The following is a 72,089-nucleotide window of genomic DNA, read 5'->3' on the forward strand; positions in this document are numbered from 1 at the left end:
ACAATGTTTTCCTGTAAGTCCCTGGTGCCCCTGTGAGCAGCCAAATAGGCACTGGTGCTCAGAGTGAGCAGGTTCATCACTGAGAAAATCTGCTCATGGACCCGACCCCTTTAGGAGGTGTCTGCCACTGCTGCAATCTCTGTCTCACTCAGCCACTCGGGACGGGACAGCATTGCATCCTCACCTCGTCCTAGCTTCTGCTGTTGCAGGGTGATTTCTTGGATTTCTTCCTGGCTTGTTCATCTAGTTCCCAGGTGATTTTTCCTTGCTGCTGCTCCTCGTTTCTGACACAACTTTGATTTGGTCACCAGAGTGGTGAACAGAGTCTCTATCATCTATCGCATTTTTTTCCTCCCCCTGTTTTAGCTAATATTAAATTTACTTTTTAAAATTATTATTTATTATTATTATTTATGCCTACAGCACCTGTCTTCCTACGTGGTCTCCCATCCATGTACTAACCAGGCCCGACCCCGTGTAGCTTCTGAGATCACACGTTGGGCTTGTTCAGGGTGGCATGGCTGTAGACCATGGACTGTGGCTTTACTGGGGTGTGAACCCAGGATCTTCTGTGTGTAAAGCAGACGTGCTAACCACTACACTATGGAACCATGTCCTGTTTTAGCTAATATTAAATGAAAAAGGTAATGCTTATTTTAGTTAGTATATTTTAAAGTAATTTGTGTGTTTTTATTTAATTTGTATATTTGAATTTTTTGTTGATACTATTCCCAATTCACAAAAAAAAAAATGAATGACTCATATAAGCACAAAAGTAGTTACAGAAATAGTAATGCAAATACAATGATTCAAAATAATTTTATGTAAATTGAGAGCAGGCCTTCGGTGTGGATATAGAATGTGAATTCATAGTATTAAGTGATTTTGCAAGGATGTTTGCACAAGCAACCAAAAAAGAAAGTGCCAATAGAAAGCACTCCCTTTCCAAATCTTATTTACTTTAAATAACTCTCTAATTTAATTAAGAATTTGTCTGAAATTTGGGTTTTGAGTTCAAGATCTAGCTTCATTGTTCATCTGGTGATAATTAACCTGAATTCTGTGAGGAAATAGAATAAGATGAGGCTATTAACTATAAGAAGTAATAATTAATATTATTGTGGCCCTTAGGGTGTTTCTCCAAATGGTTGCCTGCACTCTCTCTATAAACTACCACTCACCTACAAACTGCAGTTTCGGATGGCTACTGTCAAACATGTTTTGAAGCAGATGCCTATTGTTTCTTAGTCTCTAGAAGTCCCCCCAAAATGATTGGTTTGAGAAGCTCTGATTTTAACCACACCACCTGAGAGAATGAATACAACTTCCCAGTTTATTTCTGAAAAATCCAATGTGTTGTAAATTCCTCTTCACTGCCTTGATTCAGATCTCGGCCTGCAAGCAGAGTACTTAACTAAACCTCTCTGGAAAGGGCGATTTTGGCAGAAGCTTTTTTCCATTAGCTGTGCTCACTTCTTTCCACACACTTCCTCTTCCAGTGTGATCATTGTTGGCTGTTCTTCTTTGGTCTATTTCCAAGAATCTACATCTTTCTTTGAATGTTTGTAATTGTTCACAGCAGACATCTTCTATCTTTTTTTTCCAGTTGGCCCCCAGATATACTATTTTACAAACATTTCTAGGAAAATAATGGTTCCTCTTGTCTGAGGCACATTTATTTTCTTTTCTGCACTCACCTGTGATTCCTGACCTGGATACTGCTTTTTATTGCTTACAGAGAAGGGGAGAGATACAGTTAAATTATAGGCAAGCAGGCTGCTGTCATAAGTCTTGACTTGACTGAAAGTGTAGAAGTGCCTGTGATTCCTGATACCCTGGCCCACTATTTTATTCTATCACAGGTACTTAGTTTATAGCCCAGGACAGAAGGATTTTATACCAGACTCCACTATTGAAAGACTAGTGCTCAGGACTAGCTTTTCTTATTTGTTCCTCTCCTACATGGTTCAAGGTCGTCTTCTCATTCTAGTCATATTCTCAACCATACTTGCTTAGTGTGATAGATTTCTGTTCCATTCTGGATATGCCCCTCTAATGCCTCTGGGTGGAATAGAGAAGAAATGCAGTGGCAGCACTTTTTCTGTCTCTGAACATAAGAAAGTCCTTTGCTATAAGGACTTTCTGCTCATCTCTCTTGGTACTCCAAGAGCCTCCAAACTTGTTTTAACCATGTTACTTCATATACTGGTTTTTCATGGTATAGACAACAGGATAAAACCGAGAGGAGTTTGCCCCAATTCTGAAGAATTGTAAGATATAACAGTTTGCAATGCCTTCAGTTTAGAAGTCTTAAAAAGTTTGGTTGGGACGGATAGCCCCTTGAAATGTAAGAAATCAGGTTTAGAGGATGAGCCTTGGCACGAAGGATGCTAACAGCTATTGATACTATGACATGAAATTTGATGCAAACGAGTTGAGAGAATTATTCAGAACTAGTACCCTCAACTCCACTTACTCAGGTGCACTGATCTTAAGCTCAGATCCAGATCCAGAATCTTGTTTTATAAGCTCCATATATATCCCAGTCTAATCTTAACATACTTAAAGTCCAGTCTTTTCATTGGCGTGGCTCACTCTATTTTTAACCTACAGAGGCCAACTCTGAGGGTGTGTACAAGTTTCTATACAACAAATCTGTTACAAGTTATTAGTTTTGGATTTACGGGATGTTTTAATTAATGCCAGTGTAAAAGCAGGTCACTTAGTGGTAGTGGTGGTTGGGCTGTGAGCTTGATGATAGCTCATAGTATAGCTAGATACTGTCATACACATTTTTCAAGTTCTCCAGTTTCCTGAAGTAAGAAGTCTCTGGATCTAAATTATATCGGATTCTCAAAGTCTGTGTTGCCATATTCTATACTGATTCTTGAGCCCTCAGCCATGAGCCACCATGTCAAGGGATTCTTCCTGGGCTTTGTATCATATCTGGGTTGACTGGACAAGTGCCAGTTCTAATCCTGGGACCATAGCATATGATGACATATGCTCACACTCTTTTAATGTATTCTGTATGTCTCTAAGGGAAAGGGGAGTTAGCCATGGACTTTTATTGTGTGCTCTGATTGCCTCACTCGTATTATCCCTGAGGACCCCTTTGTTCCTGAAGTAGGCTGAGGACATGCCACTTCCTAGAACCAACCCTGTGAGAAACAAAGGTATAAGCAAAGCCAAATGGGAAAGGAGTTCATGCATGGAACTCTCTGGACGAAAAACCAAACGATTCCTGGTATGGATTAGAGATTAGAAGAGGGGAAGGAAAAGTGTGGTGAAATTACGGAAGTAAGTTGGCAGGCTCACGGTTTCTGTGTGGCACAACCAGTTTCTCTTCTTCCTCTTCCTGGATGTAGGGCATGGTGCCGGGGCCCCTGAGGCTTTCTCCACAAATAAAAGGAGGTGAAGCTGAGTGGTGCCCCCATTTCAGATTCTTGGGGACAGCCAAAATGATGTCTTTCCTCTTTCTGCTTCTGGTGGGCATTCTGTTCCCTGCCACCCAGGCGAAGCAATTTACCAAATGTGAGCTGTCCCAGGTGCTGAAAGATATGGATGGCTATGGCGGCATCACCTTACCGGAATGTGAGTTTTCTGCTGCCTTGCTTTGTCCCATTCTTCATCTGCTCCTTTCTTTTACCCTCTTTTTCCTTCTCTTTTTGTTTTTGCTTTCACTCAATTATCTAATAATCCTCATATCTTCTCTGCTTATTTCTTTACTCTTTTAATACATTTATTCTCTTAACTTTTCCATCTTCCATTGTCTAATCCTTTTTGGATTTTTTTTTTTTTATCTCATCAAGATACTCTGGTTTGCTATATTTAGAGATTTTTTGGAGAACTTTTTTCTCTCTGGGAATACAGGTTCTTGTTTATGCTGTGCTGGATATCTCTGTGACAACTTTCTCATTTTCCCCTCAGGGATCTGTACCATATTTCATAGCAGTGGTTATGACACAAAAACCATAATCAACAACAATGGAAAGAGAGAGTATGGACTCTTCCAGATCAATAACAAACTTTGGTGCAGGGACAATCAGATACTTCGGTCAAGAAACATCTGCGGCATCTCCTGTGATAGTGAGTAGCCTCTTTTATATTGGTTCTCTGTTTTTCTTGAATCTACCCCTGGGATGATCTCCTTTTTGATGTCCAGAACATCTCTGGATTCACTGCCTTTGACTCCACATCAACTGTAGGACTTGAATTGACAATGCTGAGTTAGAGGCAGCTAGAATTTTTAAGGATCACAAAATCCCCAGATACTCTTCTGAAATTCATGGGTCAATGATATGAGCTGTCTGAGAATCTTGAAGTGTGATATCCTGCATTTTCAGAGTAAGTTGATGAAATTGATAATTCCTCCATAAATGCTTCTCACCTAGGGGGAGGCATTACTGTATTGGCTTTCTCATATAGAAAGGCAACAGGCATAAGTCTTCAGTTCAGAGAAAGACCAGACTTACTAGATCCAGGAAAGAAGGAAACTCATTACCTTTCTGGATAATACTTAGCACACTCATTTTGTTTCCTATAATTTCTGCCAGAGTTCTTGGATGATGACCTTACTGATGACATGATGTGTGCCAAGAAGATCCTGGATAGTGAAGGAATTGACTATTGGTGAATCCCCATTCTACTTTCTCCTTCCATTCTTTCTTCTCATACCTTTAGCTTCAGCACAACTCTCCTTTCTCCCTGTCTTATGGTAATTTAATCTAGAATATAGTCTCTGAAACAACACTCATAGAGCAGACTCAGGCTTCCTCACTCCACCCCTGTTTGGCAATTTCCTAATAAGAGTTTCCTCATAGAGGGCTGAGGCACCGCCTCCTTTCACCTGGACTCAGAAATCTAATTCTACTTGTTTAATCCTAGACCCTAAAGCATCCCTTGGTATCACTGTATACTTTTTTAGCCCTACAATTTTCTTTAAAAATAGACCCTACCCCAGTAGGTGGCCCACTATCCCTTGTCATCTGGCTAGAAAAGGCTTTCTGTAATTTTCCCATATTCTTCCACTTCAGTACTCTTGGGGATAAAGCTAGATGGAAGTTTGAACTAAGATCCAGTGAGTCAACTTGCTCCATCTCCTTTCCATTATCAGGTTGGCCCATAAACCACTCTGCTCTGAGAAGCTGGAACAGTGGCGCTGTGGGAAGTCGTAAGCACCTGTGGTCCTTGCTGCTTCTGCCCTCCTTATGTCTCCGGAACTCTTCTTCCCCTACCTTGGTTCACATCTTTCTACTCCCCTGCAGCTAATTTGTCTCTGAGACCCGAGCCCTGTAGTGACACCACTGGACAGTTTGAGGACTATTCTCCAAGGGTGTGTGACTGGTGCACTGGACTTTTGACTCTTGCTCAGCTGCCCTGATGGCACTTTCACTACAACAATGGTTTCCACCTCTATCCTGAATAAAGGGCCTGATTTCGAGTGGCTGGTTGTATTTTCTTCCTGAGGGGAGAGGGAGGAAATAGGGTGAGTGGGCAGACACTAAAGCCATAGGTCATAGTCTCCTTTTATCTCTACTATAGAGGAAATAGGCTGGACTTAGAAAAAATGGAGGTTCTTTTCTGTACTAATTCAATTCAACAAACTTTTATGAATCGCTTAGCATATTCGAGGTAATATAGAGGGGATTCAAAGTTTGGCTAAAAGTGTTTCTTCCCTCAAGGACTAGCAAGAGAGATAAGATAAACAATAAATAATTGTAATACAAGGGATAGTGTCATAAGCATCATGAGACAGGTTAGAAATGTGCCCTGAGCATTCATAAAAGGAAAGAGAATTCATATTTGAGGGTGTGTGGGGGGAAAAAAGGGATCAAGGAAGAATTCATGAAAGGAGTGACATTTAAATTGGTTTTGAAGTAAGGATGGGATTTTGACAGGTAGAGATGTGGGATGGGAAAAGGACAGCAAAGGTGGAGGGCTTGAGAATCTGAAATGGCTGACTTGAGGGGGTTGAGGGATTTGTCTACCTTTGAGACAAGGAAATATCCTTCACAAAGAGCTGTGAGAGGAACTGTCTCTGGTAACCAGAGGTAAGAAATAAAGACACAGTCGGCTCAACAATGGAAGAATCTGGACGCCTGGGGCCCTTTGCTTTGGACCCTGCACTTTATTATTCCTCCTTGCTGCTTTGCTTGGTTTTAAGGAAGATTTTCACAGAACTTTATGTATTCTAATGATTATGAGAAATGTGAAAGAAGGAAAATCAGGGGATTTGAGTCCTAACGTCTGTTTCTGCTACTTGTTGATGGTTCAAACCTAGGCCGGTCATCTTTGTCTTGTATACCTTAATTTCCTCATCTTAAAATGAAGATTTTGATCTAGGTGGTTTTTCTGAGACCTCTTCCTCCTTTGATGATCCAGCATTCCAAGACTCCAATTTAATTTACCACATTTCTAAATTGCTGAGTTATCCTCTAATTTCTGTCTTCTTCGCCCTGCTTTCCTAAGATGTCTAATATAGCTAATTACACTTCTCTCGCCCCCTAAACCCTTTGGGGCTTTACTCAATCAGTCTTTACTTCTCTTGTCTTAGAGACCAGCAGCTCCCAAATGAGGCTCACGTGGCCTATCTAGGGACCTAGAAGACCAAGCAAGGGGTGGAGAGGTCAGCCTTCCTCTACACTTAATAAAAACAAAGTCTCAGGAAATAACTTGATATTCATCATATATTTTAGTGTGAATTTAAACACAATGTGATGTGTCTCTCCGGGATGTTGAATGTCATTCCCTTCCTAATTATGGGACACAAGGCTTTTCCCCAAGTCTACAGTGTTTTAGGAATAACCCCTGTGTATGAGTGGATGGGGGAGGGAAGGGTTGGATGGCCATTCCTCCCACTGAGCTCACACATTTCTTACTTATTACCTTGCCGCAGTTACACCCTCAGGGAGTCATATGCTCTGGAAAATATAAGGCGCCAGCTCCATCATGTGGCTAGAGCAGGAATGCAGCTAAAACTAGGGCTGTTTTTTTCAGCCCAAAGCCCCAGCCTTCATCTTACAGAGAAGAGAAGATCAGGGAATTTCACCTGTAGGTATACCATATATGAGGCTAGCTATAATCTTCACAGGCTGAAGATTGCTGAAAGAAACTGACAATAAATTTACTTGCAGAGAGGATCTTAGCCTGAGGGTCAGAGGATCAAGGACAGAGATAAGACAAGGAGCTAGCTGAGAGGTAATCTTGACTAATGCAGAGCTCTTGGCCTTTGGGTAGAAAGAGGACAGCTAGTTTTCTTGAGAACTTTTTTTGGGAGCTGAATGGGAAGTGGGATGACAGCTGAGCATTCATTCTCCTCATTCCTCTAGGCCTGGAACATCTTGAACCAGGCAGGGAACTGAAGTGGTCCAGGCTAAGTTGGGTAGTGGGGAGGCTCAGGGGAAGAGGCCACTAAATTTCACACCATTCACAGAGCTCCTTGTGAGAGGAAGACTCAGGACAACACTCCCAAATATGGATTCTCTTTCTCTCTTTCTATCCCAATTTTTCCTCCATGCTGTTTTCCCCTAACATCTATATTGTTGTGAATGAAAGAATTTTACTGGATAAAATTAAATGTTCTTTTTCCTAAGTTCCTTCTCTCACTCTCATTCTTCCTTGCCTTCCACCCCGCCCCGCCCCCCCCACCGCTGCCACACACAGACACTTATCTAAAACTAATTGAAAACCTATTAGGTGACAGGACTATTCTAGACACTGGGGATACAGAAGCTGTTAGACAGAGGCTTTGCTCTCAAGACTTATACTTTAGAGGAGGATATTCACCTCTTCCCATTTTCTAGGATTATCACAGAGAAAGGACTTTTCAGACGCATTTATCATTCATGCTTTACTTTGTCAACAAATAGTAATTGAGGATTTGTTATTTGTAAGGCTTTACTTTAGATGTACTTGCTAAGAACAGAGACAACAGGAGACACTATTTTATTTTATTTTATTTCTTTCTAAGTTATTATGGAGCTGCAGATCTTGCCAGAAATTTTTTTGGGATGAGAATATAGGCGAAGTTGGGTCTCATAGTACCAAGATGGGACTCTCCAAGAATGCAGTGAGATATTTTCTAGTGGTTGAATAGGTTAATTTACACTTTGTGAGACAGAAAAGGGAAAGGTAAAAAAGACAGGAAATGAGAGAAAAAAGCAATAGCTTTAGAAATGGTTGGTGAAGCTGTGAGGATTTTCTTGGGCCCACTGTGGATCGGTGTTATCTGGTCTGTGAAAGTTTCCCCATATTGATTGACTAGGCAGGGGGCACTGGGGTCAGAAGGACTAAGGTGTTTTTTTTTTTTTTGGAAAGAATGAATGCCAAGATAGCTGAATGGTGACAGCTCTTCCTGCCTCTTCTTCTTTCCCATCACTTTTCCTCCTGGTGAGGCAGTAGAGCCTGGGTTAGAAGGTAAGTCTGGGCCTCCTGGTCAGCATCCTCCTTAGAGCAGCCTTCACCTCCTGGTTCTTCAGACTGTAGACGAAGGGGTTTAACAGTGGGCTCACCACACAGTACTGCAGGGAGAGCACTTGATCCAGGACTGAGTCAGACGCTGGAGTCATATACCTTGAAGGGAATTGCACAAAGGAATAAACTTAGCTCAGGACAATGGCCACAATAATCTTGACCACCACGGTCCATTCTATTCTAGAGACTCTGCAATGAGGGTCCTCAGAGCTGAGTTGACTGTCACTGGTACAGCACCTAGAAATGACTATATGATGAGTGAGAAGTCACTTGTTTCTGCCTTCGAATGCGTTCAAACATGAATTATCTCATGCAAAACATTATAGGAGCTGCCCCGAGGTAAAAAGAAGTTCTGCAGCATATCCAGTACTGCAGGTTAGAATAGAACTAATAATAATTTCATGCATTTCTGGAGCACTTCATTCTCTTCAAAGTGTCTTTCCTTAATAGTTATAATGATAATATGAGGAATTTTAAAATCTTCTTTTTCCTGTTATACAACTATATGTTTTCATCTTGCGATGACTGTTCCTTGCAAAATTGTATACTTAGTCCAATAATGCTGCCATTGTTCATAACATTCACTGCTCTGGAAATTATCATCAGAATAATAGCACATTATTTTTATAATGCTAAATGAAACAAACATTTGTCTTTTTAGGTGCATTTTTCTTTGGTTTAGGAAAGAAGCAAAGCCTGATAAATAAAGTAGAAGATAAAATGTTAAGCACAAGATAGAAATCCAAAATAATAAGATTAAAATTTTGGATGATTTGTTAAGTATCACTGGGAGTGCTTCCTAAAAAAGCATTATTATTATTATTAATATTATTATTATTTTTCAATGATGCCATCATCATTGGAAATATTCTCTGTGGGTTCTGGTGTACTTTGTTAAAAAAATATTCATTTTACTATCATCCTTCATCATCTAATTTATCTCTCCTAACATTTCTGTGAGGTAGGTAGGAGAAATCTTATTGTCTTCATATGGCATATGAGGAAACTGAGACAGAGAGAAATGAGGAGATTTGTTTACAGGCTCAGATGAGTACTCCTAGACTATTCTTTATCATCCTTTCCCACCCTGACCTCTCTCTAAGTTACAAACAGGTGAGAAAAGCATGGAGCAATTTGTGCAAATCTATCTCCATTTTACTGATAGAGAACACAGATCATAAGTATTGTGTCTCTTAGTAAGTGGGGACTCATCAGCTAGGCTGTTTACGTTTGAGAGAAGCATGGTAGGAAAAAACTTGAGATTTGAAGTCATTGAGACTTGGTTTAAATTATGGCTCCATTGATAGCTCGTTCTGGGACCTTTGAGAAATTACCTGGTTACTCCTGAAACTCAGGTTCCTTGCCTGAAAATGGGGTTAATAATATTTATTTTGTAGCATACTGAAATTGATCATGTAAAGCACCTGGTGTCTAGTATGTGCCTGATAAATAATGATAGTAAATAGACTTTGGAGGCATCATTTTCTAGCAGAAAAGAAACATGGCATCTGTTTATTTTTTTGTCTTACACTGAATAAAACTCCACTAAAGGTTCCCTGGTTTCCTTTTGAGGACTCTCAAATCATAGGTTCATGAAAGTAGGAAAATCTTTAGCCTTTGTATAAGTTCATTTTTCAGAGTAGACCATTGAAGCCTCAGAAAGAAAATGGATTTTTCATAATTCACACCGCTAGTCCAGAGCAGAGCTGGAACTAGAACCCAGGCCTTCTGAATTCTGGTACAATTATTTTCCTGCTACTTTGCAACTCTTTGTTCTACAGACCAAGACCACTTTAGGCTGAGGAATATCCTATATTTACATTCAGGAGGTATAGAATGACATACCTGAAAAATCCTGAAGCATAAAAGATGGTAATCACAAGAAAATGAGAAGAGCAGGTGGAGAAGATCTTGCTCCGACCAGTGGCAGAGTTGATCCCCAGGGCTGTCCTGATGATACGGGTATAGAAACCCAGCAATAGGACAAGGGTGCCTAGACCCAGGATCACCATGGTGGTCAGAATGGAGGCAATGCTAATGTAGGGATGAGAACAGGCCAACAGGAGCACATTGGGAAACTCGCAGGAGAAACTGTGGATGAGGTTGGGGCCACAGAAGTGCTGCTGAGCCAAAAGGAAGGTGTTAACTAGGCCAGTCCCTATTCCTATGGCCCACGATACTCCCACCAGGCTGGTACAAAACTTCCTTTCCATAGTTACCACATACAACAGTGGGTGGCACACAGCCTGGAACCGGTCATAGGCCATGACTGAAAGGAGGCAAGCTTCAGTAGCTCCAGAAAATAAGACCAAGGAGATCTGGCTGAAACACTGAAGGAAGGATACAGTCTTCCACTTGGAAAGAAGATTCTCTAGTAGTTTGGGCATAATGATGGAGGAATAGAAAGCATCCAGGAAGGAGAGGTGACTCAGGAAGAAGTACATGGGAGTGTGGAGGTGGGAATCAGCTCTGATCACCAGCAGCATCAGCAGATTCCCCGTGAGGATCAGGAGGTAAATCACCAGGAACAGAACAAAGAGTACTACCTGGACCTGGGGGTTGTTGGATATTCCTAGGAGAACAAATGCAGTGATTGTGGTTATGTTGCCAACTTCCATGGAGCATTCAAGTTTTCCTTCAGAGGGACAAGAACAGAAAAGAATACTTAAATGGATTATCAGTTTCAGAACATGTCTGAGGATAAGGCACTGTGAGAAAATCTTCGCGGCTGACCCAGGACAGATTATGTAGCAGCAGCAACTCTGCCATGTCAGACCTCATCAGCCCTTCCCAGCTCAGGGCAGTAACCTATTGGCCAAGGTGGAGAGGTGGGAAGGAAGAGTGTACAGAATTAGACCTAGAAAGGAAAGGAGAGAATAGAGATTATCCAGGCTGGAGACGGAAAGGAAGGGATTCAGGAACAGGTGCCAGAGCGCCGAGAAGTACTGTCCTTCAGTTCCAAAATGAACCAAGTTCAAACCACAGGAGTGCTGGCCAGCATAGTGAGTAAGCAATAAACATTTTGGCTGACCACCTGGCTGACAGACGATGATGAATAATTTGAATGATCAACTCTTGGTGATGACATAAAACCTTTCTTTGCCACTGTAAGTCTGTGAATAAAAAAAAAATTCATTAGAAAAACAATTTAGGAAAATTGTATGGTTTCTAAAGTCCATTCTGACTTAGAAATTCTAAAGATTGAGGGACGATCTTCCTTGGGTATCTCTGGTAATAAGCAGAAACTCCATCTCCTCTTCTGTATCAGCTCAAGGAGAAGTGGCACACAGGGTGTTGGTTTCAGGAAGCCAGGCAGGAGAAAGTCCTCAAAATATAAGTGAGGGCAGTTGCTCCAAGGCCTTCCCTTCCAGGATTTCTGTGAATCTGTAATCTCCACTATTTTCACTGTAATCTTAGGACTTAACATGAGAGTCCATGAAGACTGGCTTATTCTCTGAGTTGGTAACAGGAGATTTGGATAAAACCAAGTCAAACTTAGACCATCTTCTGTACATCATAAAGATGGTAGTAGTAATAATAATAATAATAAAAGATAAAAGAACACTTAGAACACCTGGTAAAATGGACAGTTATAGGGGTTAGTCTAGACCAGAGGAAGGTAAAGTGGTCACCCCTCTCTCCTTAACAAGTAGCTCAGGAAGATGATAAATGAGTATTTGATTTCTATTCATGGCTTGTATACTCATAGGTTCCCTGAGTAGATAGTTTTAAGAGAAGATGGATTTGAATGAGAAAGAGATTTTTCTTCACCTGGGCTCCCTAGGCTAAAAAGAGGTGCTCTCAGTGGAGGATATCTGAATGGCATCCATTAACCAGTGGTATGGTTAGGGCTCTGTGGGTTTCCTTCAACTTTGTTCTTTCTCTAGAAGATGCAATGGATGGAACTTGCGAGCAAGGAAATATCGCTAAAATCTTTCTGTCCAGATGGAAGTCTTCTTAATTCTGCCTTCCAAATAACAATGACCAGAGGGACTCGATCTCAGCTAAACCTTGGAGAATGAAGGAGGTCCCTAGAGAGGCTCCTAAGCAGGAGGCTTGCTCTAAAGCTGAATAAATTCTCCAGGGCCAACTATTCCTCCCCTGTATCACTCTTGTTTCAATGGGTTGCATCATACAAGTGGGATCTTAGAGTGGCCAATAATTTCTGGAGATAAAAATATAGAGTTTTAAAGTTTCCTAGTTTAAAAGCTTGAAATTTCCTTCCTCCCTCTCTCTGACCTTCCCTTCCTTCCCACTTCCTCATGTTTTCAATTTATATTTATGATTATAAAAGTAAGATAATGGTAAAAAACATAAAATGAAAAAGATATTAAGATATTTAAAAAATAAAAAGATATTAAAGATATTTTAATAAGAGAAGAAAATACAAATTTATCACGTCATCCAAAATTAATCCTTTTATTTATTACAATTCAAATAAAATCCAAATTGATTAAAAACTTTAAAACAAATTTTTAATTGTGGCAAAAACTTTTTATTATGGACAAATTTAAACATATGCAGAAGTGGAAAGAATAGTGTGAAATCCCTCTGGTTCCATCACTCAGCTGCAGGAATTATCAGCACATTGACAGTTATCCACCTTTGACCACATGGGGCTGAAAAATGTCTTCTCTACATGACATGAACACTCACGTGTCTAAAACATGGAAAGGTTCTGTTGCTGAAAGGTAGAGGGAAGGATAGATACTGGAGAGCAATTATCAGTCTTTGCCATGGGTGAGGATTGAATGGCGGTTGACTAAGTCCCTAGGAGATAACAAAGAGACAATATAGAAGGAACTTGGGCCTTTCACTCTGGACCATCCATACATATCTGGGCTTAAGAGAAAAGTAATCTTTTATTTGGTTATTCACTATACTTTGGGAACTGTTCTATAACAGCTTAGCCTTTATCTTTCTAAAATAGATTTCCTAACTAACCCAAATCGCCTCCGAGTTCTCATTACCAAAAATAAGTTTGCAATAACCTTTTTTTTTTTTTCCTTCAGGGAGGGGCATGTTTATTGTGTTTGAGACAATACATCAGGTGCTCTCTGAGCTACAAAAGGTAAAAGGAAAAACTTCTTATTACAAACTGACAAAGGTAAAAGGTAAAGGATTTTCCACAATAGCGTGAACCACATACTAAGAAATAGATCTGGGTTTAATACAAACAACATAATTCCTAGTCGTTTACAGCTACTTTCATAAGTTAATACATATAATAAATCAGGCTAAAATGCTCTATAATATTTGGTAGACATCAGGATCTTTAGTACATCACAACATATATTTTAATATCCTGAAGAAGCAAAACTTACAAGTAGGCCTTTTAAATATAACTAACTTACAGCTATAAAGTAGATAGCATTTAACTTTTGGGGGAGTCTCCAAGTCTCCAAAGGATAAAAGCAGAGACTAGACATAGTGTAACATATACACAGAAGTTGTACTGGAAAGGCTATAAAGATTTTCAGCACAATAAGAAGATTCCTTGTTTTCCTTTACACCTCATACAGATTATATATATTATGTTACATATCATTTGGTTCCCTGTCTGGCCATCCTGTCATGTTCTGTTCTGCTGGTCACATACTGAATGGCTATGTTTCCAAGAAGATGATTTGTAGGGTTGCAGTCTGTGAAGAGAACAGATCAGCAGCAAAAACATTGTAACAGTCAAAGTGGTACTCAGTTGTCTTTAATCAGATGATTCCATGACTGTTGATGTAGTTGAGATAGAGTCTGGTGTTGAAAGTAACCTTTGGTGACTTAAATAGATAATTGAATGAAAATGTGATATTCAGAAAAAAACACACCACCTTCATATGCAGAATCTGGTGGATGAAGTATAGTTAATCTCTTCACAAACGTTGCTTCCCTTAAGGAAACAACACTGCAGCTCGGAGGAGGATCAAGGGTTAATTACCATTATAGCATAATAGCCAAGCAGATACAATGCTTTACATATGTGTTCTCATGATAAACAGCAACTAGTCCATTAGTAAGAGAACTAGACAGCACCATCTGTCACACGTATCCTTATTCTAGATTCACCTGGTAATGGAGGTAGTCATTTGTGTTTGCTAATTGGCTTTATTCAAAGGAAAATAAACTCACACCATTATGACAGGAGATAGTTTTGCACTTTGGAGTGACCTCTGAGGTTAGGCTCCTACCATTCCATAGAAATGGTGAAACACTGTCTTCTTTTATAATTATATTTAAAAAAGAGGGTTTTAGGTCCTTGAGAAAGACATTATTGGGTAGTAAAGCATGCAATAGATCTATGTTACTTTTAAACAGATTTACATACCTTTCAAAAAGATAAAGGACTTATTATGACAAATGTTCTACAGCAAATGCTCTAAGAAAAGGGGTCGAGGGAGAGAAGTCTCTTCCCTTGTTTTCAACAGGGAGTATTAGCCTCTTATTTTAAATTTATATCTACATTGACATCATCCAATTGATCTACCACCACTCGTTGCAAGGCCTTTCATTTCTCTGCTGAGTTGACTTTGCATTTTTCAAAAACCAGTTAACTGTATTTGTGTGGATCTCTTCCTAGATTCTCCATTTGGTTTTATTAATCTACATGTCTATGCCTCTACTTTCCTTCTGCAGATACAACACTGTCTTAAATATTGTAACTTTATGATAAGTCCTGAAATTGGGTAATGAAAGTCACACAATTTTGTTTTTCTTCCCCAGAATTGTTTTGGCTATTTTGGTACCTTCGCCTTTTCCCAATTTCCTCAAGCTAAGGTTTATTTTTTAAGTTAATTAATTATTATTATTTTTTTTATGGTGGCAATGGTTAACGAAATCCAGTAAGTTTTAGCTGTACACTTTAACAGTAAGGCATATATATATTTACACTGTGGTTTTGAATCCCTTTCTCTCCCTGCTCTAGTGGGATTGCACCAGTACCCTCAGGCAGGCTTTGATACATTTCTTGCTTTAGGATGAGTCTTTTGTTTCACAAGGGAGGTAGAGGAACTGGGCCTAGGAGGGTTCGATTGTAGCTGCTGTTGCCCAGCCTCAGCCAACAACCCCTGGCTTCTTCCCCATTCTCCCTGTGAGAGCCAGGTCGGGTTTCAGGAGGGGTTCCTGCAAGAAGGTGAGAACCCCCCTATTGACCACAACCCCCAGGAACCTCACAGTCTCACACTAGCATGCATTCAGCCTTAGGCAATTTGTCAACAATTTTAGTTTAATTTTCCTACTAGTTTATGTTACCTGGAAGCTTGTCCTAGGTAAGTAAATGCTCAGGTCCTGTGTCTCCCTGCAGGCACCCATGTCTCTCTGGACTTCTGTAAGGCCATCCCCTCTGTGACAGTTCTCTGATGGTCCAAGATAACTTGTTGATTTTCAGTTCGTCTAGCTTTCCTCTTTTTGTAAGAGTGAGAGTGATATCTTTCCAGCCCTCTATATCTCTAAGCTGAAATTAGAAGACTGAGTTATTAAATGAGAAAATTATAACTCTTGGTTCCAGAATGTCTTATATTGTATCATATTTAAATCTCTTTAACTACTCTCACTAATAGGTATCATGTTATATATTACATTCCCAGGACTTATTTATTTTATAACTGGAAGTTTATTCCTTTTGAATCCCTGTCCCCACTTCACATCTCACCTCCTTCCCCCACCTCTGGCATCCAGCAATTTGTTCTCTGTATCTATGAGTTTTTGTAAAAATTGAAATATATTTGACACATAACATTGTAAATTTAAGGTCTGCAACATGCTAATTTGATAAATTTATATATTGCAATATAATTACCATTGTAGAGATAATTAGTACCTTTTCATATCACATGATTATCATTTCTTTTTAGTGATTATATCGATTAAGAAATGCCCAAACCTGAAGAGGATTTTTATGAGTGTATTTGAACCAAACTGACAACAAGTGCCAGGAAATAAAATCTCAATGGATTGAGAAAATGCTCCAGATAATGGCATTTTTTTGCAACTTATTTTATAAATTAGAATAAAAGGAGGAGACAGAAGGAGGGTTACATGAAATCCATTGGTGGTAGATTATGGGGGTGGCAGAAAGCAAAAGCAGGGGGAATCTCTGGGATTGGATAAAAAACAAAATGGAAAGATACATACTTCTTTTGTATTGGTGGGTGCAAGACAGCTAACATTTACAGCACAGAGAGTTGGTATGCGGCCAACAAGATGACAATGAAGGGTTCTGTGGTTTAGAGCTCTAGTACCCTTGGTTGTGCTTTGAGGAGTCTGGAAAAGATTACTCTGACGTTTCGAAGGTATGTTATCTTGGATGCTAAAAGAAAACAGACAAGTCCATTAAGGTAAAGACTGAGATTTGTCAAGAAAGCTACAGGCTTTGGATGTGACTACGTGCCTGACCTATTTTTAGTTAGGAATTTTTATGTTCAGTCTACCCTATGTGGTTACTTTCAGTCTCTGAGTTTGTAAGGCCTGCAATATAGATCTTCCCTGAGCTTGTCAGGTTTAGTATGTGGCTCCTTTTCCACTCATAGTTGGAATCATTAAGTTCTAGTCTCTTTATAAGTTTTATGATTATAATACAATATTGTTGTTTATATTCACTATGTTGTACATTAGATTTCTTCTTGGACTTCTTTACTACTTGTTGCAAGTTTGTACCCTTAAACAACATCTGTCCTATTCCCCTGGTAATCACCATTTTACTCTCTGTTTTCATGAGTTTGGCTTTGTCAGCTTTCACATACATATACGTGGAATTAAGACATTATTTAAAAGCAAAATGCAAAGATACATACTTTTTTTACATTGATGGGTACATAACAAGATATTACTTGTCTTTCTTTGACTTATCTCATTTAGCATAGGTGCTCAAGGTCCATCATGTCGTTGCAAGTGGCAGGATCAACTTCCTTCTCATGGCTAAATTACATTCCATTTTATACCACATCATTAATTCTATACCACATCTTCTTTATCCATTCATCTATTGAGGCACTTAGGCTGTTTTCATATTTCAGTTATTGTGAATAATGCTGCAATAAACATGGGAGGGAGTATATATATATATATATATATATATATATATATATATATATATATATCTTTAATACCCTGTTTTCATTTCCTTTGGGTATACACTCAGAAGTGGAATCGCTGGGTCATATAGTTAGTTCTATTTTTAATTTTTTGAGGAACCTCCATACTGTTTTCCATATTGACTGTACCAATTTGCACTCCCACAACATAAATACCTTACATTTGATAATATCTGCTAATAATGGCATCAGACACCCTTTTCCGGGATAGCGGTATCTACCATTGGTTATCACTAATACTCTATCTGCCTGGGATTGGGACAAATAGGGAAGGGTGTTCATTTCATTTCCCTTATTTAGAATTTAGCATTTGTGGTGGGAACCCATTTCCTTCTTGTCTAATGGGGAAGGAAGGATTGCTTTCCTTTTGTAGAATCCAAATGAATAAGGTCCTGAGAAAAGCACTCGCAAAAACAGAGGATGCTTGCAAGCAGAAGAGATAGATCTCATCTCTCTGTTGGGTTTTGCTTTAGCAGTAGACTTGCTGACTTTTTCTCTGTGCCTATCCGAGCCAAGAAGAGAAGAACTGGAAAAGCTGACAGGGCAGAGGGGGCAGATGGAAATGCAGCAACCTGCTCATTCACTGTTTTGCATGGCAAAGATGTGTGAATTTTCAGGGGGGATCATTGATCATCTTGGTAGTTGGTTTTGGACTCTCACTGTTGTCACATTCAAGGTGGTTGCTGGGGAAGGTTTCTTCTGCAACAAGAGGTTTTGGGAGGTTGCTGGTACTGAAGGAGAGGCAGGTAGAAGAGAGCGAACAAGAGTCAAGTCTTCTAGGTCAGGGAACTGTGCAGTGAGGAGGATCAGTGGGATCTTCGAAAGAACTCCCACATCCCTCCACCAGAGGCAATGTTTATACAACTGCTGACCTGAGGTCATTTTTCGATCAGGCATTGTTACAATGATCAATAGTAAGAAAATAACAACAGGACTAATTAATTATAGGAAGTCACTTGTTCCCTCTGCCTTCTTTTATGCCTCCCAAATTGGAAGAACCAGACCTTGAAGAGGTAGAAGGGGGGATGTGTCTGAGACATCTGAGGCCTCTTCAAAGTAGTGAGATACCAACTCAAACCTGCATCGGGGGAAGGAGAGGAAGGAGACTTCAATTAAACTGGAATACATGTATTAAATTAGAATGTACATTTATTAAACAAAGTGATCAAAACATTAAAGATCTACCTAATTACTCTTTAAATAATAGGAAATGGAGATTACACAGCCCAGTTGAATTAAGTGACTGGGAAAAAACCCAGTTTCATGTATATATACCGTGGCGTTGGGGCTGCTTAATAAACAGGTTACATTAAAGTCTTTATGTATAGGAGGCACTAGAATAAAATACACCTACATATGAGTAGTGGAATTATTTTTTGATATCATCATGTTTTCCTTAACATATGTACTTTCTTATAACTTAAAAAATTTGAAAATACATGTGTGATTAATCAGGACATGGTTCAGTACATGATAAGTTTTACTTATGAGGAAATAAAGTAAAATGGAACTTAAAATGTTTACATCTATTAATCACGTATGTATCCTAATAGTCTCATTATTGCTATACGAAGAATAACACTAAATGAGTGCCAGTTATCAGACTCTAAAACACAATGAATTTTGAGGAATATCATAAGTAGTATGGAAAATTTACCCAGAAAACACAAATTGGTGAATCATTTAACAACACATACTGCATATTTCATAAACCCTTGTTCATATATATGAGAAGGAAATTATTCAAAAACTAAAAACCCTGGCCACATCTTGTTTACCTAATTATCTATTGAAGGACACTTTAGTTGTTTCCGTATTTTGGCCACTGTGAATAACACTGCAATGAACATGGGGTTACATATATTTTTATGGAGAAATGTCCCAGAAGAAGGATTGCTGGGTCATATGAGGGTTCCTTTCCCCCCACAACCTCTCCAACACTTGTTATTACTTATCTTATTGATAATAGCCATTCTTACAGGTGTGAGGTATTATCTCATTGTGGTTTTGATTTCATTTCCCTAATAGCTAGTAAAGTTGAGCATTTTTTCATATATCTGTTGGCCATTTGTATATCTTTTTGGGGGAAATGTCTGTTTGGGTCCTTTGTTCATTTTTAAATTAGATTGTTTGTGTTTTTTTGCTGTTGAGTTGTATGAGTTCTTTATGTATTTGGATGTTAGCTCTTTATCAGAGGCATCATTAGCAAATATCTTCTCCTATTTGGTTGATTGCCTCTTTGTTTTGTTGATGGTTTCTTTTGCTGTACAAAACTTTTTAGTTTGATATAATCCCATTGATCTAGTTTTGCTTTTGTTTCCCTTGTCTTTGAGGTCAAATTCATAAAATCCTAAGACCAAAATTCATAAGTTTAGTACCCATGTTTTCTTCTATGAATTTTGTTGTTTCAGGTCTTTTATTTAAGTCTTTAATCCATTTTGAATTAATTTTTGTGTATGATGACAGATAGCAGTCTAGTTTCATTCTTTTGCTTGTGGCTTTCCAATTTTCCCAGCACAATTTATTGAAGAGGCTTTCTTTTCTCCATTGTATGTTTTTAGTTCGTCAAAAATTATTTGTGCATATACATATGGGTTTATTTCTCAATTCTCAATTGTGTTCCATTGGTCTGTGTGTCTGTTGTTCCGCTATTATCATGCTGTTTTGATTATTGTTACTTTGTAGTATAATTTGAATTCAGGAAATGTGATATCTCTGTTTTCATTATTTTTTCTCGGGATTGCTTTGGCTATTCAGGGTCTTTTACAGTTCTATACAAATCTGGTGTCTTTTTTTGTTCTATTTCTTTTAAAACGTGCCATTGGGATTTTGATAGGGATTGCATTAAATCTGTGTATTGCTTTGGGCAATATGGCCATTTTAACTGTTGATTCTTCTAATCCATGAACACAGATATCTTTCTATTTCTTTGCATTTTCTTCAGTTTTATAGAATATTGATATGTACATTAATGTTAAAAACTGGTATGTTTTCAAACTTTTGGACCTCTGTTTAAAAAAAAGGCTGCCTAATATGAGCCAGAAGAGAGCATGCCATTAGTTCAAGAAGTTGGACAATTATTCATGGATGCACAGATTTAAAAAATGATTTTTACCTTCTTTTTAAATTTTTTATTCTGATACTTGTACTTTGATTACATTTACCAGGTGGCTAGTGCTGATGAGCTTTTTCAGGTGCTTATTTTTTTTATTCTGGAAGGGCTTATCAAGAAAAGACAAAACTATAAAGAAATATTATGATTGAACTAGAATGTAAAAAGGATAATAGCTACATATATGAAAGAAATAAAAAAAACTTAAGAAAATAGGGTCAGGAATTTATGCCAATAAATGATAAAATTAGATGAAATAAACAAATTTCTAGAAAAATATAATTTATCTAAACTGACTCGAGATGAAATAGAAATCCTGGATAGGACTATCGTTATTTAAAAACTTATTGCAGTAATTAGGAATCTTTCATGAAAACCTCAGGCCTAGATCATTTGTAAAGGTGACTGCTATCAAACTTTCACAGTTTATTTTGATCTTAAATAATTCTATCAGAGACTAACCAAAAAAAGGACTATCACTGAGCTTATTCTATGAGACCAGTAGAAGTTTCCGATAACAAAAATCAGACAAAAAATATGAAAGGAAGCTTATAGACCTGTTTTACTCATAAGCACAACAATTAAGGTGATGCATAACTTCTCAGAGGATGGTTAAGATGAGAGAGGAAATGAAAGGTAGATGTAATTATTAATAAGTTTTAGTTATTAGGTTAGGAAGTGGGGTAATGGCTTTATAATACTTTAAAAACAAATGAACAACCTAAACGAAAAGAAAATAAATGAAAACAAGGCAGTATATATAATATGTACACTAATTATGATAATGCATTATGAACAAGGAACTAAGAATAATTCAATTCTATGCTTCTGATATTCTAAATCAGAAAAAAATAAAAAAAGAAGGAAAGAAATAAAGGAGAAACAGATGGAAACAGGGAGGGAAGAAGAGGAGAAAACTTTGGAACAGTTGCTATATAAATAATTGAATGAAATGAGGAACCACTGAAAATGTTCAATAGTAGGAGAATTGTTAAATAAACTGTGGCTTTTTTTGTTTTGATGTAATATAATAGACTAAAATATTTTTGAAAATGGAGAATTTTCTTGTTTCTAGTTTTTTTTTCTTTATTGAAATATAATAGACAATTAGTTGCTTGTATTTACATTGTAGATTTCAATGAGTTTTTTTTTCACTTGTAGTTAGCATACATTAATATACCAGTTTCAGTTGTATAGCATAGTAATCGGAGAGCCACATAACTCACAAAGTGATCACCCCACTAAATCTTCCCCCTTACATATTTGTTGCAACATTATAAAGCATCTTCCCCATGCTATGCTCTACATCTTCATGAATATTCTGCAGCTATCCATTTGTGCCTTTTAATCCCTTTGCTTTTTTTCCCCTCCAATCCCCTCCTGTCTCGTATCTCTCTAAATATTCTCTGAGTTTATTTTCGCTTTTGTTGCTGTTGTTGATTTTGTTCTTTAGATTCCACATGCACATGAAATCATGAGATATTTGTTTTTCTCTATCTAATACATTTCATTCAGCGCAATATCCTCTAGGTCCATCAAAGCAATATGTCTTTCTATCCTCTTCCTTTTAGTCTGTGTGTGTGTGTCTTTAAATCTGAAGTGAGTCTCTTATAGGCAGCATATGTAAGGGTCTTGTTTTCTTATCCATTCAGCTACCCTATATTTTGTTTGGAGCACATAATTATTTTCTATTTGAGGTACTTATTGATAGGAATGTAGTTATTATCATTCTTTATTCCTCTTTTTTGATACATGTTTTTTCTTCTTAAAGTCCCTCCAACATTTCCTGTAATACTAGCTTGGTGATGTTAAACCTTTAGCTTATTTTTGTCTGGGAAGCTCTTTATCTGTCCTTCATCTCTAAATGATAGCTTTACTGGATAAAGTGTTCTTGGTTGTAGATCCTGGGTCTTCATCCTGTCGAATATTTTTTGCCAAGCCCTTCTGTCCTGTGTAGTCTCTTTTGAGAAATCAACTGCCATGCTTATAGGTGCTCCCTTGTAGGTAACTAACCGCTTTTCTCTTGCTGATTTTAAGATTCTCTCTTTGTACTTAACCGTTGGCATTTTAATTATAATGTGTCTTGGTGTGGGCTTTTTTGGGTTCCTGGTTTTTGGGACTCTCTGAGCTTCTTGCGGTTTTATGTCTATTTCCTTCACCAGGTTAGGGAAATTTTCCATCATTATTTCTTCAAATATATATTCAACTTCTTGTTCTCCCTCTTCAGGTACCCCTATGACACGAATATTTTTACCTTTAATAGTGTCCTATAGGCTCCTTAAATAATTATTATAGTCTTGGCATCTTTTTCCTTGCCATTCTGACCTAGTGTCCTTGGCTTTCCCATCCTCGATATAGGTCATTTGATCCTCTTCTTTATTCACTTTATTCCATTTAAAGATAATGTGTTCTTCATTTCAGACTGGTTTCCTTCTATAGTTTCCATTTCCATTTTTATGTTTTTTAAATCTTTTTGTTGAAGTTCTCACTGAATTAATTTACATTTCTCCTAAGTTAATTGAGCATCTTTATAACCAATATTTTGAACTCTACACCTGTTGGATCACTTGACTCCATCATTTCTGGATATCTAGTCTGTTCTCTCATATGGTTTCTGCTTCTTTGTCTTCCCATTTTGGCTGCCTTTTCATGTCTGTTTCTATGTACTAAGCAAAGCTCCTAAGTCTCTCGGTCTTATTAGTGTGGGTTTATGTTATTGGTGTCCAGTGTTAACAGTCCTGAGAGGGGTTCAGCTGCAGGGCAAATTTGGCCCAAGCCTCTGCCCCTCCAGGGCTACCTGTTAAGATTCAGCAAGCAATCCACAGATGCTGTGCTTATAGTTCCCTCAAAAGCCCACACCAGGAATCAAAGCCAGCTGCCTCCAGTGTGAGCCTAGGCACAGCTCAGCAAGGAGCACCTGACTCACTAAGGATACACTTGGATGTGGCTTGGGTGGGGCTGTGAGTTGGGGGAAGCAGAGTTTCAGGGAATCCTCTGGGCGGAGCGACCTCTGGTATCCAGTTTGATAACGTCATGGCTATGGCGGCGCTGTGTTTGCGCACTGGGAGTGGGCAGGGCTCAACAGGGAACGATGGATACCGCTGGCACTTCTGTACAAGTGAGTCTCGCTTTGGCCTTCATTCTGACAAGTCAGTGTTCCTTGGTAAGTCCTTGTGTAGCTGAACTGGCACAGGTGGTCAGAGCATGCAGGTCTGTCACCATGAAAATCCACTCATGGACATGGCCCCTTTAAGAAGCGTCTGCTGCTGCCGCAGCCTCCGTCTCACTCAGCCACTTGGAACGGAACAGCCTTGCGTCCTCATCCCATTCTACCTTCTGCCATTGCAGGGTGATATCTTAGATTTCTCCCTAGTTGTATGTCTTGTTCATCTAGATTCCAGGTGATTTTTCCTTGCTGTTTGCTCCTTGTTTTTGTCGCAACTTTGGTTGCCAGAGGGATGAACAAGCCTCTATCATCTATGCCATTTTTTCCCCTCTCGAGAATGATATTTTATGTCAAGTAAAATGACAGAAATAAAATTTCTTATAAATTATAGTCATGGTTATGTATAAGAATGCACCTTAAAGACATTTTTTATAGAAAAATTGGACTGAAATACCTAAATGTTAATAGTGATTCTCAGTGTGTAGTAGAATAATTTTCATGTATTTAATAATTTATAACTGAAAAATTTTAAAGAAAGTATTAGTATTTTACATGAACCAATAATACTTATAATTTCAACATTGTCAAAAGTAAAATGAAAAATAATTTCAAGTGTTTAGCAGCATCTATGAAATATTTTCAATCTTGCTGTCCAAAATATGAAGAATAATAAACAGATGTGGACTTTCTTCATAAATACATGTATTACAAAAATATGAGACAAATATCTAAAAGAAGTTATGAGTTCTTATAAACTGTAACTTTATTGAATTGAATACTAAGAATTAGATATTTGATAAATACTCCTTTTAAAACACCATTAAATGAGAGAGGCACGTTGGCTGAAAACTTTTGAATTTCCAAAGTAGAAAACAGATCTGAAGTAGGGAAAAATATTGGAGAGAGCTGAAAGAGGTCTATCTTATATGAAATTCCGAAGTTAGATAACAATAGATAGATAGATAGATAGTGGAGGTGATTATTAGAGAAGATTGTTTTAGCCAAATTTTATTTAGTAAAAAAAATAAACAAAAAACGAAGAACAAAACCTTAGGTGAACTTGCTGGATCGATGAGAGAGCCAGGAGAGGTCTGTAGAGGTCTGTAGGGGCCTTGGTGGGAACAGACACCGCAGGCTGAGAGGGGTACAAACAAAGAACGGGGTTCTTAAACAGCCTCTTTCTGAAGCCTGTCTGGTAATTTCAAAGCTCCCAAGCCTCTTAGGGGCCCAGATTGCAATAATTCTCCTTGGAGCAGAGTTATAGAAATTACATCTGTCCTTTGCCTACATTCCTATGCAATCCTGGGGACAGTTATACCACAGATCCACTTGAGCAGCCAGTCGCTCTGTGGAGCGGGTACAGACCCAGGTTTTCAATTCCTCTCCACCAGAGTTGTCTTCTTTCTAATCTTTTCTTACACCAGGAATGTCACATTTACAAGCCCTACATCATGCTTATATTCTTGACTTTACATTGCTTGCATAAGCCTGCATAAGACATTTCCCTGATTCTCTTGCTAATAGGCTTTTGGCTGAATTTAGCCAATTGGAGGCAGTGGCTTGTTTGAATAATAATAATAATAATAATAATAATAATAATAATGGAAGAGGAGGATGAGAATGAGGAGATGACATTGCATTCTGATTCTGGCATGAGAAGCACAGCACTTCTTAAGCAGTCCTAGTATCATCTGTAATTCCTCTCCTAGATGGTCATGATGCCAATGCCCCCAGAGGCACTACAGCCAATGTAGAATCATCAGCTTCAGCCTAGGGTTGGTGCAAGTTTTTCATTCTTTTTTGCTTCTTTAAGACCCTCTTCATACTTTTCTCTTTTGGCTATCCAGTCATTCCAACAACTTAGTATTAAATTCATCTTCATTTAAGATACTTAGAGTAAAAAAAAATCACAAAAACAAAAGCAAAAAAATATATTTAGAGCAAATTACAGTGTCCATATGGTTTCAAATTTGGATTTCTAAGATTTCAAGAATGATTTAGCAAGTAGTTTTATATAGATGTCTTGGATGCTTTTATGAATGGTTTTATGCAGTTCTTCTGATTAGTCTTCTTCTCTATAACCACCTATTTTTTATCAGGAAACCCCTACCTAGGATCCTCCATACTCCATGTACTTCCTTTCTGAATCTCATCACTTTCCACAGAACAAGATCTGCCCAACTTATCCTTCCGAGCCATTGGTAAAACCTGGAAGGTGAAACAAGCAGCACTGCTATACTACCATAGAATGAATGGAGTCCTCAACCATGTGCTGCATAGCAGATAATGCTTCTCAGAGCTCGTGAAGTGTCTGTCAGCCTAGACTTTAGCTCAACAAGCTCACTTTCTCTCTCAGACACCTGCATCTGCATCTGCCTTGTATCTAAGGCCCTCTTTAGTTACAGCTCATCTTAAACCCACCTTCACTCAAACTTCCATGAGTCTCAAGACTATGTCTTTCTTCCTTTAGAGATTCTGATTCTTTACTTTTTGATTTACTTCACTTTTTGCTTTACCCCTAGTTTTATACCCATGGGAATCCATGTAAGGATTCAGAACGTAGTTTTTCCAAATGCTAAGGATTTTGTTAACGTTCCACAAACAAAAGGAATTGGATATCTCTATGTCTGTATCCAAACTACCTGGATCGAAATAGTTATCTGATACATTTTCTTCTGCCTGTGAGAAAGATAAAATATGAGTCAAAGGAAACAAGTAATTTGTTGCTGTTTTTTTTGTGTGCAATTCCAAGAAAGGAGGCTTTACAAGATTGTCATGTCTGACATGAGCAAACAAAAGTTTTTCTTAATGTTTATTATTCAGGTATCTTGCTGTAATTCTGCCCTGTTTTCCAATCATCCTCTACATGTTCTCTGTTCCCTGAAACATTGTTAACTTTTTTGCAACATGTTTTTCAGAGCCACTTTACTTTCTTGTTCTTTAGGCTATGGACAAGGGGACTGATTCACTAGGGGAGTGACTACACTATATGGCATAGAGAAAACCAGCTCCCATGGAGGACCTGAGGTTGGCATGAGAGAGCAAAACAAACCTGAGCTATAAAATAAGGTTACTATAGTGAGGTGAGAAGAACAGGTGGAGCTGATGCTCAGGACGGTGGAGACAATGCGGGCATAAGAGAAGAAGACCAAGAAGAAGGTCCCAAATGCAGGAGGGCAGAGCAGAGTAGGATAGCATAGTTATTGGAGATACTGGAACAAGACAGGGAGACAAGAAAAGGTACCTCACAAATGAAGTCGGAGATGATTTGAGTCTCAAAGAAGTCCAAATTCTAAGCTAGAAGAGTATTGATGAAAACATCTAAAAAGGCAAGACCCAAGATCTTCACACCAGTCTCACACACAGCTCATTGCTAATCTTTTGACCATAGAGTAGAGGGTAGCAGATGGCAGGTCATAGGCCATCACTGCAAGAAGGTAGAGCTCTGTTCCCCCAGAGTCAAACACAAAGGAGGCCTGGGTCAAATAGTCCTCCACTGAGATGATTTTCTTCTCAGACAAAAGGTTCTTCAACACCTTAGGCACAGTGACTGAAGAGTAACAGAAATTCAGGAAGGAGAGGTGACTCAAAAAGAGGTAAATGGGAATATGGAGGTGAGAGCTGGCCCTGATTACTAGGATCATTAATAGGTTCCTTGACAGAGTCAGGAGGCAAATTACCAGGGAAAGCACAAAGAGTGGAGCCTGGGTGTGATGATCAGCAGCAGCCCAAGGAGGAGGAACTCTGTGATGGTGCTCTTGGTTTCTGAAGGCCATTTAAAGATGATAATCCTTTGGAAGGAAATAGAAAGAGGAATGCAGCATCAATTGTCTCTTCTCAAAACCCAGAGTTTCCACCCATTCTATGTATACGTACTTTTTTCTCAACTGCTCATTATTGCCATAGTTGTCTAATAGCTCTCATGGCCTCCCTTGAAAAATGCTTTTCCCTTTGTTGACTTCCTAGTGCACAAGTCCTGAATGTACTCCACTTTTTTCATTTGTTGCTCTTCTCTTACAAACAGCTCTAGAGAAATTCACACAGATTTTCAGATCTGACCTGTGAATAGTTTTCCATTTCTTTAATTGGGGTCTTTTTGTTCTTTAACATTTTGGTCAAGAGCCTACTTTTCTGCAGAAGATTTTCTAATCTTTCTTGTTCTTCCCAGGTTATATCTTTCACTTCCCATTTAAAACTCTGTAGTAGTTTGTTACTATGTAATTATGTACTATTTATGTTGTTTTCTCCTCTTTATTATTGTATTTCACATGTTTGGAACATTTAATCTTAGAAACAACTTTGAAAGCTCTGTGTGTGTGTGTGTGTGTGTGTGTGTGTGTGGTTGATATAGGGAGGACATTGCTGAATATATTTTTTAAAGTTAAAAAAGTAGAGCTAAAAAATAATGAAGGTAAAATAAAACTGAATTGCTCATTAAAAGAAACCATTAAAAAAGAGAAAAAGCAAACTGGAGCCTAGGAGAAAATATTGAACAAAGTACACAGATATGTAACAAATACCTTTGAATCAATAATAAATGTCAATGATAATAAATATTACAATAATAAAAATGACAAAAAATTCAATACAAAAATGGGCCAAAGAATAGAACAAGGCCTTCACAAAGGAAAGTATCTCAGTGGCCAGTAGGCTTATAAAAATATGTGCAACATCATTAGTCATCATGAAAATACAAAATAAAACCACTAAACAGAGGTACCACTAAACACTCATCAAAATGGCTAAAATTGCCAAATGTTGGCAAAAAGTGTGGAACAACTGGAGTTTTTCCTGTGGGAATGTAAGATATAGTATAATCACTTTGTAAATGTAGGCAATTTCTTACAAAGCTAGACATACATTGAGTCTATGACCCAGCAATTACACTCTTAGGAAAATAAATGTATATGTTCACAAAAAGACTTGTACAAAAATATTCATAGAACTTTTCTCCTCTAATGGCCATAAACTGGAAAAAAACCCAAATGAGTATCATAGATGATAGATAAACAAAGTATTTTATTTTTTAAAAAGCAGCAGTATATTTATACAACGGAATTCTATTAAGTGAGAAATTAACAAACTATTGATATATACAACAATAATGGTAAATAGTAATAGCAACCATTATGTATGTACATTCATTTAAGTGCAAAAAATTTTAATGGATACATGTTGAAAAACTTTAAAATTTGAAAAATATTCATATATCTTTGTAATCATCATACTTTTTTTTAACCCCTACAGCACCTGGTCTTCCTAGGTGGTCTCCTATCCAAGTACTAACCAGGCCTGACCATGCTTAGCTTCCAAAATCAGATGGGATAGGGCTTGGTCAGGGTAGCATGGCCATAGACTTCTTATTTTCTTAAGTATATCTACTTCTCTCTACTGTGTGTCCTATTTCAGCAATATACTCTCTGAGCCTTTTTGTGCCTTCACTTGGATATCTATCTTACTTTGACTTTTGGTAATAGGTGTTTTTCTTTCTTTTCTTTTTCATTTAAACTGCCTGCTCCTTAGGAATTAAGGTCTATATTACTTTGAGTACATGTTGTAGTATGAGGCACATGATGAATCCTTAATCAAGATTTGTTAAATGTGGAATGAATGGGAAGGAGAAAGCAAATAAGGCAGACTATGGAGGGCCTCTCCTTGAGGAATTTCCCCAACTTGAATTCCATTTTCAAAAGAAACTAATCAGGAAGGAGACTGGAAAGAAAAATAAAAGCACATGAGTGTGGAGCTCATCTTCTAGCTGTAACGGGTTGGAAGAGGACTTATCTGATAACTAACCAGTGCCTATGGAACCCAGATCCATAGACTGCAGATCACATACGCTCATTAATTTTTGTCCACTTCAGGGAGGTTTCTTAAAACCACAACATTTAATCATCCAACTACTCACTCTTTCATTCTATGTTATTAATTACCCATCTAATTTTTCATTATTCCACTCCAGCACCATCCTATCTGTCATCCTATCAGTCCTCTATTCATCTATCCATCCATGTATCCACCCATTCCTTCCTTCCTTCCTTCCTTCCTTCCTTCCTTCCTTCCTTCCTTCCTTCCTTCCTTCCCTCATTCACTCAAAAATCAACAGATATTTATAGATTACACTGTGTAGGGTGTTACACTTAAAGTAGATTGATTGATAGTCTGATATAAATCTTTGATAAACTATGTATGAATGCACTTATTTGTCTTAGATTTTAAATAATATGCTCCTAATATCCAGAGCTGAATTCCTTAATACTAAACTTGAATTCTGACCCATCATTATATACTCACATTCTGCCCCTTCAGAGCTCTCTTGACTGGAATGGTAACCTCTTATAGTAATCCTAACTTGTTCACCAAAATTCTGAATCAGCTGTGAATCCTTTGGCTTTCAACTAACATGAAATCATCTGATGTTGGTATTGGCCATAGGACTCAAAATAAGTTCTATTTCTGCTGGGATAGCCCATGAATTAATCCTTGTTCTTTCCGGCTTTCTTCACTTATGCTATGCTATATTTAGTCATCTTACCATGCTTGAAACTCTCCTCAGATATCAGATACAAATTACCTCTCAGTTGTGTCCTGAGCAAGTTAATTCACTCTACAGTGAAGAAGGAAAATCAAATGGAAAAGTCAGTTATAAGGTGTTTTTCTCATCTCTGTGCTCTTAAAATCCTGTTGAAATAAACATTCTCTCTGACTTGTACATGAGCAAATTAAATCCATTCATTCAACTGAAAAATTTCTAAGCACTTTCAATTTGTTGCCTAAATTTGAGTTGATAATTGCTTTGATTCTATCATATTTACATACAGTGTAGATCTGGCCCACACAACCTATTAGTAAGGTGAGTAGAAGCCCATATTGTGGGATTCCAGATTTTCTCACTCCAGACCCTAACACAGATCCTTTGATGACAAAATAAAGACAGGCTTATTTTAACTGCACAGTAAAAGATAAACACAAATCCCAAGTTCTTCTCATTTACCTTTGAGGAGGCCAAATGGATTCATTGCACACTGATATCTGAATGACTACTTTTGAAATTCAAAAAAAGAGGAAGAGGGACAGATTTCTTTGCTTACAGAGAGGAGTGGTAGATTCAAAATTGGAACCCAGTGCTTTCCTGTTATTTTTCCTTCTTATTTTGCTGATTTGCCAGGGATAGCTCTGCTTAAGCACTTCTCAGATGGCCACTTAATGTTATCTTGTCTCCATTTTTTCAGATTCTATCTTAAAGAGAGGCGGAGCAGGAGGTTGATTTTTTTTTGAATATTTTAAGGAAAATATTCAGTTTATTTTAAGAAAAAATCAGACAATTTATGGCTGAAATTTCACAATTGGGAATTCACATTAAAAAATAATTTGTGTCTAAATTTAAGATTCACTCAGCTCTGGGAGACATAGCACATTATTTTATTTACAAATTTTAAATCCTTTAGGTCCAATATTCTTATCCTATTATTTCCAAATATACAGGTAGCCGAGGCCTACTCTATGTCTAACACTTTATTTGCTCAATGTAATTACACAGAAAATATTAGTAATTTGAAGGAATGACTGGAAAGATGAGGATAAGAGGAAAGACAAGTCTAGTGCTACAAGGCAGCACTTGTCTGCCCCTAGTATCTTGGAGGTCACCTGAAGTGGGGAGAAATAGTCAGCGTGTATAAACGTTACACTTCACATATGCTGAAATTCTTTTGTCTTTTCCTTTTTCTCTTTTCACCACCTACATTACTGGTGGATAGAATTGATAGGGAGGTAAAGAAAAATTAAAAAAATGAGTTCTCTTTAGATGATGTGATCAGACTTTTAGAAGAGATAGACAATTCTAGGTCTCCAGGAACACTCCATCTACTCTGATGTGTTTCCAAAATGCCTCTCCAGAATAGGAACCTCTCAGCTGCTTGTTTCAGCTTCTCTTAAACATGAAATTTATAATTAATGCAAAAATTGTAGCAAGAATGCAAGAAACCAACAAAACCAATTTTCAACAATACTTTGGAAGCATAGAGAGACATTATTGAGTAGATAGTAAAAGTAGCTTATGACAAAGTCCTTGATGGAAAAAAATTCTTAAAGCCCTGTTGTAATTGGTACTTAGAGTCCAGAGCTTAGTTCCAACACAAGGAAATACTAATGAGGGGGTGCGGTTGAGAAGAGTGGCCCCAGAGAGCCAGGAGTAGAAGGCCAGATGAAGAGGGACAAACATAACCTGGAAGTTTCCCTGGGGGGGTGGCAGGTGGTTAAGACCATTACAGAAACTATGGAGGACATTACCCAGCTCCCGACACTTCCCGGTACAGAAGACATCTCTTTTCTCTGGTCTTTCCATGGGATGAGGAGTCATTCACTGTCAGGTGCTTTTTTTGCACGTAAAAACCAATACTTTTAGAGCCCAATTATGAATAAGTAGTCAATTTTTTCCCATAAGTTTTGAAGTCTCAATGATGGCAGGAAAATAGACTGTCTCTGGTGAAGAAGTTTTGAATAACTTACATGGTTAGGTTTTTCTTGTTAACTCACCACAGTGAAAAACATTCAGATTTTTATGAGCGGTATCTGCAAAACTTCTCATCTGATCTAGATGAAATTGCATGACATCTGTTCCTTTAGTTGCCTTTGTGATTCTAAATACTTGGGTAAAGTATCAGTGAGGCAAGCAATTTTCAGATATAATCCAACAGAAAGGCAATCAGTAAATTGGCCAAATGGTGGCTCAGGAGACAGATGGGCCCATTTTCTGAATCCCCTGAAGTCACCACCAAATGCCAAACTTTAATTAACTAGTAGAGCTAAAATTTGTGAGAATTATAGGGCATTGTCTTCAATAAGGTATGTTCAGAACTTTTGAATTAAAGCAAGGGCCTTGACCCTTAGGTGGATGTCTAGGGCTTTGAAAGATGGAAGGTTAGGTAGCAGTTTCCTGTGGAACTGTAAGGAGCTGGATACTTCATTTTGGAAATCACAGGGTCTCATAGCTTACTTCTAAATTATTTTCCTTCATCCATAAGAGTTGGGGAATATAAACATCAAGTTTATAAATTGTGATGATCAAAGGAGTCAAATAACAGAAAGGATATTTTTATATGACTAATCAATTTTGCTCATCTCAGATTGATAAAGCTGTAATGCTTCAACCCACTTGTGGTATTGTAGTCTCGGGTCCATGAAATTACACCAATTAACATCCCCACCATCAGCAGCATAGATTCTTATTGTTGCATACTCTGAACAATACTTGGTAGTTTGTCTTAAATTTTTGCCAGTATGTGAATACATATATAGTTTATGCCCTGTCCTTCTTTCTCTGTCTCTATCTGATCCTGAGTGGTCAAGCCTTCACGATTCTCCCAGTAATCCCTGTGGAGGCGAGACCTGAGAGGGCCTCCCAGGAAGCGTGCCACAACACTGCGGGAACTGGATGTTCACCTTGGGCTCTCTTTTTCCCCCTGGAGAAACTGTAGGCCTAGGGGGACCCTCCTGGTGTGCACTGTGTCGGCTAGTGGAAAAGTGATGTGGTCAGAGGATAGTAGCTCCTCTTACCCTTCTTATGTGGTCTTTCTCAGTCTCTGAGTTCCTGGGGGTGCTTTAGCCTCACCCTTAGGTTCTGGGATTTTCACAATGGTGTCTTGTCTATGGAGGGTTGCTAGTTGATCTTCTTGTTAGTGGGACTGAAGTTGGGAACAATCTATGTTGCCATCTTGATGACATCACACCTGTTTTCATTTTTATTTTGATTGTTTGCTTACTTTGGATTTAATTTGCTCTTGTTTTCCTTGTTTCTTAAGATCGAAGTTTAGATAATTTTTGTTTTCTAGTACAAATATTTAATGCTATGTATTTTTTTGTAAGCACTGCTTTAGCTTCTCTTCACATATTTTTATATGCTGTGTTTCAATTTCCTTTGATTGAAAACATTTACTTTTTCTTGTAATTTCTTCTGTGACTCATTTGTTATTTATAAATGGTGGCTCAATTTGCATGTATTTGGGAGATTTTCTGGATATCTTTCTGTTGTTGATGTTTAGTTTATTTCTAGAATAAACTATAATTTCTAATTGTAGTCAGAAAACATAATTTATATGACTTCAATTCTTTTATATTTCTTGAGTTTGTTTTTCCCCTACAATAAAACATCTTGGTGAGTGTTCTATATGTGCTTGAAAAGAAAGTATATTATGCTGTTTTGGGGACAGTATTTTTTAAATGTTAGCCAGGTCAATTTATTTTATCATGTTCTTCAGGTACTTTCTACATTTATTTCCTGTAGTCAAGTTACAGATTATATTTCTAATTTCCTCTTGATTATTGAGAGAAGAGTGTTGCAATCTCCAACTACAATTGTGAATTTGCCTCTATATTTCAGCCGTCAGTTTTTGCCTTTTATTTTGAAGTGTTGTTATTATGCACACACATTAAAAAATATAACACCAAGTGTGGGCAATGTTGCAGGATAACTGAATCCCTCAGACATTTCTAATGGGAATGTAAAATTGTACAGCTATTCTGGAAAACAGTTTGGGAATTTGTTTTTATTAAGTTAAACTGACACTTACCATATGCCACGGCAATCCCTCTTTTGAGTATTTACACTTAAGAACTGAAAACATATATCCACACAAAACTGCTAGGTGAATATTTACAGCAGTTTTTTTTTGCAATCGACAGAAGCTGGAAACAACCCAAATGTTCTTAACCTGGTAACAGATAAACAAACCATGGAAGAACCATGCAGTGGAATCCTAGTCAGCAATGAAAAGAAACAATCCTTTCTTTCATTCTTGATATTGATCTCTTGATTATCTGGCTAGCTCTACGAATCTCTAAAATTCTTTTCTACTTCCAGCATGTGAAGCAATCAGAAAATTCTCTTAATGTCAACTTACCAGAATCCTTTGCTGTAGTAAACAAATTCTCTATCATCCTCTAACTCTGGTCAGCTACCTGAAATATTGGAGATATTTGCTAAAGGTGCTTCTCACGACTGCTTTTACCTCATTGTTGTTCAAGCTATAGATGGAGGGATTCACTAAGGGAGTGAGCACACAGAACTGTAGAGAAGTGATGAGCTTCAGTAGTGAACCTCAGTTTGGTGTGAAATAGCTGAGGAGAGCTGAATCCTAAGACAGGAGCGCTGCGCCAAGGTGGAAGGAGCACGTGGAAAAGGTCTTGCTTATACATGAGAACAAGTTGGTGCTAGGGATGGTAGAGACAGTGAAAGTGTAGAAATAAACAATTAGGACACAGGTTCCAAGCCAATGCTGGAGGCTGGAACAGCGGAGAACAGTAAAATTGGTGGAGATATCAGAGCAGGACAGAGAGAAGAGAGAGAGCGGCTCACAGCTGTAGCGGGGGTTCGGCCGATCCTCACAGCAGGCCAGACTTACAGCTAGTAGGATGTTGATGAATGTGTCCTGAAATCCCAGGCCCCATGAGTCCCACGCTAGCCCTTTACAGAACTTGACATAGCAGTCGATACTTAGTAGCCCAATACCTCATGGATGGATTCCCTAGGAGTTGTGCACTACTTTTTTTCCTTTTTATTTTCCTGAGTTCACATGAGCCGAATTTCTGAATGTAAACAATTTTATGATAAAATGAATGAAGCAACTGAGAAAACAAAATTTTTAAGGTGGATATCTACTGGGCAGAGTGTGTGACCCCTCTGCCTTCACTATGGTATTGAAAAGGGCTAGTGTGAAGATCAGCCGTTAAGCTAACACTTGTTTTCAAGGGAAGCTTTGTGTCTAGGAATGAATTGTCCTAACAAATGCATCTACGTGGCATCATAAAAAATATTTTTAGAGTTTTTCTGAGATAACTGTTCTGATGGCAGAAATGCCACAATATATTTTATATGATTTATGTATAGATCCATATGTGATAACACACAGAAGACTAAGTGGCTGTTATTGCTTAAGAGAACCAACTGAAGATTACTTTTTAAAATGTTAACAAAAGAAACATTAATTTTCTTCCTGACAAATTCTAAGTACTGAGAAATAAATTGGAGATTCTCAGTTAATAAGATACTATTCTCCTTGTTCCTGAAAAATTTATAATCTAGGTAGAGGATTTACCTGTATCTCTAACATGCTCTTCTTCATGAGAATTAATCCAGTCCACATTGGTTGTTTTAATGTCTGATTTTTCTCATGGTATTGACTGAGTGGATTAGCTCAAAAATTTTTCTATAACTGGTTTTTTTTTTAAATGATAATGATGTGAATATTACATTATTTGGTGATGGTACTTTGGAGATGGTATACTTTTATAAAGTGTGCTCTGCAAAATGGTTATTCCTCTCTAATACTTTTGGAAGCTTTCAAATAATTGAACTTAGTGATAAGATTCACCTAGTCCATCTGAGCCTTTTCAGTGAATAACTGGCTCATTAGAACTTGTGAGGGATGTTTTGGAATATTGATATAATCAACTTCAAAGATAATCCGGTCCAACTTCCTGTTCAAGTCATTCAAGTAAATATCTTGGATCTAGAGAGAAGAAATGACCTGCCCTAAGCTATATAGCCATTTATAACAGAGCGAGGACAACATTTTCTTACACATTTTTCTAATTTCGTTATACTCATTATATGCAAACATCCAGGTATGATATTTAGCTGCCTCCAAGTATGTATGTATGTATGCATTTATATGTATTTTTTTTTTCAGCAGAAAAGAATAGTTTTATTAGAAGCGATAGTACACTTCCAGATGTAGAAGGGGGCCTGAGCAAGAGAAGAGTGGTTCAAAGAACTCAAAAGCTCATGGGCATGCCTCCAAGTATTTAGATATATAAACTTTGATACACTTGGATATATAAAACTAATCGTTAAGAATTTGTGATGAGTTTTCTTGTTACTAGTGAATATTGCACTGATAGACACTAGAGGAAAGGGGAAATACTAAGTAAATATTTATAAGATATATATATATGTACATATATATATAAACACACATATACACACAGATATATATCTTTTCAGTATATATTATCTTTACCACACAAAATGTTATCCTTATTATAATTAAGATACTGAAAAATTTTAATTTAAGTATATAAGTGTAGTTGGTATACTCTTAGATACTGAAATTTTTATTGGAGCCAAATAATACAAATTTGAACTTCTGATGTCATCCTTAGATAGCAGATTTTTACGAAACTGTTTGATTCATGGACTTGAATAAATTCACAAAGGGTGCAAAGTCTTGATGGCTTATAAGTATGCCAATGAGAATTTAGTCAGGAGTCATAACAAAATATTGGAGACTATAATTTAATATTATAATAAAATATGAAACTACTGTATTAAGAGAATTGAAACTGGATTATAGATAATGCAATATTTTGATTAATAGTACTTTTTAAATTCATTTATTAATAGCTCTGTAATTGATATAAAATCAGAGAATTAAACAATTATTTAGAAACATAAAAATGTATTTTCTGATTCATATGTGTAAAAGCAACTTTTTTCCATATTCTGTAGCTTCTAGGATGTTGTCCTGGGCATCTACTTATCATAGGGTGTTTTAAATGCCAGAAATGCACTACAAACATAATTATGACAATGATTACAGAACAGTCCTTGGCCTACAGAAAGTTTGACAGTCTAATGAGGATCACATCAGTGACAGAGCAGTGATAGAGCAATGTGTTATGAACTGAAATAGCAGTATGCAAAAGGCAATGGTGATGTTGACAAAAGATATTTCTTATCCAGCATGCTTGAAGATGAGTGATCAACTGAGAAATTTGAATGCATTTCAAGTAGATGAAAAATAGCATGACTCATGTGGGAAAAATCACAAATGTAATGACTTTAAACTGAAATCAATTAGAGATGAGGCCTAGAGGTAGACAGAGGTAGATTATGTGTGGTTTCATTATGTCATGCTAAATAAAGTAACTTGGAATTTAACTTCTTGAAGCACTGGGCATACAGATTTTAAGCTTTGAAGAACATGGACATATAAGCATTTTTGTATGTAACATTGTATAATTTGTATAGAAGGCAGATTTGAGGGCAGTAGAGCCTTGGTCAAGGAGATAAATTATGAGAATATTTATAGCAATTCTGAAATAATGAAGATCTAAACTAAGGCTGTGACAAAAGGGAGAAAACACCTAAAGAGTTAAGTTTTAATCATTTCTGGATGCTTATGGTGAATAAGAGAGAGGAATCAGAGTTTCGTCCAAGTTTTAAACTTGAGAGACCTGAGGGATGTGTATTACAAAGATTGTACTTAGCAAAGTGGTGAACTTAAAGTCCCCAAACACTACTGCTACATAAGTTTTACACCTGGTCAATCAAATATGAAACTAAAAAATTCTTAAATAAATTGATAGGGTAAGTAAAAGAAATAAATTGAAAATAAGTAAATGATAGTAAAAGGGTCAGTCCAGGGAAATAACTGAGCACTAAAGCATCTGATGTGCTGGGGCATCTGTGGATCTTCATGGTCTACAGCAGAGGTGGGCAAACTCTGGCCATGGACCAAAGCTGGCTCACTGACTGTTTTTGTAGATAAAGTTTCATGGGAGCACAGCCAAGCTCATTTATTTACTTATTGTATGTGATTGCTTTTGCAGAAAAATGGCAGAGTTGAGTAGTTCCAGCAGGGACTGCGTGTCTCTCAAAATCTAAAATATTTTCTGTCTGGCCCTTTACAGAAGAAGTTTGCCAACCTCCGGCTGAGAACTGCACTGCCCATATGGTAGCCTCAAGCCACATGTGTTCGTTTAAATTAAAAACAATTAAAATTAAATAAAATGAAAAATTTTAATTTCTCATTTGCATTAGATATATTTTAAACACCCCATAGGAACATGCAGATGGTGGTGACTGTACTTCACGGTGCAGATATAGAACACATTGTAACTATAGGTCTATTGGACGACTCTGGTCTAATACTTAGCTGGTCAAGTAGCACAGGACACAGAACCTGAGTCTACATAAGGAGAGATGTGTCACTTTCCTTTTCATCTCCATTTCCCCTTTTTGATGCCCCTTTTCCCACCCAGGGACCCAGTGCCCCAAATGAACCTCTGCAGAACTCCCTTCTCAACACCTCCGCGAATTTTCAGAAGCCGAAGAAATCATCTAAGAATAATTCGACAAGAGGAAATTGTTTTCTAAAATTTTCTTCATTAGATGTTCCAACAGTTGCTGCAAATCATTGGTTAACTTACAGAGTTCTGAAAATTTGGTTCTGACCATTTTTGCCTGTCCTCTTTGTTTTTAGAGAGTAAAGAATTTTAGGCGGTCCTTACTCCACCATTTTTTTTTCAGAATTCCCTCCTCAAATGCTTTTTGTATATTGCTTTTGAATTTATTGACTTTGGTAAATTCACTCAGTAGTTCCAATAATTTATAAATTTCTTTGGATTTTCTACAGACTCGACAGTTTCATCTGCAAGTTAAAAAGTTTTATTTTTTTTCACTTTTATGCTCTTCGATATTTTTCTTGCTTTATTAAACTAAATATAAGTGCCAGTACAATCTTTTTATCTACCCTTATCTATGACTTTTCTCTCTTGCAGATCCATGACTCTATCTTCTTATCAAATGTGCAGCTTTTAGTGTACTCCCCCAACTCAATAAAAATAATGATAAATTCATGATTTAAAAAATAATTTTACCAAATGTGAAGCCTAAAGCAAATGTTTTAGAATGAGAAAAATATGTTCAGGACAAAACTTTCTAGATTATGGTGATTATTTAATAATTTGCTTTGCCTTTAAAAGGAATGAAAACGAACTATCATTCCTATAATAACTTTATGCCATTCTCCCACGCACTTCTAATTTCGGTTGCAGCATCTGAAACTTAAGTGGTCAGGAATACTCTTTACTACCGTAAACTCACCTAATGTCCTTTTCTATGCAGATTTATTCCATTTTCCCACCATACTCTGTTTTTATTTTAGTACTTGATGTGTTGCAGATACTTTTCCAAAGTTCTTTTCAAAGCCGCTTTCATCTCCTTGTTTTTCAGGCTGTAAATGAGGGGGTTCAGCATAGGAGTAACCACAGTATATTGCACAGAAAAGATCAACTCCATGGGGGAACCTGAGTTTGGCATGAGATGGCGAAGCAAACCTGAACCATAGTAAAGCGTCACTGCAGTGAGGTGGGAAGAACAGGTGGAGAAGGTCTTACTTCTGCCTGAGGTAGAGCTGATGCTCAGGATGGTGGCGATTATACGAGCGTAGGATAAGAAGACCAGAAGGAAGGTTCCCAGCCCATGCAGGATAGTAGAGCAGAGCAAGGCAATGAGGTTTCTGGAGATATCAGAGCAAGACAGAGAGAGGAGAGAGGGCATCTCACAGCTGTAGTGGGAAATGATTTTGGCCTCACAGAAGACCATATTCATAGTTAGGAAGATATTGATGAGTGCATCCAGAAAGCCCAGTCCCCACGAGCCCCACACAAGCTGCATATACAGTGATTTGCTCATAATCTGCCCATAGAGCAGTGGGTGGCAGATGGCGGCATAGCGGTCATAGGCCATCACTGAGAGCAGACAGGCTTCAGTTCCTGCAGCAAAAAACACAAAGAAGACCTGAGCCAGGCAGCCCTCTACTGAGATAGTTTTCTTCTGGGACAGAAGATTCTCCAGCATTTTGGGCACAGTGACTGAAGAGAAGCAGAGGTCAACAAAAGCAAGGTGACTCAGGAAGAAGTACATGGGTGTGTGGAGGTGGGAATCAGCCCTGATCACCAGCATCATAACCAAGTTTCCCATTATGGTCAGGAGGTAAATCCCCAGGAACAACACAAAGAGCACAGCCTGGACGTGGGAGTTGGCAGACAGTCCGAGGAGGATGAACTCTGTGATTGCGCTGTGGTTCCCCAAGGCCATTTACAAAGTTGTTTCCCTAGAAATAATATGAAAAGGCATGGGAGTCAAAGGTCTATGATCCTTCAAGGAATTTTCTTATTGCATTGATTCTCATTTCATATCGCTGTTATTCAGGAAATAATTTTGCTCTCTATTATGACCTAAGTTTTGTGACTGCCACTGAAAACAAAAAGATGATTAAGATATGGTCCATGCTCTTAGTATTGTCCATTGAAGAACATGGATATGCAGGCAAAATACATAAATATAATTAATCCAATGGATTCTAAAATTCTAAGTTAGTGAGGGTCAATAATGATACTACATAGAGTGAATTTGATAAAATTTTAAGAAAATGTATGATTGCTCTTGCAAATGTGTTTCTGAGAGATATTTAGTTTGCACTGACAATGTGTTCAGATGTTTAGGATTGAGAAAAATGAAGGCATGTTTGGTAAAATATGGGTAGTTCTGAAAACATGCCTAAGGAATAAGTGGGCACCAGAAATCAGGGGATAAACATATGGGTCCTGTATCAGACTAGGTTCAAATCCCAGTTCTACCATTAATTAGCAATATGACTTTGTATAAGAGCATAAGGCCCTTTGCCTCAATTTCGTTATGTATAAAATGCAGATAATAATAGTACCACATAGTGTTTTTAGGATTAAATGTGAGATTAAATATAAAGTTTTTCAAAAGCACCTACTTCTAACTATTATTATTGTTATCATTTGAGATTGTAAGATAGGCAAAATTCACCTGAATTCTCACATAGGGTGAGGCGCTATCAAATACCAAAGTTTTTGCTGCTAATGCTGCTGTTGTTATTACTTCATATGTCTTTTTGAAGATATGTGTTAGAAGATCACATTGAAATCACTACTTGTGGCTGCCCTTCTCTGCCCATGATCCAAGCTGGAAGGTTAAATTAGAAGTGTAGGATTATATTGGGTGGAGGCTGGCTCCGCTTTGCCACTACTGCAGGTGCCTTCACTTGGAAAAGAGAGCATGTAATTGCTGCTGATGGGCATAGCCGCAAAACCACAGCTGTGATAAGGAAGAGACAAAGTAGTAGGGACTCAGTGTAGGCCCTGGGCCCACCCTAAAGAGCATTCCCAGGATGGCTGTGTATCCCAGAATGGGGTGAATGTCTATAGAAAAGTAACCAAGAGGAATGTTTGAAAGAGTTTCTGCTAGGGGGTATGAGTGTGGGTATCTTGGCTGTAGCAGCAGCTAGGACAGAGGACTCTGCTCAGTACTATACATTCTGGACCACACTCCCAGACAGTATAGGAAAAAAGTTTAGAAATTCATCCTATAGGACAGTGAGAGTTTGACTCACAGCTACTGGTTTCTGTTGGAAACACCCATTGCTGTTACCTCAGCCCCCACAGGAAGAAGGTTCTCCCCACCAACTTTACTCTGCTCAAACTCAGAAGGCTGTTCTGAACAATAATAGAACATTGAATCCTTTATATTCTTCTGTTGTACAGATACATAGACTAAATTTCTGACTGTCGTCTTAGTTTTCATATCTCAGCTTTCTCCTTCATGGCCAGATTGTGCTCATGTTCCTCAACTCTGATTCTCATAAATTTTCAGGTCTGGATTACAATGCTCTATTTTCTCAAACAAGAATTGTTTATCCGTGACTTCCAGCTTTGGCTTTACATCCTGAGATCTGACCTTGGGTCACTCATAGGACTTGTTAGGTTGGCTGGGTCAGTTCCGTGGTCCTGGCTGTTTGCAGTAAATCCAAAGTTCAGCCAAGAGACACCTCTAAATCCATACATTTTAACTCTTTAGCCATAAACCCAACCTCAAAATCCTTCCCATACCCCCCAAATATATTACCTGTACATCCTGTCCAATAAAGCAATCTGCTTTCCAACTTGGCAGCAGGAATTTTATTCAGATTCATCTACTAAGAAGGAAGATGATCTGGAGAAAGAGGCTTCTAAATCTTGTATCATGGTATGGTAGATTATAAAATCCTATTGATAATGAAGTGTTTTATTGAATTCTACACTAATACATTTATATAGTCATAGGGAAGTTCCTTTTTTTCAAAGGGTCTCAAACTCTTTAGTTTTCCCTGTTTCTAATATGTCTCAGTCATACATAATATTGTTTTGGTTTAATCAGCCCACAGAGTAGCTATGTTTAGGCAGCTGATTGGTTTGACTCCTTGCCCTTCACAGTCCAGGACATGGTGAGGGCAACAGCTTTTATATTATCTAGTCACATGTGAAATTGGACTCAGTCAAGAACTGTTTTCAACACTGAATTTTATAAGGACTAATAGGGATCTGCTATGTGTGGCCTTTGTAATGACTGGATGATGCAATGACTTATAATCATTAATTCTAAACTCTTCTTCATCTAATGGGAGTTGAAGTAAGAGAGAGTGGCCAAAGTATTATTTGCCTGGCTCCCTAAGCAGGAAAGGAGTATTTTTAATTGCCACTCTAAGGGCTAATTCTTTTCTCTGGGACATTTTAGGGAAAATCACCTCCAGTTAAGTTTACTGGATAAAATGACTTGGCCATCAAATAAGTAAAAAGACAAAAAAAAAAAAATTAGCAAACAAAAAGAAGTTATTTGCCTAAATGGTCTATTCAAATTTAGTTGTTTTCTGGATTCATTTAGATTCCTGCACAGGGCCCTGTTACAATTTGAGTACCCCCAGATTTGGGAGCATTTAGGAGAGCATTTGTTTAAAGGTTTGTTATAGTTTTAAGTACGAATAGATTGTTATACAAATGAAAATTTTCATTTACTTATTTATAATGAACTATAAGGTTTTCAGTCAAACTAGACTGTTCTGGCATATTTCCTCCAAGTTACTTGTAAAATAAATAAACAAAAGAAACACAATTCGTTGATGTTTGGTAAAATGAAGTCTACTTTTAAAAAAAATATATTCACTTTCTTTATTACTCTATATGGAGTTTAAAGTATTTTGTTTTGAATTAGTTATAATTATAACATTTATTCACACTGTATCCAAGGATACATGTAATTAAGATACAGTTATACATGTAACTTAATTATACATACGAATATGCATATTTAAGGGTACTCTGGGAAGGTCACACAAGAAACAATTGTGTTTGGTAGGTTTATTTTAATCTTTCTCTCTCCCGATTGATGAACCCACTTTCTTTAGCATGTTCAGATTCTTTTGCTTATAACTAGTGCAATTCTGTTGAAGTTCATTATTCTCCTCCTAAATTCTATTACTGATTTTGCTCAACCATTCAGAACCTTTTCTTAAGAGTAAGTTAAGGCTTTCGTTGCCTTCTCCTAAACTCAATTACTAATAATGATTGAAGACACAGATATTTTACCTAAAAGAAGAGCAAAATGAATATTTGGGGGAGTACTGAAAGTAATGAACCAATACTTTTATTACCACATTTATGGATTAAGATATTTATTCTATTTTCCCTTTGTTTTGACTAAATTAACACTTTTCTAATATCTCTGAGTTTATTTCCTATGCACTGCTTATTTATCTGGTATCATCTGACATTGTATAGAGCCAAGAAGTTTTTCTCAATGTCAACGCTCATAATGTGTGGTTAGTATCATATTATCCAGATTCTCTCTTATCCTTTAACTTTATTTTTTTCACTAGGAACATGGTAGATACTTCCCTGGTATTCTTCTCACAGCTGCCTTCACCTCTTTGTTTTTCAGATTGTAGATAAGAGGATTCAGCATGGGGGTGACCACATTGTACTGCACAGAGAAGATCAACTTCAGGGAGGATCCAGAGGTTGGCATGAGATAGCAGAGAAAGCCTGAGCCCTTGAACACAAACACTGTGGTGAGATGGGAGGAGTAGGGAGAAAATGCGTTGCTTCTGCCAGAAGTGAAGGTGGATGCTCAGGATGGTGAAGACAATGTGGATGTAAGAGAAGATTGGGAGGGAAGTTACAAGGCCATGTGGGACAAAGGAGCAGACATGACAATGAGGTTAGTGGTGACATCTGAGCAAGAGAGGAAGACAGAGGACAGCTTATAGCTATAATGTGGAATAATATGGCTATTACACAAGTTCATTTTCATTGCCAGAGGGACATTGAGAAGTGTGTCTAGAATGCTCAGGCTCCATGAACTCTACTCAAGCTGTATGTACTGCTGTTTACTCATCACCTGGCCAAAGAGCAGCAGGCAGCGTAGCGGTCAAAGGTCATTGGTGAGAGCAGACAGGCTTCAGTCTTTACAGTGATAAACACAGAGAAGACCTGAGCCAGTGAGCTACTCTACTGAGATGATTTTCCTTTAAGAAAGAAGGTTTTCCAATATCTTAGACACAGTGACAGATGAGAAACAGAGGTCTAAGAAAGAGAGATGGCTGAGGAAGAAGTCTGTGGGTGTGTGGAGGTCAGAATCAGCTCTGATTACTGGCATCATTGTCAAGTTCCCTATCAGGGTTGGGAGGTAAATTACCAGGAAAAGCGCAAAGAGCAGATGTGAGGTTGGCGTGAACAGAATGTCCAAGGAGAATCAACTCTGTGATTGTGCTGTGGTTCCCCAAGGCCATTTACGAAGGCTGGTCATTAAATATGATAAAGCACGGCAGTAAAATTTCTATTGTTCTCCAATCAATGCATAGCATTGATTCCTTTTTAATATCACAATCATTCAGAAAATATGTCTTTTAACTTCCACCATGGGCCAAGTTTTGTGTGTCACATGGAACATAAAGAAGATTCGATGCCTGTATTTAAAAATATAATAGTACAAAGAAGAATAAAAAAAATAAAGACAAACAATTAAATCGGAGTGTGGTTAAATGAAATGGGAACTGTAAGTGTGATTTAGAGCCAAGTCAGTAATGTTATCTAATTTAAGGTAATGGAGCAAAAATTTTAAGGATGGGTATGATTTCTCTATGGAGTGATGGGATGAAAACATATTTAGATTGAAGTAGCTGTTTAGTGGGAGGATTAAGATTAAGAATAGCAAGGCATGTTTGGTAAAATACAGGTATTTCTTAATAGCTAGAGCTTAACTGGGTAGTTGGTAGACAATATAGTGTAATGACTAAGGATGTAGGCTCTTGCATCAGACTAAAATAAAATCCCAGTTTCACCTTGTGCATGTTACATAATTGTCCTTGACTTCTGTTTCTTTGTTGAAAATTGGGATAATAATATACTGTTCTGTTAAGAGTTGTTATGAGAATTAAATGTAACAACATATGTGAAGTGCATTTTAAAAACCTATACAATATTATTCAGTGGATTGTCATTATTTGAGATTACAATTGTAACCTAAAAGAAATACTATCCTCATCAGGATTGTCTCCTATCACAGTTAAAGTTGTTCTTGCCACTCACTACTGCTCCTGTTCCTTACTGAAAGGTTATAATAATGTCGTTTTGAAGTCACTAAAGATAGATGCTCTCCTTTTCCCAGCTGAAAGACAATTTGGCATTTGGAATCACATAAAGCATCCAAGGATTAAATATCTCGAAGTTACTGAGGGCACTATTACTCGGAAGGAAAGCACAGCAGAGTCTAGGGATGACAAGGGAAAGAAAAGGTGGGCAACTTTGAGAGCTTGCCAGGACACCTAAAGTATTCTGGAATCACCAGCAGTGGCTGTTTCCTGTCCCACTAGAAGAGATTCTTACTGAATAACTGTTCTCTGTCCAGTCTAAGAAGGCTTCTTAAAGAGAGAAATAGAGCTTTTAGTCTAGTATATTTCAGTTTTGCAGGTAATTGGATTTATCTTTTGAGCTTTATCTTAAGACGTATTTCTCATTAGTCCAGTACCAAGGCCTTTCTGGGTCCTTTGACTTTGGTTTTGCTCAAACATTCAGGTCTATAAAAATGCCTGTTTGAACACTGGATGTTATCCATCAGCTTCAGCTTTGTTCTGATGTGCTAGATTTGGAACTTTGGACCACTTGTTGGATTCACCATGGTGGCCAAGTCTATTTCCTATCATGGCCATTACTTTGCCACCCTTTTCCCAATAAATTTATAACCTGGGGAACTTTGAGTCCTTACTTTTCACCTGATCAGCCAACAACAGATCCCTATCTCCTCTCCAATGCCCAAATGTAAGTTACCTGTACATCCTCTCCAAAGACAATCTGCTCTCCAGTGTGGCTGCAGGGCTTGTGTTTGAATCAAATACTAAGAATGAAAATGATCTGGAGAAATATTTTTCTATATTTGGTTTTATGACTGAGATTATAAAATTCTACTGATAAAGAAATGTTTTCTTGTATTCTTCACTACCGAAGTGGAATGCTACGGGGGAGTTCTCTTTCAAATGGTCTGTAACACCATTACACTGGCACGCCTCCGTTTGTTCCTCTGTTTTTCTAAACACCTTATCTCAGCCATATATAGGATACTCTGTCCTAACCCTCAGAGCAGCTATGTTTAGGTAGCTTAAGGGTTGACCCTCGGGCATCCATAGTCCAGAGAATGGCTGAAGCAAGGCCTGTTATTCCCTGTAGTCAGAACTTGAAATAAGAGGTTATAGTGAAGAGTACTCATGGGATTCCCTTAAGTGTGCATTTAGAACTTCTGAGTTGAAGCAATGACCAAAACCATCAAATGTGAACACTTGATAAGAAAGTTCATAGGAGACAGAGAAGGCAATGGGTATTTAATAATTTTCCTTTTTAAAAAAGAAATATTTTTTAGTTGATACTCTAAGCCAAGTCCAACCAGGTAAATCTGCTGTGTACATGTGAGTTGGAGATAAAAATGAATGAAAAATTATAAGTTTAAAGGAAAGAAATTCAATAACCAGTCATTTGCCTAAACTGCCCAGTATGTGTATGTATGTGTGTATATGTATAAATATATATATTTATTTCTATATATAAACTATAAACTTGCATTTTGCTGATTTGCACAATAAAATATACCTCAAGTGCCAGTGAATTAATTGGATAACATATTTGTTCATCTCACCAATGTTGGCATTCGGAAACATGGGGGGACTATAACCACATCCATGGTGGCAATGGACTGTGAATAACCTGTGTCTCTATCATTAGAGCACCTGCGACAAGGAGGTCACCATCAGGCTGTTTGATGAAATCAACTGGATCATCGCGTTGTCTGTCCCTGAAGGCAGTGGCACTGGTGATGAACGACGAGCACTACTTTGAGTGCTGTTAGTGAAACACCATTGTAGGCCATGAACTGAAGCGCTGGCTGATTGTTCTTAGCGTGCCCCCATCTCTTACTTCTAGCATGGCTAATCATCCAATCCTTAGGTATAACCTGACCGATGATATTCTCAATACCGTGGTCTCTAATGGTGAAATTCCAGGTGGCAAATGAAACAAGTCATTCCCAAAGGAAGTTCTTGGCAACTCTGAACTTCTGTATGATGAAGAGATGGTATCACATTGGCCCAAATATATGGAAGAGAGATGATGCATGAGTAGAGGACCTTGTCATTACCAGCTTCTAGCGAAATGTTGGACAAGTCCATCCTTTGCCTGATTCTAATTACATGCTGAATAGGATCTATTAGCATTTCCTGAACACTCTTCTATAGTAATTATTAAGTAGTACCGAGTATGAGAGGACAGTGAAACTCAGCCTTTATTAAAAAATAGAGTAAGGAGTGCAAGCCTCCTCTAATTCTCTCCATAATATTCCTATGTGGCTTTTGAAAAAAAATTGCACAGCTGACTGTTGACTATTCAATTTTAAAAGTTCTTCCCTTGATAGCCTTTGCTATGCCAGACAGGAGGAAAACCTTTCAAGAGTTCAGCAGGTTATAGGTTAGCGGTTTGCTAAAGGTGACTTGGCTTTTGAATCCCATTCTGGAAAGTAGGTCAAGCATAGTACATCTCCGTGTAGACAGACTCTGTCATGCAATTACTGTTCATCTAAAATGGCACCTGGATTCTCCTGAACACTGTTGCAACCTGATGGAATAAGATTTAGATCTGGCCACTTTCACAAGTAAGTTGACTCATTACCTTGTTAATCTCAAGATAATTTCCTCTTTGGAAGAGGAAGCCAATATTATTTGGAAATGGTAGTTGCAGGAGTAGTCAAGGATGGCTGACATGGCTGAGCCCAGCCAATCAGTCAAATTTCTGGAAATATCCTGGGTTGAGGCCTCTAGGGACATTTCACAAATAGTAAAGAACAACTCTCTCCCTGAAGCCTGACCATCATGGGTTATACTAATAAGAAAAAGGTACAAGGTGTGGAGCTATACAGATTCTGGTAGACACAGATACCACATTTGGGTATCCTGTCATCCCCAACATAGAGTGACTAGAAAAAAAAGACTAAATTTAAATGAGTCAGAACAGAGGAAGTCTTTGAAGACATGCAAAGGGTAATAGTATAAGATACACCTCTGGGACCGTAATTCTAATGGACCAATGTTTTAAGTATTTACTATTAAAATCCAGGCAGTCTGGAGTTTTTGGCATGCATGGTAGTGTCCAAGCCATGCAACAATGAGTGTTACCAAAACAGATGATATTGTCACCCACCAAAGTCACTAATGTGGAAGTTACTAGTGTAATGCCTGAGTGTTAACAAGAGGAAAACTACCTGAAACTGGCCATGGGGAGAATCAAGAACAAAGACTGATCCAAAGCTAACAGGTGGTTGACATAGGGTCATTACTAATGTTTCTAAAGGATTCAAAAGGATCTTAACAAAAATATACACTTATTTCTCCTTGGTATTTGTTTACTTTTTAACTGAAGCAGCAGCTGAAACACCATCGAGGTCCTGGAAATAAGGATTTTATATCAATTTGGAGCAATAACTTACATCTCATTGGATCAAGAAACACATTTCAACATGACTAATGTACAAAAATGGGTCAAAAGTATCCATTAAAACCTATTGAACAAGATACAGCATCCATTTATGATCAAAACACTTCACAAAATCAGTATAGAAGAAAAGTGCCTTAACATAATAAAGGCCATCTATGACAAACCGTCAGCCAACATTATACTTAATACTGAAAAACTAAAAACCTTCCCTCTAAGATCAGGAACAAGGCAAGGCTGTTCAGTATCGCCACTGTTATTCAGTATAACATTGGAGGTCCTAGCGAGAGTAATCAGGCAAGAGAAAGACATAAAAGGCATCCAAATAGGAAATGAAGAAGTCAAACTGTCACTATTTGTGGATGACATGATTTTCTATTTGGAAAACCCTAAAGACTCCACAAGAACACTGCTAGAAACAATAAGCAAATAAAGTTTCTGGATACAAAATCAATGTTCAAAAATTCATAGTGCTCCTATGTACTAATAATGAATTGTCAGAAAAAGAAGTGGAAAAAATAATTTCTTTTGCAATTGCAACAAAAAGAATAAAATACCTAGGAATAAATCTAACAAAGCATGTGAAGGACCTATATAATTAAAACTATAAGACCCTATTAAAAGAAATCAAAGAAGATACAAAGAAATAGAAAGATATTCTGTGTTCTTGGATTGGAAGAATCAACATAGTTAAAATGACCATATTGGCTAAAGCATTATACAGATTTAATGCAATCCCCCTCAAAATCTCATCAGCATTTTTTAAAGAAATAGGACAAAATCATCAGATTTTTAGGGGAGGACAAAAGACCCCAAATCACCAAAGCCATCCTGAGAAAAAAGAATGGGCTGGAGGCATCACTTTGCCCAACTTCAAATTATACTACAAAGCAACAGTAATCAAAATTGCATGGTATTGGCAGCAAAACAGACACAAAGACCAGTGGAACAGAAATGAGAGTCCAGAAATAAACCCATGTTTATTTGTGCAAGTAATTTTTGACAAAAGAGCCAAAAACCTACGGTGGAGAAAAGAAAGCCTCTTCAATGAATGATGCTGTGAAAACTGGAAAGCTACCTGAAAAAGAATGAAACTAAACTGTTGTCTATCACCACACACCAAAATTAACCCAAAATGGATTAAGGACATGGATATAAGACCTGAAACAATAAAATGCATAGAAGAAAACATAGGAAGTAAACTCAAAGACCTTGGACTTAAAGAGGATTTTATGAATTTGATCTCAAAGGCAAGGGAAGTAAAAGCAAAAATAAATGAATGGGACTACATAAAACTAAAAGGCTTCTGCTCAGCAAAAGAAATCATCAACAAGGTAGAGACACCATCTGAATGGGAAAATATATTTGCAAGCAGTGCCTCTGATAAGAGCCTCATATCAAAAATATACAAAGAACTCATACAACTCTATAACGACAAAAAGAACAAATGATCCAATCAAAAAATGCACAGACACTTCTCCCCAGAGGATATACAAATGGCCAACAAATATATGAAAAAATTCTCAACATCACTAGTTATTAGGGAAATGCAAATCAAAACCACAATGAGCTACCATCTCACACCTGTTAGAATGGGTATAATCAACAGGACAAGTAATAACAAGCATTGGAGAGGATGCAGAGAAAAAGGAACCCTCATACACTGTTGGTGAGACTGCAAATTGGTACAGCCACTATGGAAAACAGTATGGAGTTTCCTCAAAAAACTAAGAATTGATATACCATATGATCCACTAATCCCTCTACTGTGTATTTATCCCAAGACTTGAAAACCCATATCTGAAAAGATATTTGCACACCAATGTTCATATCATTATTCATGGTGGGCAGGACCTGGAAGCAATTGATGTGTCCTACGATAGATGATTGGCTAAAGAATCTGTGGTACATATATGCAATGTGATATTACTCAGCCATAAGAAGGGATGAAATACTCCCATCTGTGACAACGTGGATAGACCTTGAGATTATCATGCTAAGTGAAATAAGCCAGATAGAAAAAATTGAAAATCACATAGCATCATTTATATGTAGGATATAAACCTAAAAGCAACAAATGAACAGGACAAACAAGCAGAGACTCATAGACATGGACAATAAACTAGTGGTTATCAGAGGGTGGGGGGAGAGGGGAGGGGGAAGTAGATGGGGTAAAAAGGGTCAAATATGTAAAATTACAAGTTATGTAAATTATATCAAGTGAATAAAAAACCTATTGAACAGTTACTTAATTGCACATTTGTAGTGAAAAATTTAAACATTTTTATTAAAGACATGGTAAGATTTTGAAAGGCTTCCAAGATCAATTGAGTGAATGTGTGCCTCTCCTGAACATGAGGAGTGGTAAATGTGAAACCCTTCTAAAGAGATTTTTGGAAATCGGAGTGGTATTTTGTTTGTTGGTTTGCTTGTTATTGGCTCCAGCGGTTCTAGGCCCAGGACTACATCTGCATGTTCGAGGTAAAGAGAATATTGCTCCTTAAAAAACTATCTCTATTCTTTTTAATTAGACCGTACCCCACTACAATAGAAGTGCCACTCCACTACAATAACCTTCTGATGATTTTCCTCTCTAACTCTAATATTCCTCCCTGGGAATGGACAAAGAAGAGGCTCTGACAAATTTCTTATTGCCACTTTACAAATTTCTTTTTTTATATTTATAAGATATAACATTTTTCATCCTTTTATTGTTAACTTTTCTGTACATGGTATTTAAGGGAAAACTATTTTAAGCAGAAATTCATTGATAATTTCTATTTTTTGTTTGGAGTATTTAGGCCTTTTATATTTAATATAATTACTGATGTTGGATGTAGTTGGATTTTATTTCCCATCTCACCGTTTGTTCTCTGTCACATGTGCTCTGTATTTGTTTTTCCTCTTTCTTGCCTTATTTTGGATTAACTGTTTTTAAAAAAATCACTCTATTCTTTCCTTTCCATTAGGAGGCACTCTTTTATTCTTGTTTTAGTTGTCACCCTGGATATTATCACATGTATTCTATAAATTGTACTCTTCTCACTTTCTGGGCAATGAAAAGATAGTTTTAATGCTTTCTATCCCTCCCTAACCTTTTGTGTTGTTATTGTGGTGCATTTTGATTGTGTGTGTGTGTGTGTGTGTGTGTGTGTGTGTGTGCATGTGTGCATATATATGTGTATATATGTATACATATGTATGTGTGTGTACAATGTCTCAAGACATTATTATGTTATTATACAGGTCACTATTCATTGGAATTTACCCACAGATTCAAACTTTCAGGTGCTCTTAATTCATTCCTCTATTTTGATGTTTCCATTTAGGAACATTTTCCCGCTATATAAAGAAATCCTTTCAGTATTTCTGTCATGCAAGTATGCTGGTGCCAAATGTTTTCAGTTGTTGTCTGTCTGAAAATATTTCTTTCTTTCTTTCTCTCTCTCTCTCTCTCTCTCTCTCTCTCTCTCTCTCTCTTTCTTTCTTTCTTTTTAAAAGGCACATTCATTACTTAAGTAATATCTGGTATTTTATTGGTATACTACTGTGCAAAAGGCTCTAGCCAAAAACATCCCAAACACTCAATCCAATGTGTTAAGCCTCACTTTGTTAATTAAGCCTGTGTACAGCATGTGATGCTTCTAAAAGAAAAGGGACACAAAATCATGCAGAGCTGGGGAGGCTGTCAGTACTTTGAGTGGTCAGGTAGACTGCAGAGAGGGATACCAAATACTTTTTTTTTTTTTGGTTACTCTAACTGAATTATTGTTCAATTGCCCAACACAACAGATCTTCAAAAGAAATGAAACATTAATTAACATGCATTATTTGAACTACATGTCATACTTATATTTAGCAAATTCGGATAGTTTTAACAAAGAAAGCCTCCCTCATTTGCAGTTATGAAGATAATTATCCATTTGGATTTTTTTTTTTCTGGACAAAACAGAACTGATGAGCTATAAGTGATATTGTTTTATGTCATAAAATACTAGCTTTTTTCATTTATGTTTATAAGCATTTACTGCTTGAATCAAGGTTAGGCTTGTTATGTTAATAAAGGCAATTTTATTTTAGCAACATGTACTTACTTCATTCTAAAAGATTAAAATGCATAAAGAGAAACAGCTTTTATTTTTGTTTGCGTCCTGTGAAATTGAGTTATTTCACTGATATGAAATAACAATAACTCATTTTAGGACCCTATCATCTTCTGAAAAATGCCGCTTCTTAAATGTGTCATACCATCCCAGACTTGGTCAGAGCAAAATAATGCAAGCAACTAATTGCTTGGCTCCAGTGAAAGGTAATTAACATGTTGGAACAAGCTATGGAGCAAGGGAGCATGACCAGATGAAAGGAGACTTTTTATTTAAAGGCAAAATATCTCATATGTCCTTCACAGGCAAGTTATACTCACACACTTACCGACCTGTATATGATCTCCTAACCTGAACTTCTTTTTTCTTCAAGGGCTGATTTAGGTTGACTTTTTGAGAATGATGTCCATAAGAGAAAGAGATTTCTGTGGTTACATGTAAACCTGTGATAGGTTTGCAGTAGTTACAGGTAAAGATGGTAGTTAAGAAATCAGCAATGATCCATCTATTTGAAGGTCAAACCAGCTTCACTGTACACCCTAAAGACTTTCCCAATGGCATTGACACAGACAGCTGCTCTCAGGTTCAATCTTAGGTTGTTCTTTATGGCTATGTGAATGATTTACCTGGCAGAAAACTCCATAGTGTACGCTACGGCAGAATGCACAGTTTTTCTTGGATGTACTTGGTAATGTTTTGGAATCCTGTTGTGGGTAAAACAGGTGCTTTCCAAATTTTCATTCTAAACTCTCTGAAACAGACATGAGCAAGTAAGAGTTAAAATCTCTTTCCTATTCGAAGGTCAAATGGCCATAGCTGATGTGATTTATATTCTTCAGCCACTAAAAGTAAGACACTGTCACTCCTCCAGCATTCAAGCAGAGGTCAGGAATAATCATAATGTTTCTCTCCAGAAAAATCTTATCAGCTTCTGGAGTTGTTGGTTCATTGGCAGCTTTGGCAATGATATTGGCTCTGACTCTGGGTGCATTGGATTTGGTCCACTGCTTCTTATTGGCAGCAGGGATCGGTATGTCACAGTCTGCTTCCAAGATGTTTCTTTTGTAGGGCTTTGCCTGGGGGAAGCCCAGAATCCATCAGTGTTGCAATTTGAAGTTTTCTAGTTCCTTTGGATCAATGCCATCTGAATTCCATATGCTTCCACTAGACTCACCAACAGGAACACATTTAGCACCAATAAGATGCAAATATCTCATAAAATGTAGGCCCACATTGTCAAATCCCTGAATAACAAATATTTTCTCTCCAAACCCTGGAGTCATTCCTAAAATGCTCATGTAAAAAGCTTCAATGAAGATGTTTCAATCACATGGAAAACACCATGGCCAGTAGCAAAGATACTCCCGTGGATACCACTTTGACTGATGGGTTTACCAGTAATGCAGGCTTGTGCATTAATAGCAGTGTGCTCTATGGTGCTGGCATAGGTGCCGGCAATCTAGGGCAGCTGCAGCTCTCCTGTGCCGGTGTCTGGGAAAGGCACATCAGCGCTAGGACCAATTAAGCCCTTTTTCACTAGTTCCGTGGAGAATCTCCTTGTGATCTTTTCCAATTCATTACTACAGTTCTTAGGATCGATTTTAACATCAGCTTTAGTACCCTCAGTTGACACATCAACCACGGCACATTTATATATCATAGGAGAAGCCAAAGCTTTTACTTTATCTGCTTTACTATCACGTTTACCTCCTTTGCAGGGAGCCCAGTGCTGGTTGTGTTGGGTTTATTAGCCCTAGATGACTTCCCAGAGCTGTTGCCGCGGTTGATGGGGAAGGGCAGTTTCAGCACATGGTTGCAGGGCTTGATGGTTCGCAGGGTGCCATACATTAGGTTCTGCTTCTGCTTCTGCTCCTTGCTCTCTGGGGTCTTGCCGTCTTCCATCAGTTTGCCCTCCACTGTGGTGCCGCCACGGTCGAGAAAGCCCTCCACCATCTTGAAGAAGTTGGGGTCGTCCTCGAGGTCTGCGGTCCTGCTGTAGTGTCACCGAGCAGGCGGCGCAGGCCTGGGCAGTCCGACTGCAGCTGCAGAGGCCAGCACGGCGGGGCAGGGCGGCAGTGGCATTTCGCCCAGGCAGCTGCACGTCGCGGCCAGGCGGGGGCGCTGGGGGAGAGGCCCCCCCGGGGACGGCCGTCCTTTAAGCTTCCTCCCTTCGTGGCTGCGCTCTCCCCTCTGGCCGCTGGCCACCTGACCAGGAAGAGCCGGGTGCGACACAGCGACGCCCGAGAATGGCAGGGCGGGACCGGCCCCTGGTGCGTGCGTAACTAATGAGCTGGGCCTGGGCCACCCTCCTCCCAGCCCGTCAGGTGTGTGGCTGTGGAGAAGCTCTTCCTTTATTTCTGAGGTACCTTTTTATTTTTTATTTTTATTTTTTCAATTTGAGGTACCTTTTGAAGTATTGAGCTTCCTTTCCGTGTATTTTCTTTCGTCATTTTCAAATGTCAATCCACTATCTTAAGGCTTCCATCACTTCTGTTGGGAAATCAGTTTGCAGTTTAATGGTTGCTCCTTGGAAGGCAGGCTCACCCCTTATTTCCCAGGTAAAAAGTACAAATGGAGGCCCTCGGCCCAAGGCCCTTTCTTGTCCCACCCTTGAGTCCTCCATGAAGTCAGAGGGTCTTTGCATGCTTGAAGAATTCATCTCACACAATCAAACTCCATGCATGCTCCTCAGGCCTGGTGTGCACACTCCTGAAACCTGCAGTGGACCTGAGACTGTTGGGGCAGGGAATTCTGGGGTCCCAGTATTTGGAGCATGATTTATATTTAGTTTGCTGGCTGTGGGTGGGTCTATCAGCTAAACTCTGCAGGACCCTCACACTGTGAAGAGTGGCAGGCTGGAAAGAAGCCACATAGGAAGCCCTGAAATAAAAGTCCAGGCCTGGAACATGGTTGCTTGTGCCTCAGTGGTACTGTTTAAAAGTAATTTGTCTTTTGTCTCAGTCTGTTTTTAAATATTTCTTTTTATCTTTGGTTTTCAGTAGTTTATTATGAAATGCCTAGGTGTGGTTACTTTTGTATTTGTCCCGCTGGAGCTTCATAGTGGTTAAGCTCCTCTCTCTTATCTCCAAACCCACCCTTAGGCTTTATGGTGTGCAGCATTTAGACAGTGTATTTCTTCTTTGACAACCCATTTTATTTAGGGGGCACTTAAAGGGAGACTGCTTGCTGTTCCTGTTAGCATCACTCAAGCAATAGCTGGAGTTGTGCTTTCCAGCTTTTTCTCAGCACTCCCAGAACTAGTCTTCTCCTGCCCTCTCAGGCATAGCAGTAGCAAGAAAGCTCCCCTTCCTAGCTCCACAAGACCCCCCACCCACCCCTACACACTCTGAGCTCCTGAGATAGTATCATCACAGATGGGCAGTACCCCTCTGCAGAGATCTGAGTTTCAGCTCCTGGAGAATTTCCTGCAGGCTTCTAGTTGCTGATGATCCAATCTCTTTTCTTTGTTCCCCTAGTCCTAAGCCATTTGCTGTAATTACCATCTCTGTATCACCATAATGTTCCCTTTTTACTTTTCCAATTTTTCAATTTCTGTTTAACTACGTTTTCATATTAAATCGTATCATTCTGTCCCATTGTGTTCTTTCTGCAACTCTAAATACATATATGTTAGATCTTAGCATTTCCCGCAGATTTTAATGATTTTATGCTGTATTTTCCATTTTGTTTTGGTTTTTGTATTTCAGTCAGGATATTTTCTATTGACCCACATTCTAGTTTATTAATCTCTTCTTTTTCTAATCTAATCTTGGTCATTATATTTTTTGGTTCTAGAATTTACTTTTGATTCTATTTTATAGATACCAGTTCTCTGGAGAACTTCTCTATTTTACCATTTATTTTCTCAAACACATTTATCAGTCATTTTAAAATGGATGTCTAAAGAGATAACCAGTGTTGCCAAGGATGTGGAGAAAGGGAACCCTTGTGCACTGTTGGTGTGAATGTAAATTAGTGCAGCTATTACAGAAAATGGTAGGGAGAGTCCTCAAAAAAATTAAAAATAAAACCAACATATGATCCAGTAACCCCACTTCTGGATATATATATTCAAAAGAAATAATATTACTGCCTTGAAGAGACATCTGCACCCATGTTCACTGCAGCATTATTCACAATAGCCAAGACATTGAAACAACCTAAATGTCTGTCAATGAATAAATAGATAAAGAAAATGTGATATATGTGTATATATATCACAATGGAAAAAATATCCAGCCATCTGAAGAAGCAAATCTTGCCATTTGTGATAACATGGATGAAACTCGAGGGCATTATACTAAGTGAAATAAGGCAGAGAAAGATAAATACTATATGATCTCACTTATATATGGAATCTAAAAAAGCTAAATTCATAGAAACAGAGAATATTTTGGTGGTTGCCAGGGGGTGGGAGAATTGGGAAGATGTTGGTCAAAGGGTACAAACTTCCAATTTCAGGATGAATAAGTTCTGGGGATCTAATGTACAGCATGGTGATTATAGTTAACAATACTGTATTGCATACTTTAAATTTTCTAAAAGAGTAGATCTTAAATGTTATCACTGTACACACAAAATATGGTAACTATGTGAGGTGATAGATGTGTTAACTCGCCTTATTATGGTACTTATTTCACAATATATACATATATCAAATCATTCTGTTTACACTTTAAACTCACACAATGTTATTTGTCAATTATATCTTAATAGAGCTAGAAAAAGCAAATATTTGTTGAATAAAGAAATGAATGAATATAAAAAAATATAATGCATGTTTAATACATCCAATATCTAGAGCACCTGTGGTTCTGTTCTGTGTTTTTCTTTTTTTTTTATTTGGTCCCATTTTAAGGAATACCTGACACTTTTAGAAATAAAATTGAAGCTCTGGTGTTATCTTACTCCACAAAAGAATGACTTTTGCTTTATGCAAGCAGTTAGAGGGAAATCATCTTAATATATTTGGCATTGGGCTTTTTCAAAATTGTTTCTTCGGTTGTAAGGACTGATGAATTTCTTGTTTAGTATTCCTCCTACAGTGTAGTGCTTCCATGACCTTCCATGGCTGTAACTAGAGGAGTCATTGCTACTCACCTCTTCTTGGCTGACCCTAAGCTCCAATTTTGAACTACAGTTAGATCTGCTTGGCTTCTCAGCCTGAGACAGTACTTCCTGTTCAGCTTCTTATCTTCTTGTCATGTGCTACTTCGGAAATGACAGATATCTTTTGGGGAAAATTGATGCAGGATGTTGGGCTCACCTGAAAACATTTGCTTCTTTTGGGAATCTTGGCCCAACAAATCCCAACTGCCTTGGTAGCTCTGAACTTCAAGTTTTGTGTTCATATACCCACAAATTGCTGAAAGCTCACCTAAGGTTCTTAGCCTCTTAACTATCAGTTTTTGCTAGGCTTCTCTTGACCATGCCCCACGTACAAATATATAAAAGCCTTGACAAGACAATACAGAATATCAAGCTCATCTCAATATACTTCTCTTCCCTCTGAGGTCTTGGTCTCTGACTCTTGACAGCCTTGTTAGACTTCCCAATACTTTCAAAAATATGCTTTTTGCATTTTATTTATCTTTTTCTAGTTCTTAAAAGAAATGTTCATTAGATACGAGCTGGTCCTACATGATCAGAAGTGAGGTGTATATATTCTTTGTAACTAAGAAAACATGAAATTTCTAGAATCATGAAACAACTTTGTAAGCAAAACTTTGACTTTCCCAAAACTCTTAGTTTGGGCTGTCTCAAACATTTCTCTATCACTTGGCTCTTGATTGCTTTTCGATGCTCCACCTTCATCTCTGTAATAATTAGGCAGCATGAGGTTACTTAAAGAGAAATTTTAAATCCTTTCATCATTCAGATGCTTGTGGGGGAGGGAGAGAGAAAATCAGGGAATCTGATTTGATAAGAACTGGCAAACCACTCCCTGGATAACTCTGCACCTTTCTCATATGCCCAGAAAAACCGCATGCATTGACAGCGCTCCCACTATTCCAATCCCAGGTTTCTCAATCTTCTTTCAACACAGTCCTTTAGCAATATCAGGATCTGTACCATACCATTCCCTATTCAGAGATGATATTTGAGTGATTGCTTCTATTAATTTCTCTAATAAATAATCAACTCTTTGAGCAAATATAGCTAAGGTTTGTTCAGCAAAAGACAGACAGTGTCTTAAGGCATTTGTTACAGCTGTGGCCAGGTACCATACAATTGCCATCAAAATACATTTGCTGGACAGTGGCTGTTTGGATCCTGTATCTTTTGTTGTTGTTGTTGCAAATTAGGATATTTTACATATTTTATGTTAAGACTGACAACACGTTTGCAACTTTTGCAACTTCTGGTTGAAAAATTGGCCTAAGGATTGCCAAGATTTTTATGCAAGATGCATCCTAGGGAATAGCACTGTATAAAGTCCATGTTCTGGTAATAATAGACTTCTATATATGGGTTTTCGAAATATTTTTTAAAGCAGCATATATTTAGAAATTTGCTACAGATTATAAATATAAAAAGATTTTCTACAGTTCACTAATGCAAAAGAAAAAAAATGGTGGGGAAGGGAAAAGAAATCTCTACCAATCTCTCCTTTTCTTTTACTAACAAAAAATTAAAGCAAAAGTATTTTTCTTTTTCTATACTGAACATCTAGGTGTGCTATTACTGTTTGGCCAAAGAGTGCTGAGTTTAATTGAATTCAATTTTAAAGTATTGAATAGAAAAAGAAAATTATTGTCCCACTCAACACCAGCCTTGCAACCAAGAACTGCTATTTAAATGCCTTTGAGAGTAACTTTACCCAATACACTCATTTTTGTACTAGTGCATTATTTTAACAACAAAAAAAATCTAAACAAAATCTATTAAAAACATTAAATTCGAAGAAATTATAGGTGCTATTGAATGCTTTGAAATGACTACAGTTTCATTATAGCAGTCTCAAGGTTCCGGAAGTTATTTATTTCTATTTTTCTGGACATTAAAATAGATAACATCACTTTATGAACCATATTTATCATATATTACATTTACATATATTATTATATTCAATTTTCTCTAAAACTGTGGGGAGTATAATAATTATTATTTCTGTTTTCCAAATGAGCAAGCTTAAGCCCAGAAATGCCAGGCTACCTTACACAAAATTACAAAGCAATTAAAGAACAAAGCTAAATTTCAAATCAAAGCAGCATAATCCACAGTCCATAGAGTTAATCAGTATAAAACATGACTTCATAAAAAACACATCAGTGTAAGTATGGCATATTTCGGGAATTGTATTCCAATTTGGCAGATAAGGAAGTGCTCCCTTGAGAAAGATATGTGAGATGGACTAGAAAGATGAGTAAGAGTTATGCAAAGACTTGGCAGATTGAGCTGAGATTAGTTCCAAGTGATGGCAAAGTAATGGTACTATCTAGGCAATGTCCCAAGATTAAAAATGTGACTTACTCCAAGAACAGAAAGTAGCCTAGTGTGCCTGTAGTGAAAATAATTTTTGACAGAGTAGTATAGAAAATAATGAGGGTGGAAAGTTAGAATGGACCAGAAAGTAATCAAGTGTTATTTATTCCATATGTAGGTGATGGAACATCACTGAAATACTTTAAGCTGTGAAGTTATTTAAATACATTTAAATATATTTAAGTTTGGAAAGATCATTCTGTAGTTACATTTTGTTTTTGTGTTGTTTTGTTCTTGGCTTTCTAGGTAAGGCACAGTATTTTATTTTTGGGAAATTCTTTCTAATATTGAACTCAAATTGGATCCCTCAAGCTTTCCACGTTTGTCTTTTTTTAAAAAAAATTTTTAATTAGTTTCAAGTATTCAGTATATCGGTTAGACATCTATATAGTTCATCAAAATGATCCCCTCAGTTGCTCCCTCCCTCCTCTGACCCTCCACCTAGGCAATGTATTCATGTTAACTTCATTCCCTATGTCGTGCTCCCCATCCCTGTGACCATCCATCAGCTACTAATTTGTACTTCCTTAACCCTTCACCCCATTCTTCCAGCCCCACAAACTCTCCTCCCCTCTGTCATCAAAGCGTGCACTATATTTGTGAGTCTGTTTTTGATTAGTTTGCTCTTTTTATTCCTTAGATTTCAAATATAAGTGACATCATATAGTGTTTATTTTTCTGTCTGACTTAAATACCTTCTAGGTCCATCAAAGCAATATTCTTTTTCCATCCTCTTCCTTTTAGTCTCTGTGTGTCTTTTAATTAGAAGCGAGTTTTGCATTTTTTCTTCTTAAAGAAGTCTCCCCAACATTTCCGTAATACTGGCTTGGTGGTGATAAATTCCTTTAGCTTATTTTTTGTCTGGGAAGCTCTTTATCTGTGCTTCAACTCTAAATGATAGCTTTGCTGGGTAAAGTATTCTTGGTTGTAGATCCTGGGTCTTCATCCTGTCGAATATTTTTTGCCAAGCTCTTCTGTCTTGGTACCTTATCTCTTGCCATTATGATTGCGTGTCCTTGGCTTTCTCATCCTTTAAATAGGGCATTTGATCCTTTTCTTTATTCATTTTATTTATTCCTTTGTTTATTCCATTCAGATAATGTGTTCTTTATTTTAGACTGGTACCCTTTTATAATTTCCATTTCCATTTTTATGTTTTTTATCTCTTTGTTGAAGTTCTCACTGAATTTAACCAAAAGTTCATTGAGTATATTTATAACCAGTGTTCTGAACTCTGCATTTGTCATACTACTCGACTCCATTATATCTGGATATCTTTTCTGTTCTCTCATATGGTTTCTGCTTCTTTGTTTTCCCACTTTGGCTGCCTTTCTGTGCCTGTTTCTATGTACTAAGCAAAGCCTCTAAGTCTCCCGGTCTTATTAGCATGGATTTGTGAAGTAGGCATCCAGTGGCACAGTCCTGAGAGGGGTTCAGCTGCAGGCCAAACTTAGCCCAAGCCTCTGCCCCTCTGGGGCCACCTGTTAAGATTCAGCAAGCAATCCACTATGCTGTGCTTATAGTTGCTTCAAAAGGCCACACCAGAAATCGAGGCCAGCTGCCTCTAGTGTGAGTCTAAGTGCTGCTCAGCAAGGAGCACCTGACTTGCTGAGAATGTACCTGGTTGTGGCTTGGGTGGGGCTGTCAGTTGGGGGAGGCGGGGTTTCAGGGAATCCTCTGGGCGGAGTGACCTCTGTTATCCAGTTTGATAACGTCATGGCTATGGCATTGCTGTGTCTGGTGCACTGGTATGGGGTAGGGCTCAAAGGGGAATAATGGATACCGCTGGCACTTCTGTACAGAGAGAGTCTTGCTCTGGCGATGTCTCTCTGTAAGTCCATGATGCTCCCTGCATGCAGCCGAATTAGCACTGGTGCTCAGAGGGAGCAGGGTTGTCACCACAAAAATCCGCTTATGGATGAGGCCCCTTTAAGAGGCTTCTGCCGCTGCTGCTGCTGCTGCAGCTGCAGCCTCCGTCTCACTCAGCCGCTTAAGACAGAGCAGCCCCGCGTCCTCACCCCGTCCTACCTTCTGCCATTGCAAGGTGATTTCTTAGATTTCTCTCTAGTTGTATGGTTTGTTCATCTAGATCCCAGGTGATTTTTCCTTCTTGCTGCTCCTTGTTTCCATCACAATTTTGATTTGGTCGCCAGAGGAATGAACAGAGCCTCTATCATCTTAGCCATTTTTTCCCCTCCTTCCACATTTGTCTTATTTCTACTCTAATTACCACAGAATGTAATCTATGTTAGTCATAACTTGATATATCTGCCAAGTATATATAATTTAAATATTATGATAGAATTAATTATAGGAGAAAAATATTCATATATTTGATTACCATAAAGATGATAAAGAGGATAATCTATGTACCAGTTCTTTTTTTCCCTTAGTTTTCAGAACTTGAAATCAATCTTGATTGTTAATGTATTTCAGGCACTTAAATGTATTTACTCTTTTTTTCTTCAAGGTATCCTTGCTTGTTTTTTAAATAAATATTTTTATTGTAAATTAAAAAGTATATTATATAAAAATATAAATTTTATGTAAGCATAAACTATATGTAAGTATTACATGGATATTATATATTATACATATTATATGTATTACATATATGACTGAAAATGTTTAACATGGTGTTTATTAAGTTTCTTCATTGTGTAAGTTATTATTCCCATTGTAATTAATAATTTGTGAAGAGGTAGTTTGAGACTATGCAAATCTCTTATGGCTTGTTAAACTTTATATAGCTTTAGCATCCTTTGATAATTTCCTAACTCCTCCATTCCTTCTTTATTAGTTCACCTTCTTCTGCAAATAAGGGCTCTCTCTCTCCCTCCCTCCCTCCTTCTCTGTCTCTCTGTCTCCCATCTCTCTTTCTTACTATGGACTCATGAATTTTTATTTTATTTAACAGATTACAATAAATTACTATCATTATTTATTGTTACATTCAAATTTTCTCAGATATGCCCAGGGGAATGCCATCCACGCTGGCTCCTGTTTCCTTTTGCTATGTCTTATCATTCTTTGATTACTTCCCTTTATAGCACAAGAAGACTCATCTTGTCCTTTTCTTGCCCTTGCCCTGAGTCAATCTTCATTCCAAGATATCCTGGTTCCTTTAAATGGAAAATATTATTTAAATAAGAGCTGCATACTAGGTGAGCTTAATGGTTGTCATTGTCCTTGTCTCTAGACCTTCTTACCAGACAGAGCAAGATAAAAATGTGTTTATGTGTATAATTATAAACACATTTATGTAAATATACAGATGTGTCATCTACCTTTCCATATTTGGTATTCGCTTTTCTAACAGTAAGAAACCTGGTTCCTATATGTCTTCATGTTCTTTGTAAAATTCTAGAATACATAGAAAAGCATTTCAGAATTTTTGACCCATACCAGAGTGAGAAATATGTTAATTAGTTATCAATATGTGTTTACCATTATTATTATCCTTTTAGGATTTAAATAAACCTCATTTTTAAAAACAGTTATTTTAGAAATAGCTATTTAAAATAATTATTTACAGAAAAATTGAAAAGATAGTATAGAGAATTTCCATATTGCTTGCATCTAGTTTCATTTATTAACATTTTACATTAATATATTTGTTAGAATTAATGAACTAATACTGATATATTATTAACTAATATCTATACTTTTAAATTCAGATTTCTTTAGTTTTTATCTAATGTCTTTTTGTTGTTCTTGTTCCAAAATCCTATTTAGGATACCACATTATATTGAGTTTGTTATGTTGCTATCGGATTCAGTTGATTCAGACGGTTTCTCAGACTTTTCTTGTTTGTGATAACCTTGACAGTTTTGAGGAGTACTGGTCAGATGTTTTGAGGAATGTCCCTAAATTTGAGCTTGTCTGATGTTTTCCTTATAATTAGACTGAGTTATGTAGGATTTTTGGAGGAAGACTACAGAGATAAAGTACCATTTTCGTCATATATCATATCAACAGTACATTCTATCAATATAACATCACCGTTGGTTTACTTTGGCCACGTGTCCCAGGTAGTGTTTGTCAGATTTCTCCACTGTAAAGCTACTCTTTTCTCTTTGTTTTTATTTATTTTATTTTATTTTTATACTGTATTCTTTGGAAGGAAGCCACTATGTGCAGCTCACAATTATGGAATAAGGAGTTATTCTCCACCTCCTCAAGGGTGGATTATCTACATAATCTGGAATTCTTTTGGACAGTAGATTTATTTCTTCTCCATTTATTTATCTGCTTAATCCTTTAAATCACTTTAGTCTCATGAATATTTTGTGTTATAATCTAATACTACTTATTGCTCAAATTGTTCTGTCTTTGGTCATTGAGACCTCTTTCAGTTGGCTCCTGTGCTCCTTTGACATACACCCATCATTGTGTGTGTGTGTGTGTGTGTGTGTGTGTGTGTGTGTGTGTGTTACTATAAGATGCTTGAAGCATATCTGTTATATTTTCTGCCCTAGCCCTAGAATCAAACGTTCTTCAAGGAGTCCTGTTGCTTTTACTGGAGAATAGTATTAGAAGCCAAAATCTGGGTGGTAGATGTGACTGTTGCTACTGATGTGTGGCTGCTTCAGGCCCTCTCAACTGATAGTAAAGAAATACAGGTGTGCATACTAACCATGTATATATGCATACCTACAAATATTCTGATATGTAGTTATATTAAGCTAAATATGAGTTTATATTAATGTTTCCAACTCTTATCTATTATCACATGAATCACTCTGGTCTTCTCCTGTTTATCTGCACACTCCCATTTTGACAGTGAGAATCATGGCTCCTACTATCTGCCTTTCATTTACTTATTTAAGTATCTTAATTGTTAACTCCTGCCCTTTGTAGGAAACAAGTTTATCAGCTAGAGTGCTTACGTACAATTGCTTTTGCCTTTAGTCTTACAGATTCTACTAATTTCCAAAGTAATTTAGGTAATCACTTTCCCCACTAACCACTTCAGTGAGGTTGCTTCATATATTTGTAATACAGTTAGATTGCTTTTTCACATTCTGCATTTCAACCTGGGATTCCTCCAATCTCCGAAATGATATATTTTTGATTTGTATATAGTAAGGTTCAATCTTTTTTGATGTAAAGTTCAATGGGCCTTGATAGATGCATAGTGTCATGTACCCACAATTATAGTATCACACAAAATAGTTTCACTGCCCTAAAAATCCCATGTTTCACTTATTCATCCCTCCTTCCTTTCCCCCTGAACTGGCAACTACTGATATTTTACTCTCTGTATAGTTTTGCCTTTTCCAGAAAATCACCTAAGTGGAATAAATACAGGTCGTAGCCTTTTCATTCTGGCTTCTTTCATTTATCAATATGCATTTAAGATTTATCCATGTTTTTTTCATGGCTTGATAGGTCATTTCTTTTTAACACTGAATAACACTCCATTGTATGAATGTACTAGTTTGTTTATCCATTCATCTACCAAAGAACACCGTGGTTACTTCCAGTTTTGGACAATAATAAATACAGTCAATTCTAATTACCCATGGTAGTTATGCTCTATAACGTAACTATGAATATTGAATTAGTGAATACGGATCCTTTGCTCCTAGGGGAAATATAAGGTTTCTGTGATCCTCTGGTCACAACATTTTTATCAACTGATCAATACATAACCTTGTTTTATGTTTCTTTTTCAAGATATCTCATATATATATATATACACACACACACAAAATGTTATATACATGATATAAATATATATTTAAATATTATTTAGACCAGTTTTATGTTCAAAGCAAAATTGAGCAGAAATACAGGTCCATACACTCCTGCTCCCACACATGCAGAGCTTCCCCTGCTATTATCTCGCTGTGATCTTTTCACCATCTCTTTGCCAGACTATCATATTCTTTAAGTCATACCACCTCTTCAGATTGGCTTCTTTCACTTAGTAATATGCATTTAGAGTTCCTCCATGTCTTTGCATGGGTTGGTAGCTCATTGCTTTTTAGTGCTCAATAATATTCCATCATGTGCATGTAGCACAGTTTATTTTTCCATTAACCTACTGAAGGACAATGTGTTTGTTTCCAGGTTTGGGGAATTATAAATAAATCTGTTATAAATATTCATGTGCAGATTTTTGTGTGGATATGTTTTCAACTCATTTGGGGAAATACCAAGAAGCATGATTCCTGGGTTGTATGAAAGAATGTTTAGCTTTGTAAGAAACTGACAAATTGTCTTCCAGTGTGGCCATATAATTTTGGATTCTCACCAGTAATGAATGAGCGCTCCAATGAATGGAAGCTCCATATCCCCACCAGCACTTGACGCTGTCAGTGTTTTGAATTTGGCCCTTCTAATGGGTGTGTAGCGGAATCTCATTGTTATTTTAATTTGCACTTCCCTAATAACACTTATGTCAAATGTCTTTTTATACGTTTATATGCTATCTGCACATCTAGTGAGGAATCTGTTCTTCTGTTCAACTGTTCAACCCAATTTTTAAATTGAGTTGTTAATTTTTTTATTGTTGAGTTTTAAGAGTTCTTTGTATTTTTTATTTTATTTCATGTATATTTTGCAAATATTTTTTCCCAATCTATGACCAGGCTTTTCATTTTCTTGACTTCGAGAAGTAACATTTTAAAGGTAACTTCATCAACATCTTTTTTTTAAAAAAAAAGTTTTGTGTTCTTCTGAGTGAATTTTACTATTCATTCGTCAATGTCTATAAAATGTCTTACTAGGATTTCATATTCTATTCAACTGGTTTTGGAACTGGAAAACCACTGAAAGCATTTTTAATACTATTAAATTAGTGTGAAGTTAAAAGGCATCCTTGTGTAGTTTCTGTTTTTAATAAACCCCCAAATTATAGGGTCTCTTTATCATGTGAAAAAATTTTTATAACTTCTGTAAAGTCTTAATTTAAAAAATAAACATTTGTATTTTAGCAAATACCAAGTTAATATCTAATGAAGGGATAATTTTTAAAACTTATTTTGTTCATATAATGCATTCTGCTCATTATTTTACTGGTATTATGACAATTTTCCACTGTTGGGTAAAATTCTATGTTGTGTAATTTTTAATAGGTTAAAATATATCACTTTTTAAGATATTGTTTAGAAAAGGAGTTAAAAACTACCTTTCCTGTCATGTAATATGTTCATTTATATGTATAAAAGTCACCTTCTTTGATAAATATTCTGAATAGTCCTTTCTTGTAGGAAATATTTTTTTTTGACTAGGTGATTTTTACACAGTCAAGGAGATAGCTGTATTGGAATCATAGATTGTGAGATCATCTAGGTCACAGGATATTAGAATTGAAAGGAGCCTCCAGCATTTTCTTGTTATGCCTCCTTCTTTATAGAGGAGGAAACTGAGGCCCACAAAGCAGAATAACCCGGGCAAAATCAAATGAGTTTGTAACCTATGATTCACATGTCTTAATCTATAGTACTGTTCACTGAACCAAATGCAATACCATATTTGAACATTCTACTAACCAGTAGGAGCCGATAGGGTAAATATCTTTCACATCACATTTATTTTATCAGTTGTTTTCTGTTTTTTTGTTTTGTTTTGTTTTTATTTTGCTTGGCAATTGTGATGTGCTTGGGACTCAATTTCCAAGTTCCCAGTTGCAGCCACAGACCCTGACATCTCTGTCTACAAGTACCAGTCCCCTCTTCTAGGTTAGTGATGATGTCTGACTAATAATTTCTCTTTTTCAAGTACCAAAACTGTGCTGTAGATGTCATGGACACACAGATGGGAATGAAAGAAATTTAGTTTATTAGGCAGATGGCACTAAAAGTAAGAGCAGTCCTGGCGATGTTTCTATCCTCGTGATCCTATCCCAAGATATCCCACATGAACTAAGGGAGGAGATCCACTGGTTGTATGTGATCTTTCTGTATTTTTCTATGCAGTTCCATTCTTTGTTATCTTACACTTGCTGTTTAGGTTGTACTAAAGAGAAAAGAAGATTTCTGCCTTAATTTCTGAACCACAACTGAATTTCAAATGATGACGAGGTTTTGTGGCTATATGTGTTCTTTCAGAAAGATGTAAATTTGTTGCAAAAATATTGGAACATTTTGTGCATTTTGCTGATAGATGGGGAAAATGGGATATAATATTTGAAAAAGGACTATTTAAGAAAATACAGAGTCACTATATTTAGACAAATGCAGATGAGCCAGTTTTCCATCACCCATCACTCAGATTCTGTCTTAAAAGGAATTCCCAATAAACCATAGTCAGGGCCAGAGAGAGGGCGTGATCTATGCCACCGGTCTCTCCAAATGGGATTAGATGTCAGATGAAATGAGGGAGTAGGGGAGTTGCAAAGGTTGAGGAAATGGCCTGTCACTTAAGCAGTGCCTTCAAGGGCAGAACTTTATTAATGAAAATTCTGACAGTGGAGTCGATCATGGACCCTCTATGTTTGACTTTTGATTCTGAATTAGGCCCTAGAGATAATGTGAGTTTCCAGAAGCACTGTCCAGAAGGGAACAATGGGTTTCACGTTCTTAGTGTTTTTAAACTTTCTACTTTTCCATCTTTCTATCCCACAATCGCCTTTCTATGATTCCTGAACACTCCTTCCTATACAGAACTATGACCTGACACACACTGTTTGACTCTTAGTCTTGACCACAGAGGCCTTAAAATCGTGGCTTGGCCCTGCCCTCCACCTTCTACCTCCCCCCGCCCACACACATTGTCCTTTGTATTGGACTATACCTGCTTGGTGGGGTGCTGCTCTGCCATGTTGGAGTGAGGTCCTGTGGGGCTTGGTTTCCTGACTCTAGCAGGATGCGCAGGGTGGAGCTCAGGGGAAAGGTCATCTGGGTGAAACACCTGGCAGAAGCAGAGGAGGCCTTCTTCCCTGATTGAATGGTTAGGGTCTTGGGTAGCAAGCTGATTGATCAGAGTGCTGGCTTCTCAGGTCGTGGGCCTGGACCCAATGGCTGTTCTCTAGTACTCGACGGCAGGCTTCTCAAATTTAGGGTTATCCTGGGATTTGGAGGCCCAATGCTTCTGTACCAAATGAAATGAGGTTGTGAATGCATGAGGGAGAGAGATCCTATCCAGGAGCTTCTCTCCTTGGCCTCTGCTGTCCTTAGGGATCTCGTTATCATGCTCCACTAGCATTGGGCATTGCTGGCTCTGAGAGCTGCCATTCCTTGATGATCATGTGGCTCAAAGGAAAGAGCCCTTATTGGGTGTTAGAAAATGTAGTGTCATAATTTATCAGAGCCTGTTTTCATTAGGAAAGTCAGGAAAATCCCTCATGTTTACCTCAGAGGAATATTAGAATTAAGTGAAAGCCTAGATCCAATATGGTCTTAACCAATCTAAAGTGCTCCTCATATGTAAAGATTTACAATAATCGCATTTAAATATGAATATGACATCACCTGTCAGTTATTTCTTTCATGGTTTCAGCACTGATCAATTTAAAGTAGAGATTTATCTCTTTAAGAGAAACGATTTTTATCCCATAGGGCCAACTCTCTAAGATAGGATCAAATTTGGTTGAAACTGGATCTAGGGAGTTCACTTTCTCCATTTCCTGGTTTAGGCAGGACCATACCTGGAGCATGTCAAACTAATTAAAAAAAAATATTTTGGAAGTCACCTGCAGAACCTGGTGCTGCTGCCTACCCAGGCCTCTGTTTCTCAGTTGTTACTAATTGGAAAGTCATTCCTAATGGCTAAATTAAATCTCTGGTGTTGTAGCCTGATTTTTTTTTTTCTCCTCATCTTTTTCTATGGTAAAGAAACTGACATCTCCCAATGTTGGGGCACTGGACTCTCAAACTTTTATCGATTTTCTTCTAAGTTCTTTCAAAGTCCCTGATTTTTAATTCCTTGTTCATGGCTTTCCTTTCTTATCCATCATTCTGTGTTCCCTTATTCTTTTAACTGAATGAAGAGAATATCCCCAAATCTATTATGGTGAGGTCCAAGACAGCCTGAGATTCCAGGGATTTCTGATGGGGATGAGAGTAGAGGAGGAAGCTCTGGCTCTGTAGTTCACCATTCATTGAGAGTGGTGTGAAGCTAACCCCTCCTTCTTTAGCAGAGACATATATTGGACGTATAGGTTTCTGAAGGCTCAAGGCTCAAAGCCAGCTATATTCCTAGCCACTACACCCATATCCAGGTAGATGCCATCTCCCTTGGAGACTATCAAACAAAGGCCACTTACCTAGTTCTGGATGCAGATGAAATGGGTGTCATCATGAAATGGGAGCAGTTGCTCATTCCTGAGGTGGACATAGGAAGGAGTCATTCTGTTACAGGGGTCTGGAAATGTCTCCCTAAGGGCGCTGGGCTCTGCTAACATCTTTAGTTTGGAGTATAGCCAGCCAGAGTGGGAGAGGCCAGAACTTATGGGGAAGCTGAAGACCTACAGGCCTTTCAGAGAAGCAGTTGCATAATGTGGCATCAGACATCTGGTCACTTGCAAAGAACAGCAAATCGGGGCCACCAGACCTCTGTTTAACCAGTACTGTGTGTTAGGAGTTTGCCAAATGCCTCAGTCACAGAGCGTTGACACTGGGGTCAGCCTTGGTCTCTCATATGTCTCCCTCTCTCTCTCTCTTATTTTTTTTGTGGGGGGAGGTATGGAAAATAGATACAAGGAAAACTTGAATTTTCCTCATCTTATCCTCAATTTCAACCCTCACCCACTCCTTTAGGAAGAAGAATAACAGCAGCAATTAGGATCTGAAATCCATATTTTTACATCCTTGGTCATCAGGCGAGTGTTCTCATGGCCCTACAATGACCCCTTTGGAAATAAGCCTTTCTTGGATAATGGAGAGCATCCTTTAAGCTGAGGGAAGCTTTCCTCTTATGACTTGTTGATCCTTAGGAGTCAGCAGCCAAGAAAAGTTTCCTCTGCATTTCATGATGGATTCAGCTTGGCCATATTTCCTTATCATTCTGGAGTGTAGTGGAGGTGATTGAACAGGCTTAGAGAAAGATCAGAGGGGACTCTCTA

The 72,089-nt window shown here is 37.6% G+C and overlaps 3 protein-coding genes and 4 pseudogenes across 3 annotated transcripts; 1 reads left to right on the forward strand and 6 right to left on the reverse strand.

Annotated features, from left to right (window-relative positions):
• The first annotated feature begins 3,461 nt into the window (after positions 1–3,461).
• LALBA (lactalbumin alpha) lies at positions 3,462–5,177 on the forward strand. The gene is made up of 4 exons (XM_016151851.1): positions 3,462–3,594; positions 3,931–4,089; positions 4,557–4,632; positions 5,117–5,177. Exons 1-4 carry the CDS (start codon positions 3,462–3,464, stop codon positions 5,175–5,177), a joined length of 429 nt encoding a protein of 142 aa, XP_016007337.1.
• A 3,234-nt stretch (positions 5,178–8,411) lies between these two features.
• LOC107514284 (olfactory receptor 8S1-like) lies at positions 8,412–11,093 on the reverse strand. The gene is made up of 2 exons (XM_016151850.2): positions 10,321–11,093; positions 8,412–8,574 (listed from the first exon to the last, which is right to left on the reverse strand). The coding sequence occupies exons 1-2, from the start codon at positions 11,091–11,093 to the stop codon at positions 8,412–8,414; spliced, it is 936 nt and encodes a 311-aa protein (XP_016007336.2).
• Positions 11,094–26,750: 15,657 nt separating this feature from the next.
• On the reverse strand, positions 26,751–27,612 carry LOC118613597 (annotated as a pseudogene).
• A 1,462-nt stretch (positions 27,613–29,074) lies between these two features.
• Positions 29,075–29,193, reverse strand: LOC118613876 (annotated as a pseudogene).
• A 10,583-nt stretch (positions 29,194–39,776) lies between these two features.
• On the reverse strand, positions 39,777–40,715 carry LOC107514283 (olfactory receptor 8S1-like). Its single transcript, XM_016151849.2, has one exon. It carries the CDS (start codon positions 40,713–40,715, stop codon positions 39,777–39,779), a length of 939 nt encoding a protein of 312 aa, XP_016007335.1.
• Positions 40,716–44,333: 3,618 nt separating this feature from the next.
• Positions 44,334–45,249, reverse strand: LOC107514281 (annotated as a pseudogene).
• Positions 45,250–53,919: 8,670 nt separating this feature from the next.
• LOC107514292 lies at positions 53,920–55,674 on the reverse strand (annotated as a pseudogene).
• Between the last annotated feature and the right edge of the window lie 16,415 nt (positions 55,675–72,089).

Source organism: Rousettus aegyptiacus, unplaced genomic scaffold (assembly GCF_014176215.1).
Source record: "Rousettus aegyptiacus isolate mRouAeg1 unplaced genomic scaffold, mRouAeg1.p scaffold_m13_p_2, whole genome shotgun sequence".
In the NCBI taxonomy this organism is placed as follows: domain Eukaryota; kingdom Metazoa; phylum Chordata; class Mammalia; order Chiroptera; family Pteropodidae; genus Rousettus; species Rousettus aegyptiacus.

Coding starts and splice junctions, on each gene's coding strand:
- LOC107514283 (XM_016151849.2), bottom strand. CDS start 40,715: ATGGCCTTGGGGAACCACAGCGCAATCACAGAGTTCATCCTCCTCGGA.
- LOC107514284 (XM_016151850.2), bottom strand. CDS start 11,093: ATGGAAGTTGGCAACATAACCACAATCACTGCATTTGTTCTCCTAGGA. Junction 8,575..10,320: donor TATGCTTCAGGATTTTTCAG/GTATGTCATTCT, acceptor ATTCCCTTCAAG/GTATATGACTCCAGCGTCTG.
- LALBA (XM_016151851.1), top strand. CDS start 3,462: ATGATGTCTTTCCTCTTTCTGCTTCTGGTGGGCATTCTGTTCCCTGCC. Junction 3,595..3,930: donor CGGCATCACCTTACCGGAAT/GTGAGTTTTCTG, acceptor TTTTCCCCTCAG/GGATCTGTACCATATTTCAT. Junction 4,090..4,556: donor CTGCGGCATCTCCTGTGATA/GTGAGTAGCCTC, acceptor AATTTCTGCCAG/AGTTCTTGGATGATGACCTT.